The sequence below is a fragment of the Motacilla alba genome, chromosome 2 (assembly GCF_015832195.1).
Source record: "Motacilla alba alba isolate MOTALB_02 chromosome 2, Motacilla_alba_V1.0_pri, whole genome shotgun sequence".
Taxonomy (NCBI): domain Eukaryota; kingdom Metazoa; phylum Chordata; class Aves; order Passeriformes; family Motacillidae; genus Motacilla; species Motacilla alba.
Genome location: NC_052017.1, coordinates 32,865,084 through 32,937,172, shown reverse-complemented (window position 1 = coordinate 32,937,172; position 72,089 = coordinate 32,865,084). Strand labels below are relative to the sequence as shown.

Below are 72,089 nucleotides of genomic sequence, written 5' to 3'. Positions count from 1 at the left end.
TGTATATATTGAGTTGAGATTACAGTCAGAATTTCCCTGTTTCAAAAATCCATTTTCATCCTTTCTTTCTCCTTCTGTGGATGAAGACAGAAAACTGCAACTCAAGCTGGAAGTGGTCTTGAGGCAGCTTACCCTCAGAGACAGCAGGGACTGGGAATCCTTCTATTTTATCATGTCTGATTCTGGTTTGACATATTCACAGAAAAATTCTTGGGAAGAAATAGCACAGTCATGGCAATTTCCTTAATTTTAAAGGCCCACTACATAAAATTAAAGACCTTTATTTAGTCTGTCTCTCTGGATAGTCATATCTATGCAAGCCAGAGACTGAAGGGAAGCATTCAGTGACCATGTTAGAAAGCTCTGTGTGTCTTTTTGTCAGATGCCCCATGAGAGAGAAATACCTTTCATTACCAGTCTACTCCAAGGAAAAATAGGAATAAGATGAGAGAGAAATATAAACAGATAAACTTGCCACAAGTCTGGATGTATATTTTTTTGGAAAATTTCTCAGGTGTCTGTGCTCAGTCACCTGGAGTCTCCAGCAGTGGGATGAAATAGGAAGAATTTTTTTAAAATCCACAATCACATATCCAAACTAATTCTGCCTAACTCGTAAGCAAGATGTGAGGTAGGGCAAATAGTACTGTCAGATGTAATACAGTGAAACAAACCACATTTCATCCTTCTTCACCTGATTATTTCCCCATTGTATTGTTTATCCTCGTAGGCCACACGGGTTTGGACTCTGAGATGGGATATGCTCTTGGGGATACTGTCTGGAAGAGGAGAAATGTTTTTTCATCTAGGGCAAGAGACAGTGAAGTGTGATTCATGGATCTCGTGCTCAGAACACAAGGTTAGCTAAAAGGAGTGAAAGGACAGAGCAAGAGAAGCCAATGGAAGTTCACTGGAGCAAACTACTCAGATCTGAGGAAAACTTCTCAGTGAAGCATAACAAGAACCACTTAGCTATATTTATATTAAAATACTGTGGAACAACATACGATGTTTCTCAGTGCAAAATAAACAGATGGCATCTATATGAACAAAGCAATGTGAATAATCTGTGTTTTACCATGTGGGTGTATGGAGCAGTACTTACACAAACTGACACAGAAGGTCATGTTTGGCAGTGAATATACACTTGTGAAAATTCTGACATCTCCTGGGGTTGCACAAACAGCTATGTTCCCGTAAAATGGGTTATAAAAAAGAAAAAATATCAATGAGGCAAGTTCCAAATCTAATCAGGCAGCTGTAAATGTGGTGAGCCTAATTTATACATATTTTAAAAGAAAGCATTAAATAGACATAGGATCTACTACTGATTTTTTTTAAGCCCACATTCTTACAATCTGCTGAGCACATAGTATTCTACACCTGCTGCTGCTACCTCTGTAATACTAAGGTACATTGGGAGTAGCTTAAAGCCAAATGTACAGGACAGAAAGGAAAACTGTGTTTGCCACCCTAGCATATTTGCTGAAGAGCTGAACCTCCCTGGACTGGATCAGAACAGAAACAGAACTGAAACAGAAAAGACAGCACAACCAGCTGGACTGTTTGTCCCAAACTGAGCAAGCCTGAGGGTGCACCCTCAGGACAGGACCCTCTCTACAACCAGGGATCAGCACCCAGAGAGCATACAGCTGTAACTAGTATGTGCACTTAATGCTGCTTCTGAACATATTCCCCATGTGTCTGGAAGAGCCAGTCTTTTATGACCTTAAAAAACATATACCCCATGCACTTTTCCCCTGACACTGGGCCAGAGTCTTTACCAGTATGATTTATCCATTTATAAAGTAGTGCTTGGTCCTTGGTTTCTTGAAATGAAAAGCTTATTTATAAAGGGAGAAACAACAGATTTCTCCTTAAAGAATCCCAAGGGCTTGTCATAAACGACTACAAAGTCACAAATTTAAACTTTTCTTGTTTTCCTACTGCTTTATATGCAGGAATGGTGAAGTGTCAACCTTTATTTTGGGTATCCTTATTGTAAGTATTAAATATTAAATGGTGAAATCTTCATGATATTCATGGAGAGCTTTCTGCTATTATACAGGCTTTTACCTGGATATCTGTGAGATGCATTCATGCATGCACATGCCAAAAACTAGAGAGACGTACATTCATGCAGTCACTGCTCATCCTGCACAGACTACGCCTCAGCTGGGGTCACTCAGACCTGCTTTTCCCTGCAACAATGCTGATTTGCATAATCAAGGACCTGGCCCTGAAAACACTGCTGATCCAGCCATGGTTGCCTCCTGTTTCCCCAGCCATTGCTGAGAGGTAGAATAACACATTGTGGGATTTTCAGGCTGAGTCCCCGCACCAGGAAACCCATTGAGCTGGGAGTGCCAACTCCAGACATCTGTGCTGTGGGGCAGCATACCAGTTATGAGCACTGACTTACAGCAACCCCCCAGTGCCCCAGAGAAGACAGACTGCTCTGCCCTGCCCCCAGAAGGTGCTCAGGCACCACTTCCTCGGAACGCCACTTTAGCAGTGGTCTAACACAATACATCTCAAGGAGCATTTATGCTGTGTTCACTGCGCATTCAACTGTGGCCACTTCAAAGGTTTAACCAAGTATTTTATGGCCATGGTAAAGGGTTCTTATTGATTTAAATTGCAAGCCTGGCTCCCGTCAGCTTCACTTGAGGGCAAAAATGCAATAAAATATCCCACATCAGAGAGACAGACATATTGCATTCAAAATCTTAAGACATCTTTTTTAGTATAATCACCTTCAGTGGCGTGCTGTTTTCCTCTTTTTTTTTTAAGGACAAAGTTATCTTAGAGATTTCTGCATCTCTACAAATTTGTGACGGGCTGCCTCTTAAATTTGCCAGCAGGTCCACCCGGTGGTAGGCATGAACCAAGCCTCGTGGGGTTTGGGTTTTTTCCTATTTGTTGGACACATGTGCAACATTGCTGGGATGACATTGATGCATTGGCAAATGTTAGCTCAGAGTCGTAGAGTTTGGTCATTAAATTATTTGCATGCGCAGCAAGCAAACCCTCAGAGGGGTGTGTGTTGGGGGGTGGCTTTCCTGTGCCCCTAGGAGCCTCTGCTTTCATTGGTGTACCTGCCACAATTTCAGGAAACCCTGTTCGAGACTGGGAAAGTCCTTTCCCTCTGGCACAGTTTTAATAAAAGAGAGACATTGTCAATTCAGAGCATTGTTTACCATCTTCTCATCATGGGGAGGCTCTGTGCAGCCACAAAGAAGGTTTCCTCACTGGGGCAGTGCAAAAAAACCAGACAATACTTTCTTGTGTACTTCACAGGTAGTTTCTTTAAAATAATTTATCTGAAATGCATCTGAGGTGAAGATAACCTCCGGACACATTCAGAAAATAGCAAACGATTGCTAGGTATCTGACATTTGAAATAACATGTTTCTGGAGGGTTGACATTACAAGAGTCATTTCACTTCAAAATGTTATTCCTAATGTAATTTTTTCAAATTCATAAGAGGCGCTTGCTAGGATTCAGTGCAGCGCCGGAGTCACTTGAAAGACAGAGGTCAAATTCATTTCATTTCTTTTATGTTTTCCTCTCCTCGCTAGATGAAACAAATGATTGAGCCAGGAGCACTTGGCAGGTCGGTGGCTGTGCGCGGCGGCGCCGTCGCAAGATCGATTTTCCCCATCCGGGGGGCGCGGGCGGCATGGGTGACATCTGTCGTGGTTGTCATGGCAGCCCACGGCGCGGGCCGGGGTCAGGCCTGACAGGGAGGGCCTCCCTGCCTCCGCCCGATGCGCTTCAAGGTTAACAGCCAATGGACCAAAGAAATAGGCAATTATAGTGCAGTCAATTCTGGTTAGGGAAATACCCGAGAAGTAAATATATCTGATCAGCGGATGAAAATGAAGCAGCCCGGCGCTGTGGGTGGGGGCTGTCTGTGCCCTCTGGGCATGGGGCTGTGCCCTCCCAGACTCCGCAGCTGACTTCACCCACTTCCAGCTCTGCCTCATGGAGAGGCTTCCCCCTTTCACCCATGGATGGTCTCTGTCTGGGTCCCCAGCCTGCCGAAGGCCACCACCACCTCCAGGGGAGACTCTCCCCCCCTCACGAGATGATGACGGCCTGTTTCATGCCCGGGTACTTGTAGTGCCGCCCAAGGGGCCTAAACAATGGCTTCAATAAATTATATCTCCATCTAACCAGGTATTGTATGTATATTCTAATGTCGGTATCTTTTCTGTGGGTAGTCTGGTTGTAGATCCAAGAGGGGGAAGAGATGAGGGCTCCTCAGCTTCAGCTGCTTAGCAGGAGTGGACATTGCCTTTCCTCAGCCGTCGAGGCAAACCCAGGCACCACCATGCCCAGCAGCTGACCTCAGAACTCAGCACCTTCAAAGCCTCTCAGTCTGCCTCCACTCTGTCTTCCCTGAACAGCAGGGTAAATGCAGCAGGCTGTCCCAGAGCAGCTGTGGTGTGGATGGGGGAGGAGGAGGCAAGCAGCTAGGTCCCTGGGTTGGTGAAGTCCCCGAGCTTCTGAGTCAGCTGTAATGTTTGGGATGGACACCCTCTTCCGCAGCGGGAGGGGTGGGTGAGGCATCAGGAGGTTGCACTCAGATACACGCAAGGATGCCTGGGCACATGCCCACAGCATGTCCAACCCATCTCCACTCCTGAATGATTTTGGAGGTGATGCAGTTTGTCCTGGACCTTCTGTCCGTCAAGCAACGTATGCACCGGCTACCTCCAGAGATCCCCATTTCCCGCATGGATTTCCTGCTGCTGCTTCCGAGGATAGCCTAAGGAGGGTGGGATAGAGACCACCTTGGACAGCAGGAGAAGACTGGCATTAGCTTCATGGGCTGTCTCTGCAGGTCGTGTCATCGCAGGCAGGCTGGAAACACTTTTCTCTGCCTCTTGATGCTCGTGGAAAGAAGGAAAATCCCCCTGACTCAGTGCTGCAAAGGCTGCTCTCACTGAAATGCACGCACCATGTCCTGTACCTTGGGGTAAGAGTCTGCCCTAACCAGAGCCCCTTGTCAATCACTCCTGGCTCCCAGGGGGATCAACACAGCAGAATGGAGGCTTGTTTGTCCCGGCAGCTGCAGTTCTTCCAGAAAGAAGCTATCTGAATCAATGAAAACATTTAGTTTTAATGACCACAGAAAAGAAATCCCTGAAGATCATGAGTGTGTTTCAAATGATGCATCAAAAGCAATACTGCCATTTCCTTCTGAAGATATTTTCCCAGTATCTCAGTGTGGTAAAAGTCTTTTCCCCCACACTTCTGACTTTAATCCAGAGCTACAACTTGAATGAGATGAAATGTTTGACTTCCAAGAGCACGGAGGAGCTAGATCAAAATTTTCACAATTCTGAATTGTGTTTGCAACCCCAGTTGATTCACCACTTCTTTCTGCCTGGATTTGGTTCCCACACCTGTGGTGCTCCTGTGGTGTTCCACCTGCTCTGCTCTGCTCAGCTGTGTGTGGACATGTGTGGGGTCAGGGCAGGGAAATGAGACTCAGCCTTAATCCTCCAGCCTCAGTGCAGAGGTCCAGCTACTGCTGATCTGCCTTAACAGCATTCATGGTGCCAGAAGTTTCATTGCTGGAGTTTATGAAACACCACACCTCTTTGGTACCACTTTTAAGATTTGTCTTGAACAAAAAAAAAAAAAAACCAAAAATGCATTTTTGCAGCTTTTTCTTTTTAGCAAAGCCAAGATTTGCTGCCTTCCCCCCTCCCCCCTTTTTTTTTTCCCTGAGAAGCTTTTCTTCAGGTTTGCCTTTAGCAGCCTTTTCCACTGAGAAAAATCTTTCATAGAACTAAATGCTGTTTACCAGACCCATTATCAATGACAAAGGGAAGTACCAAATACTGAAGATTTTTTTTTCTTCTAGTTACTGGTGTCTTAGCTGTCATCCTGGTCTGAGATTTTGTTGATCTCCTGTTGCCCTGCTACATTCCTGTCAATCTCCTCAGCACACTGCCTGGGTACCAAATTATTTGGCATTGCCCCACAGATGCCCTCTGGACTCATTACATGGCTAATAGTGTTTTCTGTATTACTGTCTCCATCTGCTAAGGAATTACTTTCAAAGTATACTGTGTTTTCCCGAAGATCTCCCTCTGGTATGCTAAAAAAGAAATATTTATTCCTAAGAAGGTCACCACCTCTATTTAGTCACCTGTTGAATGGATGCAAGATTCTTTGATTGCAGGCTTTCTGGGGCAGGTTTTCTTTTTGTCACTCATTGATACTCAACACCTGCTAAAATGATCCTGTTCTTCAGAAGGAGTCTTCATCTATTACTGCAGGAAAAATAATAAACACAAAAAAATATGCTTCCAAGATCTGGGGTCACAGTGATAGAATTTTTCCTCACTTTGGTCACATTTGTTGTCCTACAAAAATTTATTCATGAAGTCATTTAATTTCTCAATCCTTTATGTGATCAACGCAGCAAAATTTATACTGCCCATATACTGTGTGGAAGGCACCAGTATGTTGCAGTATTTTAACCTTTTAAATATTCCGTATTTCAGCTGGCTAGCCATCCTACCCCTTCTGCACAGTTCACTGCAGCTGTAAATAGTGGAGGGAGAGGAAGAGACAGCCAATCAAATTACAAAAAGCTGAAAAGGTCAAAACCGCACAATTTACTACTACCTTTTCCAAAATACAGAAGACTTTAAGATCCCATTATTTTCTCTTGAAACACTTAATTAAAAGAAGCAAAAATTGTGTAAAAGGAGCATGTGGATGGAAAAATAAGTAAGGCAGTCCTTGTATAATATGTGTCACCAGTGTAACTGTTTCTTTACAGTCTTAATGTCAACTACTTCTAGTCTTTCTCTGTTATTAAGAGCCAGTCCTGCAGCTGCCTTCTTCAATTTTCTGTAGGGCATCCCAGCAACTGGCTAGCTGTCAGCCTTCCCCCCTTCTTCTGCTTTTGATCTGTTCTTACAAGCAATTGAGCGAAAACCTGGCAATTTTCTTCAGGGAGATAAATTTTGCAAACACACAAAATTCACTTCACAGCTTCCAGCAGACCGGAGGACACCAATATGTAGGAAAAGGAAGAAGACAAGAATTTATCTTGACATATGCAACCCCTAGACAACACTACAATCTCCTTTGAGTAATATGCAAGGAGCCTTCTTTTAGGCTGAAGATGACACTGGAAAAAGTCCCTTCCTCTATATTTGCAACATCACCATTCATATTGCAAGTCAATTTGCTCTTATTTCTGGCAGGATCAATATCTATACCATCACACCAGTGTACCCGTACTCTCCCCACGCTGCCCTTCTGTCCATTGCAAATAGTTAAAATAATTCCTGCTGTAGACAGAAAGCAGCACCACCCCTCTGCTCCTTGGTGCATGGAGAAACAGCTCAAGGATGACAGACTGCCACAGCTCTGTCCCCCCCCCAGGTGTGGGCCGGTGTCCCAGGACTCCATTGATTTGCAGGCAGAAAAGGAATTTTTTGTTCCTTGTAACTTATTCAGCCAGTTCAGCAGGTGAAAAAGAGGCCTCTGCTACTTTGCCAGCTGACTGGTCTTCTCTGTGGAAACACTGGCAAATAATTGTTAGGATGTGTTTTCCTAAGACTTTTCACTTTTTTCTTTCTGTTGAAGTCATGTTTATGTAATTTTATGAGTTTTGCTTGGGTATCCTTGAGAGTAAATTAAAGCAAAAGCAGCAGAAAATGAACAGAAGACAGACCCTTTAGGTTTTGATGCATGAGAACTAGGGTAAAAAGAAAAAAAAAAAAAAAGAAGAAAAAAAAAGTGGAAAATAAATACATCCTCTCCTGTTTTTCCATAGCTATTTAATGGAAAATTGTAAAGAATACCAGAATAGTTTTTCTTCTGTCAGGTCGTACACATATTTTCCTAAGGAAAAAGAACTAAGATCATATGGAAGCTTACGCATTTGGTCTTATTTTCTTTTTCTGCAAAAAGGATCCCCACTTTTTCGTGTCTGATCTCTGTACTATACATGGTAGAGGAGCCCTGGCTGAGTATGTGTTGTTGTAGCTCTACTACAGCCCTGCACTAGGGCGAGAAACCATCCCAGTGCCAGCGCGGTTCAGCGGAGCCTCCCTCTTCTTCCAGGGCTGAGCAGTGGCCCCAGACATGTAACCGGGAAGGGTAAAACGGTACTGGGGCTTGGATGAAGGGGCAGCTGCTGAAATGAAGCTGGCTGAGGTGCTGCCAGTTTAGCTGACAGGGTGGTGCTGGCACTGCATTGCATCCATGCAGTCAAGAGGCAGAGGTCAGTCACACAGTCACACTGGTGCCAGCCAGGAGGCAGCAGTGTGTAACCTCATGCCCAGGGTACAAGGGACTACAGCTCACACCCGGCTGGTGAGCAGCAGTTTGTCTGAGGTTACCTACTCACTGAGGGTTCACAAGTGTAACATGTGGAATCACATCATTAACAGAAAGGTGCCATTTCCAGATTTTTTCACAAACAGACTTTTCAATTCACTGTGCTCAAAACATTGAACGCACAATTCACAGGCATCCTATTTTGTTAGAAAAAACATCTTCGTCTGGATTTCACACGCTCAGCCATGGGGAAATGGCCCCCACTCCCAGTAAATCATTCTAATGGTCAGTTTCTCTCTATGTAAACACTTCAGTGTTTATATGATGAAAGGGAGCTTTTGTAATTGACTTTAACTTGTAGCCATTTCCTTCTCCTTCCCCCTTTGAGTTTTTTGCTTCCTCATGTCATTTTACTCCCAACTATTGTTTATCTTCTTTCCCCTCAGCTTTGCTTCCTACCCACCTTCTATTGTTTTTGTTTTCTCAGCCTTTTTGACCCACCATTCCTTCTCTCTCTCCGTTTCCTCTTACAACATCCGCCTTTTTCTGAATTTATCTGCTCTGCAGAATTTCACAGTTTCAGAATACAACCATGGCACAAAGCCTGCTGTGATTTTAGTCACCAGCAATCTGTCACTCAACCATAATGAAACCCTGTCACAAACAAAATTCCATCATATGAGAGGAATTTCCTGTATGGAAATTATATTTTTGGATGAGAAGGGCATTTCTCTTGTGGCAGCTCTCCCCACAACATCCCATTCTTTGCAGAGCCAAAAATTGATTTACTTCGATATAAGAGAATGCCAAACAGAGTCTTTTGGGGAGGGAAGAAGTAGTGCAAACTACTGATAATCAAGATAAATCAAGCCATGACGTAGAACATAAGCACTATGCTCCATTCAATTCAGCTAGGGAGCTCAACTTGTTCAGCACTGTAGGTTATTTTCCATTTGTAATTAGAGCAACAAAGAAACAGCCTTTCCCTGTTCTGCTCCATCAGCACAGCCCCAGCAAACATCCTCATTTTCAATAACTCTTCCCCTTTATCTCACTCTGCCTGATGCCTAATAAGCTGATTGCTATTTACTTTGGACCAACAGCTAATCTGTTAATGATTGATTTTAAATTTTTACAGCCATTTGTCTCTGGCAGGACTTGAGAGTGTGAGCAGCAGTCTTTCTTACCTGATGAATTGGCTTTTCTTTAAAAAAAAAAAAAGAAGGATTTGAGTCAAAAGTCTTCAGCTGTGTTTTGCTGACAAACAGCTGACACACAGGGAGCAAAGCTTAGACAAAAGGGTAAATCCTCATCAGAAATGTCATAAGCCTTTGAAACCACCAGTAAATAATGTAAGTGGACATTGTTAATAGTTGTAGGGGGGTAAAGACCTACTTATGAAGTAAAACATAATTGTACTATAAATTCACAGGGCTTAAAATTCTTAATTAACAAAATTGATGCTTGTAATGATGGTTAGGTGGGGAATAAGAACTAATCCTGCTACTGTGCTCGAAAATGATCTAAATTGTATACCATATGATATATGTATTACCATGATATATGCCTAAAAGTGAATTTCATTTCCCATTAAAGGACTGCCAAATAGACAGTAGTTATTTTAATTGCTACAACACAGCAGTGTGGTGCAATTTAATAGTTGATTCTAAAAATGGAAAAGTGAATAATAACAGCTTGGCCTGTATATACTGAAAAGAATAGGAAAAATTCTATACCAGGAAGCTATGCATATTTATAAATGTTGTTTCTTCAATGAGCCACTTAGGGATAGGCCCAGCAAGGAAATAAATCATGCTTAGAATGCCTATACAGTGTCTCACCCATAGATCTCAATGCTCTTTAAAAAGCTATGCAAGTTGTGTGATTATCATTATACAAAGGGGAGAAGCCAAATATCAAAAAGTGATTTCCCTAACATCTAGAATTTTCCAGATCCAGAATTTTGTTTAGGACTCGCACTGGAAAAGCAATCCCTGTTCAAGAAACCAGAAAAGGCACGTTGTGCTAAACTATCAGCAAGTTCTAACAAGAAATGCCTTTTAATCAGTCAACAATTGATTTATAAGATGATCTTAAAAGCTGTATATTCATTATACATGCTGTACATACATTATATATGCATCCAGGATCCAGGTACATAATGAGGGATGGTTTGACAGAAACAGGGAGGCAACCTAATAGGTTGTGCAGCTGCTCTGTCCCCTCACTGACAATGAAATAGCAGCAGAGAAGGTTGTTTCATCCTCACCAGTCCCACACCACAGTTCTGGTACCACAGGTATCCTCTGTCAGGCTTGAGTTGTGGAAGCCTAAGAACTCCTCCCAAACAACCCCAAAAGCAGACCGAGGCCCATGGAAGTTGTGACCCAGCATTTCCTAATGTATATTTTGCATAATTTGGCCAGGACTAATAAGCTATAACCAAACATAAACTCTATAAGTACCTTCAAACCTCTCAGCTCCAGGTTAAGTTACCCAAAACTTATTATCCTCCACAAAAATTTTGAATTTACGGCTAGCTTAAAATGCAAACTGGCACTTTCTCAAAGGAAATGAACACTGGTGTAACCAATTTTGGCAATACCAGCCCAGGCCAGCAACTATTGGTGCAGAGGTTTTGCATTCCATGGAGTGGATGCATAATTGCAAAGCACCGAAAAGGAAGCACTGAACTCTTTGAAGGATGCAAGCTCTAATCTCATTAATATTTTAGATGCCACAAGACATGGAAGCTCCACCTGCTGTCAGCAATATCGTGAAGACAATCAAGGTGACTGGGGAACAGGACTCATGGGCCTCCACAATGGTCTATTGACCTTCTGGTGAAGCAGATACCGTGTGACAGAGATTGCCTATCTCAGCAGGCAGGATGGAAACAGGAGAAAGTGTTAAATATAACCAGGTAGACAGTGATGAATTGACATGCTGAAAAATCGAACGCTTCAGTAATCAGCCTAAGGATCTGATATCAACAACATTTTTCAGTTTTGTCTGAATTCATTGAAAGGTGTAGTTTAGCAAGCTCACTTCTCATTGGTAAGACCTTTCATCTTTATGCAGGTTTTCTGATTGGATTCTGAGACATCATCACTGGGCTCTGTGTCTTGCTGTTCTTTGCATAGAAAACAGAGAAAACATTTGCATGAGAGTGAAGTGGCCTGAACAAACCACAGAATTTGAGAAATTACTGGATTTGTGACATTAAAAATTGTTACTTTGCTCCGCTTACAGTAAGAAGTTGGGGCCAGATGCAGCCCCACACATGGTTGTGCAAGGCCTCCAAGCAATTTCCAAAACATACCTGTGATCCTCATCTGACATGAGAAAACATCAGGCTGAGAAATTAGGGATCTATCTGAATGTTTGTTGCAGGCTGGAGGTGACTTTTAGTTAAGGCATGCTCCACAGTAGCCCCGAAAGAGAGGATCTTGGAAGGTTGCAGGTAGTCTTGAGGAGCTGGTCTCCAATAATGTAGTTTCGTGGGTTATTTGCCCTGTTTGACACTCAGAGCCCTCTCACCAGTTTGGAGGTGAATCCCTCCTCCACAGCTCTGAGTTCTTCCCTGGATGAAAGCTGTTTAATGAAAGCTTGAAACAAGTAAATGTTGCATGTATATTTAGCACTCTGAAGCCTTTGTAGCTATAATTCTAATTACAAAAGTCTAATGAATGTCTTTATGGCTTCATTAAATCTTTGGGATATTTATATTATCCAAAGAAATAATCTCCATCCATTAAGAGTGCATAAATCCTGAAGCAGAATTTTAGATATTGCTACAGATATGCTTATTTCATTGCAAAACACATATAGAGAATTTAAAGAAATCCATTAATAGGATTATATACCTTTCTTCTAAAATATATTTGGAACATAATATTTTATTACAGAAGCCTGACGGCTAGCAAAGCAGTGCAGGAGAGGACATTCTAAAGTAATTACTCAGATGGTCAAATGGGCAAATATTATTCAGCTAATGTTTGAAAGATCTTTCATAAGGAAAAGTTTAGTGTACTTTTCATCTGTATAAAGACGCCAGGTTCCTTTCATCTCAAAATTAAATACTAAGGGTACAAATGTCAAAATCTGGAAGTTTAAAAAAAAAGAAGAGCATTTTTCAGGGTATATTTATCTCAGGCATGTGCACAGGACTTAAAGGTTCTCAGGACAGCTATAAATTGCACATGCAAAGCACCAGTTTTGCAACAAGACCTGCATTTTTTATGGGGCTGAATCTGTTACCTAGACAAGGGGGCTGATGTCACCTGAGATGCCCTTGGGATAGGCTGGGATAGGCTGGGATAGGCTTCAGCTGCCACTACAGATGGGCAGAGGTCTCCCACATATCCTGTGTCACCCCACCCAGCCTGAATGTACCCCTGAAAGTGGCTAAGGACATCTCCAATGGGAGGAGGCAACCATGTATAGATAACTGAGATTCACCCCATCCATCTTCACACAAATCTCATGTATCTTTATACCAGAGGGTGTCAGGAGGTGTCCCCAGATCCTGGGGAGTTCTTCTTTCAAGATACCCACTGAAAAGTGGGTCTTACCATCTGAGGAAAAAAACCTCAAAAACCCATGCACTTCTGAGACATGGATTTCTTGCATTCTTTTCTTAGGGCCAAGTCTCCCTTTCTTCTTCCTCACTTTTGTGGAAAAATGAGCCTCAGATCTTTCCCTGAACTCACTCTCTCAGATCCACTTACATCCTGATTGCCCAGATCCTTCCCTGAACTGACTCTCTCAAATCCACTTACATCCTGATTGCCAAGCTGAAATCAACCAAGAACTTTTCCCTCCATTTCTCCATCTATTTCCTACTTGGACTTTACATTCCTCCACATGTATCAGGAGTGTGGCCATATATTTTTATTCTTTAACAGCTTGAGAGTTGGTGGTCTAATTTGCAGCATGATTTTGAGCACAGTAGTAACTGGCATTGGTTAGGTTTCTCAAGAAAGAGAGATAATATAATTATTATTCCAGCCTTTCAACTTCTGAATGCATCAGATCCATGTTAGGCGTTACACTTTTGCATCATTTTCCATTAATATTGCAAAGAAAAGCAGTATTCTCTCTCAAATTGGCTGAAGTGTGCAGTATGTCTAGGAGCAACCTCAGCAGGAGATAGATAGTGGCTGTCCCCAGGGTATCCTGCTGCTACTGATGAGGACAGATTCAGCCCTGTTCAGACATTATATGGTGCTACTGAAAGCATACCAAGCATCTCTGCACAGAACATTTTCAGAAAAATAGGAATTTGCTGTAAAATTGTGTGTGTGTGTGCATTCATAGATCTCTTACTGGGAATAAACTCTCTGGACTATGGCAGAAGGTTGGGGCCATGGCAGATGGGTGTGGAACACAAGCAGGTACTAGGGATGCCACGTGTCTTCCTTCTGCCTTCACTCTTCATCTTTCTTAACAGCAAAAGGTACCATTTGTTGTGCTTTACCCCAGCCCCACTGAACTATAAGGATGCCTTGTAGTTTAGTCAGCTTGGGTGAAATTTTTAGTTCTGTTTACACCAGGGACTGGCAAAAGTGCCTCAGAGCAAGATATGCAGAAAGGTCATTCTGGTTAGCTTATCAAAACAACTATACAATTACTTTTTAAGTAGTAAATACTGTAGGCAGTATATATTTTTTTTCTTATTGATACTGCAGTTTCACAATGCACATATTTACAAGCAAAGGAGTATAGAGGAAGACTGGCTAAAAATGGAACAAGATTTGTGGAAATAATGTTCTTGAGAAGAAAAAGTCTTTATAATTATCAAAATGGGTGATTCCACAGTATATATACATCCAGAGTGTGCTAGGGATGTTTGCCAGTAATAAAGAAAGTAATGGTTTGTCTCACCTGGAATTAAGCCCCATGGTTTCTGCTTAAATGCAACAAGACCCCAGTATCTGGGATCTCTGAACATCAGCATAAGCATCAGCTGTCAGCTGAGATGGGTTTCTTGAGCCTCTCTGTGGAGGTAGATTGTGAAGGAGTCAAAGATAGGTGTTATGAAGAACATTTCCAAAGATGTATTTTCATTTTTTGAAGACTTCATGATTCTTCTGTATTCCCAGTACTTCTTTAGGAAGTGTCCCCTCTACTTCTGCCTTCTGCAAACTGTGTTGAGTGCCAGCCTGCAGCCCAAACCAGATTACCTAATACCCTCATTTCCTACTGCATCTTTACTTTGCTGTCCACGCTGAGGTCCCAGTTTTCACTACCTTAGCCCTAAATAACATCTATAAATTGACTTTCTATGGCAGAGAGAGAGGTTGGTTGAACAACTGCTTATAACCTTTTCTGTTTTATATTTCTTGAAATGAACCATCAGCAAGCTGAATGTTTGAAATAATTTTTGTTTCTCAAATCACCACACTTGTCATCAAAAATTGTCAGACCATCACGGAAAGGGAACTTCTAGGAATGGGGAGACTGGAGTAGTTTACTCCTGAAAATCAGCTAGTAATGTGAAGGGAAACTTTTACCTTATAAATTATGAAATAAAGCAATTCATCCACTTAAACATGATTAAAGTAGCTGTATGTATGCTATAGATAAAGTTATATCTTATATCTTCCATTAAATGGTAAACTTAATGAAATTTGTAAATTCAGGAATATAAATAGTGAAAATTATTTGGAATTGAAGCTACCAAACATCAGTGATGATCCCTGGACTTTCCTCAGTAGCACATATTTTACCTCTGAAAATGAAATGGAAGTCAGATTTCACTTTCTGTGAAGGTAAAATTATGCAGAATATGGAAATACTCTTAAAATTCTTAATATGTACCTTTTTTCTGACTGTCAGGAGTCAAGGAATTTAAACATTTCAGAAGATGGTGTATTATAATGGAAATTTTTATAATGAATATCAGTGGACCTGAAAAGCCAATATAATGCATCTATAAGCAGCATTTCATCAAAGAATCCAGTTGTCAATGTATAATGTATTTGTTTATATTGTAATCACAGTCAAAGACCTTCTCCCTTTTTACAATTAAATGTATTCAGAGTCTTGTGATTCTTCTGAGATGGCTCTGTGGAGGTTGATGGAACTCCAGTTTTAATTGTATGTTTAAAATTTTATATTTTTGTTTCAATCCTCCAAAATTGGATTTTTTAGTGTTTTTGACTCTGTCTCTCCTGCTGTTTCATTTGCCGCCTGATTTTTTCACATCTTAACTTTTCCTCCACCATAGCAATTCTAAAGCTTGAGTGGCTGAAGGTGGAAATGCTGACCCAGGATGCTGCAAATGCCAGACAATTTTTGGATGACAAACACTTGCTAACACTCTCTTCTTACATGTCTCTATCTTCCTGACTTCTTCTCTCCTGTCTCCACAGAAACAGTACAAGGACTAGACAATATTGTTTTCAACATGTTAAGCCACTGCTGTTGGTTTTGAGGCATATTAGGAAAGGCTCTACTTTGCTCATAGTTGCACTGTAGTCACAGGTTGGCCACATTAAATTTGTTACTTACCAATATTGCCATTTGTGCAAGGGGAGGTTTACAACTGTTGGAGAGGCATTTTCTGAGATGCAAGTAAACAGAATAACTAAGCATTATTATGGTTTGGGCTCTCATTTCCCCTCCCTATCCTGCTCTATAGTAGGGAGAACTATCCTCTTTTGCATAGGAAGTCAGTCTGTATCTAGAATGACTCTCCCTCAGTTTGAGTCTTGGTACCCTCAATGACAGTGACAAAATTTTAATGTGACTGTCTGCCTCTCTGTGAAGAAAGATTTATGCATATAAAAGGTTTAAGAGTGCACTTATCCACTTTTTTTAGATGAACCTGCATATGCTTGCACATACACAAGCTGAAGCCACCCAGACTACAAAACTGCACCACTGAAGACACTCCTCAACTGACACAAAGGAGGAGAAACATTGTGAAAACGTTGTCCATGTTCCTGTAGCACCCAAAATAGTCAATATTACTTAAGTGGGATAATTTTAGCTTTTCCTTTAGGAACCACAACAACTCTGGTCTCAGTGGATCTGCACAAGACACTGTCATTATCACTGGATCATTGACACGATAGACCAAAACAGCTCCAGTCTATCGTGTCAATGTGCACTTAGGGAGCCCTTAATCCATGGATCATTGGCACACGATGCTGTAAAATCTCTGTAGGAGACGTTATGGTGTAGCGAGTCAATGCACACCAAGGGACTCCTCCATTTGTGAATCATTTACAGTGCATCATGCCAATTTATACTCAGGGAGCCTTTAATCTGCAGGTTGGTGCATTTAGAGTAGCCCCGTATACTGGAAATTCTTGTAGGCTAACTGTTGTACTGTAAACATAAAGTTCACTTTCTTAAATAAATTTTGGGTTCTCCAAAAGGAGCTCCTGAAGGCATATGAATTCCAATGATGTACCATGCCATGAAAATTTGTAGCTTGCTGGGGTTCTAGAGAATCTTTCAAAGTCTCAGCATAAGAACAAAGTCCAAAAAATGCTGCTGCTGAAACCTTTGTGGTTTTGACCCTCCTCTAAGTTTAAAAAAAATGCTTGAACCAGTCTTTTTAGCATGCTGCTTACAAAATAAATTAATCCCAGGGGCCTTCTGTGCTAAAGAATCATTGATCATTTTCATAAGACCACCAAAAGTATCCTTTTCTGCAAATAATGAATGAGCTGCTGATTCAAAAATTGGAGTATTGAGGCAGCTAAATATTTACCAGGGCGATGAATTTTTTTAATGGTTTTCTGTTTTGCAGTGTGTATTTGACAACCTGCAGATTCCTATCTACCTATTGACATCTGCCCATCAAGCCTGGAAGCTATGATTTGTGACCACAAGTGGGTCCAGTTACTGCAAACAGAGAAAAGACAGCCTTCCAGTTAAGTATCCATCCCCCAAGTCTTCATCCTGGTATAAATCACTGTCATTCCATTGACTTCAGTAGGTTTGCACCAATTAACACCAGCTGACAGCCTAGCCCCATATTTAGTAAAAGCTAGTTTCCAAGGCTAATGGGGTTGATTCAGACCTTTTGCTTACCAGGCAGCTTTGCCACAGGGAATTTTTAAAATTCTTTTCCTCCTAAAATGGATGTAAAATTTACCAAAGGCCAGTTCTAACTGCCTTGTTATTTATGATCCTGTGGTTCCCTTTATGAGGACAAGGTATTTCTGCAATGCCCTTTGCCAGCATCCCCTGGTGAACACAAGTGCTGGGTACCACTTGGTTGCTGCCTCTCTCCCAGCTGTATGCACAATTTGCACCACGTTCTGCTGCTCCCCAGCAAAAGGGCATGGTGGGCACACCAAGCACGAACATGCCGCCTCACTTCGAAAATCGACAGCAACGTGAAAGCCTTCTCTTCTGTTTGACCACAACAAAGTGCCCCAGACATTCAGCCTGGGATTAATGTGGTGTCTTGGGAGCTTTCCTTGCAAGCTTGTCAGGACTGCTGCCGCAGGCAGGGTCACGGCGTGATTGTCCAGGCACTTCAGTGAGCCCATGACATGCCATGTGCGTGGGCAGCGTGGGCAGTGTGCGAGGGTGGGCAGCGGTGTGCAGCCAGGCTGGGGCTGCCTGCTCCCTGACTTGGAAACAAAAGCACTTGACAGGGGCAAGAGTGCAAGCACAGTCAGAGACGGGGAACCAGCCAAGCAGTAATCCAAGAAGTCAGTAGATCAGCTGTGGGGATGGGGGGAGAGCGGGGAGCAGAGGGCGGTGGTGAGGAGAGGGGAGAGCTGGCAGGTCTATTTGAATATCAGGCTCTGCCACACTCGAGGCTCCGCTGACAACTTCATTACCTCCACATATAAAAATGACTGCAGGGTAATGCAAATGGCTTTTGCGTTGTACACTCGCCTGCATTCTCCGTGCTGGCTGCAGGCTGAAAAGACCTGGCGATGGAGCCTGGAGGCAGACGAGCTTTTGTCCAATTTAATAGGATATCTCTTCAAGGCATAATCCTCCCCTCCCACTCCCCATGCATTATGGAGTCCAGTGACCTGGCTCTTCAGGCATGGGGAGAGAAGGGGGGCTGTCTCCGACTTGACCTCATCTGTCAATCACAGAAGAAAGAAAGCAAGGGGAGAAGGAGGGAGGGATGCCTATCTATCTATAAGAAATTTCTAATGAATGTTAAGCAAATTTCCTACAGCCTGACACGGTGATCTAATTAATATTATAGAAATGTCGACGGAATATCATTCTGCAGATAGGATTTATCACCTTGAACTGCTGTATAACTGATGGTGAAGGAATGGGCACCCCCGTCCCCCCTGATGCTGATTAAATTAGACATAAGCATCAATATGTTACTTATTGGAGACTAGAATTTCATGCTATTACTCTTCAGTTAATCAGAGAACTGTATCTTTTTTTAAAAGAGATCAGACTCCCAGTTCTGCTTGTCTGATAAAACAGATGAACGGTTTGACTGTACGACGCTCACTGTGTGGGGGAAAAATTCAAAAAAGAAATCCTACCTAAAGCAGGCTGAAAGGTCCTGCAAAGACTTTTGGGAAAGCTCATTCTGAATGCACCTGACCCAAAATGCAAGGTGGTGTTGGTTCAGATGAAAGGGGCAGGAACATAACATTATTGCCCCTTTATTGAGCATGAAGAGACTATTTAGGAGGAGCCATTCACTTGCCCAAGATATTTGGAGATAAATTTTTTTCTGCTGTACAAGAGGCATCCAAGCCTTATTTCCTGAAGGAAGGGCGCCTGAGAGTGCCTGAGAGCCCTGGGTTGTGGCACAGTTCTGCTGCCTCTTGCCTGAACCAGTCACAACCCACTGGGCTCTAGTATTTACCTACCTACCAAAACCTGGAAATACAGTGCAAGCCTTAAGCTCTTCTTGTAAGGAGCTTTATCCTAATTATTTGTTGTTAGGGGACTCTCATGTGTGAGTAGCAAACTCTTCTTTCCACAGCAGTGCATAACACCTGAAAAGCTGATGGGATTTTTTTTTCCTAGACTTTCTTTTGTTCAGCCTTTATCATCCTTCCTCAAAGGATGTGTGCAGAAAACTTTTCCTCTTGGAGCAACTTTGTTCAATGCAGAATGATCAGGGTACATCAGCACTGGCACACCACCAATAGTGATAACCAGTGGCTGAAATAATTGACTTTTTCTTTATGTGTTTACTGCCTAGGAATCATTATACAAAAAAAAAAAAAGCGAGGGGGGGGGGATGGTAACTGTCATTATGTTTTGCAATGATGTGGCTATAAAAGAAAATAGAACTGTTCAAGAACGTGTAACTATGTAAAAAGGCATGAGTCTAAACATAGGAAAATTGTGGCAGAATATCAGGAAACATTTTCTCACAGTGAGGCTTTCAATTCTGCAATGGTCACCCCAGGGAAGTGATAGAAGTCTTGGCACTTGAGTAATTTAAAATTAGAGTGGGTAAAGCACAGGGGAATATACTGTTGGGAACAATCCTGTATCGATAGTTGAATAGACAGAGTCACCTAATTGGTCTTTTCAGGGAGAAGTGGGAGTCTGTGATGACTGATCTGTCCCTTAGGCATTAGGTTTCAGAATGACCATTTTGCATCACTAAATGCCTGTTCCTGATTTTCTGGTTGGACAGTTTAATGCATTTCTAAGCTTGGCTAGCAGAGATGAATATTGTTGCATCCTACATGAAGCATAAAAATGTTAAGCTTCAAAGAAGTTCTTATGGCAAATAAGAGGATTTGTGATTCTGATCCAAAATGTTGTGATTAAAATCTAACAGCAGGATACAAAATTTATTGAATGGGTGTCAGCATCCTTTTGCTCTAGGTTCAATTTCACAATCTGTTTAGTTTTGCACTGCCACCAGCAGCAGCAACCCCGCCACCTCACAACATCGGCAATCACTGCCTTCCCATCTTTCTCCCTTGTGCCAGCACTAGTGACTGTGGGGCTGCATGGTCAGCTAGATCTCTAAAAATGAAAAGTTACACTGTGACACCCCCCAAAGACTTGTGCTCAGCCAAATCAGCTCTCAAAGCAGCTGCCTGCTGTGCTGTGTGGATGCTGAGGCCAGCAGAAGTGAGAGATACGGATACAGCAATGCAGCTTCAGGCTGGGGGCTCTCAGTGACAGCCCAGGCTTAGGTCAGCCTCTGCTGATCAGCAAATCCAGTCCTCTTTATTTTAATATTTTGGGAAAATAAGGCACAGCCAGCATAAGCACTTTGCTATGGTTGTGTGCTCAGTCTCCCAGAGCTTCAGCTACCTTAGGGTCATCATTTGATGACCTTCCCTTAAAGATCCTCAGCAGAAATCAGATCCAGATGCAGAGCGTGGGATTCAGCTCATCTCATTTACCAGACTAAAAGTTAGGCTTCCAGTATCAGCTTCCTGCATCCCAAAAAAAGAGCCAGCATCTCCAGAGAGTGATTCACCTCCTGTAACTTAGGCTTAGCCTCCAGCACCAGTTTCAGGCTGGGATGAATCTCAATGACTGTGAATGGAACCCAGATGACTAATTCAGACTAGCTATCTAATTTTCCACAGCAAAAGTGAGCTGGGGTGAATGCCTATCCTTGGATATAGAGAATTAGCCCATGAAGTGCTTGTGATAATGATAAGCTTCAAAATGATATTGAAATATTGTTTTAAATATGCTTTTAGCAATCAAATCTTCTTTCAGAGAGAGAGCTTTGAAAAATACCTTTTGGGATTGAGAAAGATTTTTTGTGGTCCCACAGCAACACTTCTCTGTCTCAAACAGGTGTTTCATCTCTCACACACATTCTTCTCAGACCCCAGAAGGCGAAAACTCGCAGAGTAATTTTGTTTTGTTTTTTTATTAACTAGAACCATTTTCCCCTTAATTTGCAAAAAGCAGAAACAACTTGATAGCAAGCTAAGGTGAAGGAGTGGTAAGAGTGACATGGGACATAGCCCCACTTTTAAAGCCTTTTAGTCTGGCTGATAAACTGCTGGGTCCAGGCACAGCCACACAACTCCTCGCTCAGGTCACTGCCCTTGCAATACATCCAGGTTTGTGTTCGTGTGGACCAACTCACCCATGGCCCAAGAAGTACTCAGATGCACTGCTCCACTCAAAATAGATGTTTTATGGTTGTTACACCTGGCTATAATCTTGGACCTCTAAAAGTTGAGCCTTTCTAATACATGTATGCCCCAGGCAGATGTGCATTGTATGAAGATGGTGTCTGTGTGACTTCTACTAAGGCACGACATGACACACGGCTCGAGCAAACACAGACTCCATCACCCACCATTTTGTGGGCCTGTGTCCTCCCCCCCAACAAATGTTCAGTCATATTTGTGCTTGTGTGTAAGCATTCATTCATCACTTCAGTCCTAAAATGCCAGGGGATAAATACAGCGCAGTTCATCCCTTTTAAACACTTGGGAATTCCTGTGTCCTAAGGAAAGCAAGAGTGGGGTATAACACTGGCTTTAAACTACACAAAGCTGCAAAACCTCTCTACTTGATAGTTGTCTGTTTGCAGAGATGACAAAGTGCACCTTCCCAGCACAGCTTAAAGACTGCTCTTCTTACACATTTAAAACAGAGATGAGGAAAATATATAACGATTTACTAACATTCCAAAATGATGAAATACAGTAGGAATGATAACTTTCCTTTTCAGCAACTGCTCTAACCTACACTAATGAGTAGACTGTTAGGAATTTTCTTCACTTAGCATTTCTCATTATTAATAAATTTTGCACTGACAACTATAAAGTGAACACTTTGGATTTATGCACCTAACCTAATTACATATGCTGCATGTACGCATTTCATTATTTACTTGACAGATTCATTCCTTGATACCATAAATAATTAAAGAAGGATCAAATATTAACAATCAGATACATGTTAATTCTCCTCAAATCTGGGGAAACAAACACATTTTATTTTCTATTCAATAAAAAATGGAATAAAATAAAATGCTTTCATTAGAAGGATTTAAAAAAAAGGTAAAGTTCTTGAGTGTCATTTTTATTTTGCATAGAGTGAAAATTAAAATGTCCAGTTGCTCCCTAGTCCCTTTACAGGAACACATACAGCAGTTTTAACAAGTATAAAAGGTTAGTAATTCCCTTTTGACAGTTTCTAAATGAAGCATTTTGGTTTAGTGTTTGTCAGGTAGTTTGTCAGAGGGAGGTGACTTCAAATGTAAAGTCTGATCCTGTTACCATGAATGTCAACAACAAATTTGTACTGAACTTCAAGCAGGACAGCATCCATCCCATCATTTCCTACATATTAGTGGTTCATTTTTTTTCCAGACTAAAAATTCAAGCTTGCCCTCTCCCATCAAGCACAATTAGCTAAGAAAAGGCCTGATCCTGCTCGCTGAGCAGCCCTGCTGCAAATAAAAGGTGAAATTCTGCTCCTGCCCCTTTCTGCTGCTGTGTTACATCCTCTCTGGAAGCATTCTACTCCAGGTTTGGTGAGGTTTTCTGTAGAGGGCATTGCACAGCAGGAACCAGGAAAGGCAAGGAACTATGTAGCCTTTCCTTCAATGTCAGACAGCCCCGGGAACTGCTCAGGGCCTCCAGAGTTGGGGTTCTTCTCAGAAGAGTTACTGCTTAAGCTCTGAGTTATAATTAAATCTGCAAGAGAATTATTTGTGACGGAAAGCTGCTCCCAGTCACAAACCCGTACAAACCGTCTTGCCTGCTGTGCAATTTAAATTGATGTTTAAATATTTCTCTACACATTATTCAATATCTCCATTTGATCAAAAATATTCTCCAATTTGAGCAAATTTACTTTTGGATATCACATTCCACAATTTTATCATTTTAAAGGTGTTAAAAATTCATAGATTGCCACATTATTCATCATGCAAGATTAATGCCAGCCTGACAGGTTTTGCAAAGATGTGGTTTTTTTTTTTCTAAGTGCATATACCATATCTGTATGAGATGTACCATGGTTGTTGAATATTGATTATTCACATTTCCTTTCTTATTTCTGATGCTAAAGAGAGAATATTAGGGTGTGATTGTCAGGGTTAGCATCTCTCTGACCTACACATGTACTATTAATAATTTATGAGTTGATTTGAAATAGATCTCTGTGAAATGAGCTGGCAATAAGCAGGGCTGTCTAAGATGACAAAGATTCAGAATAGGCCAACTCATGTACATTAGCTTCCTGGTTTCAATCTGAAAACAAAATGAAACAAAAACCTCACAGTGCCTTACGCAGTAGTTAAGGATATATTATTTGAAATACAAATAATACACAAAGCAATATCACTGCTCCATGTTAAAATCTGTGTCTGAATGATGCAAACTTTAGTCAAACTTTTCAAAGTATTACACTTTTTCAACTATATAAATATGTCTACGATGCATAAATGAGCATTATAAAGTATGGCAATCTGTTGGTCAAGCCAATGAACAGACCCAGCTCACAGACTCCTAATTCCATTTAAGAGTCGTCTCCCTGAATCCATAGAAGATAAAAATAACAAAGGTCAAGACCTGCAAGTGCAGCTGCTGGATTGGCTTGAGGTTACCAGCATCTAATGGGAGCTCTTCAAAGACATTATGGAGTTTCCTACATTAAAAAACATATTTCTTTGCACTTCATCCCTTAATTTAGAAAGTAGCACTGCTTACGTCCACAGACCTACTGAGGATGCCCAGATTGCATTCAAGGGGTGTTCTCAGGAGCAGACCTGGAAAAGGCAGCCTGTCCCCTGATTGCTGATAGCAGGCGCACCCTGAGGAGGTGCCTCTGGCAGAGCTGCACCCTGCCAGAGCTGCTCATGGAGACCAAGGTGTCCCCTGGCAAGGGGCAGTGGGACCAGAGTGTCCCACTGGAGCAGGGCTGGGGCAGCCACGCTCAGGACCTCCCAGCATTGGCTTAGGTGCAATGGCAGCAAGCGAGACACAGCTAAGAAACCACAACAGGGCTGACCACTGCTTTTCAGAGGGAACTTGTAGAAATTTCATCGTAACACTGACTTCTGCCAGCTCCCCCAGAAGAAAGACTTCTAATAAACCTCAGGCCTCATCAGCTAATATTTTGCTCTCTATGTCTATGTCCTTCTTTCCTTGACTGCTGGGTTACATGTATTTGTTACTCACTGATGAGGGGTATTTCTGGTTTCCCTGTCACATGAGCTCTTGAGATCCTGAACACTTAACCTGCATGGAAATATGTCATATAAGGTTGTTTATTATTTTTTTTAAATGTGATGCAAAATCAAATGGTAAAAGCAAAAATCTAGCTGATCTGAATAGGAAAGAGACAGTTATTTAAACAGCAAACAGCCAACAGTTAGGCATAGGGAAACTAGTTAATACCTTGTTGCAATTTTGAAATAAAGATGTTCAACCAAGGAAATTACATTGAACTGCACAAGCTGGGGCAGCACAGAGCAGTGTGTCAGAGTCACAGGGGTGTTGCAGTGACACAGAGACAATGAAATTGGATGACACCAGCTCTTCTCAGTGGGAGGGTTTTCTCTGTCTGTCTCCTGGGAGTTTTGCTGCACATTCTTTGCAGGAAACCTTTCCACCCAAAGTGGCAGCAAGCCTTTTGGAAATCTTATTAATATTCTTCCTCAGTGCTGTGAAGTATGCTGCAGACAGGAGATGACAGTTGCCTTACCATGAGCAGGGGAAGAGCAGGGGACTAACACCTGCACTGATATACTCCAGTAAAATTGCCTTGCTGGTATCTCAGAACAAGAAATGAATCAGGAGGGAGAACTGACTCAGAATCCCAAGCCCAGCAAGCAGCCAAAGCAGTTATTTATTATTTGTGGTATGGCACACCAAACACATTCTTCCCAGACAAATCGGAGGGCAAGGTCCTTGCCCCGAAGAACATACAATTTATGGAGCTGACCCTGTGAGATGCAGTGGGCCCTCCCGGGAAGAGCGGGGCAATTTCATCTCAGGGTGATTTTGGCACATCTTGGGAGGTCTCACCACTCTTGCTAACACAAATTGTTCTCCTGACCCCAGGGGATGACTTCTGTAAGTGAGGATGGTTTGGTTTTTAATCTGTGACTCGTGAGAAGTAAAATCTTTTATCTGGCTGTAGAGTTTCTGCATGTGCACAGTATTAATACCTGCATAACTGAGAGAGAAGCTTGAACTTCTCAGGGGAGCTGCAAACTATCATGCATTCAAGTGGCAGAGTTCAGCATACATTTCTCAGCAGGCTCCAAAGCACCATTTTATGGAGGGAGATTTAGGCAGGGCAAAACCACATAAAAAAAAACGGGAGTGAGCAAGAGAGGTGACTCTCCTGCTGCTGACATCCCTGACACTATCCACAGCCCTTGTTGGGTCAGGAGAGCTTTAGCCAGGGGCCTCTTCCTATCCTCTCTGCTATGGCAGACAGAGAAACTGAGAAGTGCCAGAGGAACCTTCTGTAGGAACAGCAATTCACTTTACAAAGGCAAATATTTAAGGTTTCCTTCTTGAGTTGTTCCCACAGGGGAATTTGAGTCCTCTCTTCTAAGAAATTTCACGGGGTGCTGAGGTTGATGGTTATGAGTTAGTGCAAGCACATCACCACCACTGCCATGATCTGTCTCCCCAAATCATGTTTCACTAAATGTAACATTCAGATCTCTGCTTCTTTGTGTTGCACCCAGAAAAATACCAAGTACTCAGTTCTCAGACCAGCAAAATTCCTTTTGGACTTTATGCCCTGAAGTAGCCCAGAATACTCTTCTTACAGGATGCGATGCATCAGGGAACATTCAGCTCATCAATCCAAAGCATCAATGAGTTGGCCATCTTCAGAAGGAAACATAAGCCTCATCTTTTTACAATGGCTCCAACATCATCCAGGAACAAGGAGGGACAAACTAAACCAAGGAATTTCCTAATAGCTCTTCTCTGTGGGAAAGAGGAAAGATAACATTGTACTTCTGGCTTTTGGAAAGGACAAAAACCTCTCTTATTTACAGGCAGTGGCCTGCCCTGATAAATGTGTTGTAGGAAGCCACTGTGATTAGTAAGGAACAAAGTGGGAGGGAAGAACCAGTCAAGCTCCAGGAACAGCACAATGCTCTGTCCTTGGCACGGTCTTCATCTCCTGCTCAGAAGTCATCGTCACTTTCTACAAACAATACAGAATTAAGGATAAGCTTGCAGAGCCTTCTGGTGAAGTCTCTGTCACTACGTCACTACCCCAAGAAAAAAATCTGGTCAGAAAGCAAAATATGAACCTTAAAAGATTCTGCTTGGATTTAATCAAATGGGTTGTTGTAATCTAGAAAATTATATTTACCTATAGTGCTTGCATGTCATGTCAATTTTTGAGAATTGTTTTTACTTATGAAAGGTTAAGTCATACATTCCACCAGCAAAATAAACTCACATGGAGAGGAGGTCTGCTGAAATCAGTTGAACAGACAACACAGCTTTGGAAAAGGAAGCTTGCAGTGCTCACTTACACCAATGGTCTTTACTCATGCTAGCAGTTCCAAATGGTTTTAATAACTAGTGTCATGGATGGATGAGTAAAGACTGAAAGATCTGGCCAAAATCAATCTTTCCTATACTTTTTAGTCAACATCAGCTCTCTCTTCTTCAGTTCGGTTCCAGTGCTAACACCATTAATATCAACAAGCACTTCTGCAAGTGTCCCTCAGAGAAAATCCTGTCAGTCCTGCTTATTTAACCAAGCTAAACAAGGTACCCTAATTACCTCTCTCTTCTCACTTCCTGTTTTTTTAATTAGTGAGAAGAGGGAGTAACTCTCTTTTTCCAAAATAGACATGAATCTCTGTTATGAATGCTGCAGCCCAAAAGATAATTAGCCCAAAACTTAGAAATGCAAGAGATGCCAGAGAGAGTTTGGTTTCCAAGTGCCAGAATGTACAGTGCTGGGAAGCAAAAAAAACAAATCCCTTTCAGGTGTTTCAAGTCAAACATCAAAAACAAGGACCCCTCTGCTACCTCTCGGAAGTGCTTTGTGCTGACAACTGGGGGTGAGATTTTCAGAAGGAGTGTGGCATGTCATCCCTCCCAGCAGGTAATGCAGTGGAGCCCAGCAGCAGGAGGAACACTGCTCCTCCCTCATCTGAGAGAGATGTCCTGTACATCATTGTGGTCACCTTACTGTTCCTCAGTTTCCTCAGCTGTAAAAAGAGTAGATCCTGTTTATTGTACAGCTGAATTAATTCCTCATCACAAAAGACTTTGAGATTCTGGACAGGAAAGCTTTATCATAAACACTGACAAATTATTAACTTCCTATATCCAGCCCATGATGTGTGGACTCTGGTGCCAAGGTGGATGTTGATTTCCCAGCAAAACTCAAACCATCCAGGAGCCAAACTTGCTTTCAGACTTCTTTTTGTGTGTGACCAGATTGGCAGCATTTTTATGGACACACACTCATATCCCACCTCCTCTCCCAGTGCCTTAGATCATTAGAAGCAGCAACAGTCTTGAGCCTTTTAGGGAGCAGGAAACAGTAATAAAAAAGAGTCATATAAACAGCACTTAGAGGGCATTACTTGCCAAAAATTAAGAAGCTATCTTACATAAAGAGGTTACTCTTCCAACAAAGTTACTTCTTGGGGCTACAAGAATGTCCCAAGGTGGACACTTATATGGTTACTTTTCTGTCCTAGGACCAGGTCTCCCAAGGCACATCAGGGGAGTGAATGATAGGCTTCTTTAGTGAGTGAGCCAGAGTAACTAAATTTCTTTAGGAACCAAACTCCCTAGGTCAGTATTAGCTTCTAAGAAAAGCTATCCCTGCACTTTTAGTGCCTCAGTCTCGCAGTTCAACACACAAAGCTCTCAAATGACCATCAAAAGTAAAAAGTGTTGTGCAGACACAAACGGGAACACAGGAACGCTGAACATCATGGGTGAACTCCTGTCCCACACGGAGGATTCTAATTAAAGCCCAATTTCATGGGATGAGTGCTGGTCCAGACCAAATCCTGCGTTACTGCCTGACAGCCATGGCCTTCAAAAAAAGTACGAACTGGGTCAAACCAGCAGGTCCTGGGACTCTGAATCTACTCTTGGATAGAGGCTGCCAGCACATGCGGAAAGTAGACTGCAGGGGCAAGCCAGAAAGAGGGTGGTGCCTCTCTCCTCGGAGACCTGCCCAGCTCTCAGCCCGACACTGGCTGTTCTTATCCACACACAGGGATAAAAACACAAGCCCAAAATTTATCAAAAACCAACCAACTCCAAAAAAATAATCATATATCCAGAAATGCATAGGTCAATGAATAAGCTGCTAAAATACCTCATCCAGAGAAAAGTGAGGAGTGTTATGAATAACTCAGGGCTGCATTTTCAAGTTTTTAACACCCTCATCTGACCCAGGCTTTTAAGAGGCTTGTCCACCTATGGCTGCTGACTGTCTTTTCCTTGAATAAATCTTTTAAAAATGTATTGCTTATATAGGAAATAAAAGAGAATCAAGATTTCTGACACTTAGCTCAGAGGAGTGACTTCAGAAAAATCACAAGTACTCTCTTTCTGAAGCACAAGGAGATACTGTTGTTTTGAAACCGTTTTCGTTAAGTGTGAAATAACAGGAAATAAGAACTTATGAGAGGTCTTAGAAACTGGAAATATATGGCATTTTGAAAGCATGAACATGAAAAAGGAAAGAATAGACTTTGTAGTCCACTTTATCATCACTATTATTGATCCTGTAGGACAAAGGAAATGGCTTTAAACTGAAAGAAGGTGGGTTAAGATTAGATATCAGGAAGATATTCTTTACTGTGAGGTTGATGAAACACTGGGACAGGTTGCCCAGAGAAGTTGTTGACAACCCATCCGTGGGAGTTTTCAAGGCCAGGTTGGATGGGGCTTTGAGCAGCCTGGTCTAGTGGGAGGTTCCCATGGCAGGGGGTTTGGAACTTTAATGTCCCTTCCAACCCAACCCATTCTATGAGTCTAAGAAAACCCATGACTTAACATAAATACACCAAAAATAGGAAATAAATCCAGAAGTTCAAAGTATTGTCTTTCAGAAACAAACAAACAAACAAAAGCACTGTATTTGAAATTGACTGTTTTAAGATGTTCTTTATTTCCAAGCAAACATTTTTCTGTTTTCAGGAAAAAAAATTACTACAGCATATTCAAAAAGGCCACTTATTGGTTCTAACAAGAATGTAGTTTTTAATCTCAGCATCATTCAGAAACCAGAATTTTTAAACCCCCACACAAGCAGCACAAAGTTTTCATCATGGACTTCAAGTGAATCAGTGCTTGATACATCTTAACCACTTTTACTGTGAAATTTGCATTTCGTATTTGCACAAAGACTAAATCAGTCCTCTGGTATTGTTCTAAGTTAAAATATCTGAAGCAAATACATTTTTGTTCAGAAGGCCTAACGGTGGGGCTTTTTTCCATATAATTTTTTCCTTGCTTTCTGAATAACCATCAAAGAATAAAAATAGTGTAAGAATCTGACAAAATATTCATCTCATCTGATGACTGTTTTCTTACCTAAGGGCCAGAAAAAGAAAAAGAAAAAAAAGAAAAAAAAAGGAGCAGGTAATAGAAGTAATTTTGCAAGCACTCAAAATCATGGGTATCACAGGAAAGTTCTACCACTAACACATATTTTAAATATAACCATAGGAAGAAATCAGAGAACGTGCAAATACTTGTAATTACAGTATCCATTTAAACTTTAAAATGTTTTTTATTGCTGTCTGAAATAATTCTAAACTCAGACATATGCTGGCACATTTAACATGGAAATTAGATGTGCCTGATCAACATTTTAACAAGAGGAACATTTGGACAAAACCTGTAACTGCAGCAGTACCTGGGTGGTTTGCTGCTCCTGATCATCAAAAAAGCAAAGATGAACTGAGACAATGGTTGAGTTGTGCATACTGTCATAAACAATGAATTATTCCCTACCTTTTGGAAAATATGAGATAGTTGAGATGTGTCAAGATTTTTTAATGTATCAGGAGACAGAAAGACAAAATACATTCTTTGAAGAAGAAGAGTCCAATTGCAATCTATTGGTCTGATTTTTTTGTTTTGTTTTGTTTTGTTTTGTTTTTATATCAAGAAGATCAAAGCCGTGATCCAGATTATTGGCCCAAATTTAGGACTGAATACATTTTAGTGCCAGGTTTCATAAATTATCCCTACACTATGATGGACATCAAGGCCAACATGTATATAGTCAAAGATGTCCAGAGGATAGGAGCCAGATACGCCTTATTAGCTGTGGGGTTTTTTTTAATCTGCATTTGACTTTACAGTCTTTGCAAACAATTGTGGTTTTACTGTCCATACACGTTTTACGACTTTTCCCTTCTCCTCACAGCAGCAAATGGTGGAGCTAAGCAATTGTGAAGAGGAAATGTTCAAGTGCCAAATGGCATAAAGCAAGGAAAAAATGAGAAAAGGAAAAACACTCCTCCATTTCTGCATGGCATTTATCACAAGAGTAGGTAAACACTTAGCATGTAGAAATATGATGAGGCCTCATGAAAGCCTTTTAATGTCATTGCTAACAACTGTATTCACTACCAGGGCAGTCATTAACAGGTTGCCAGGAGAGAAAATATAAGCTCCTAGACTGTTTCCATACAGACTGCACTCAATGTTATTACTACCACATCAGTGCCAAGAAATGGTAATGGGATGAGGGCCCTCCCCAACCAGGCACCACGAAAAACCGAACTAAGAGGTTGTCACAAATCAGCAGACAAAGGGACTTTTCTTCTTCTTGTCTTTGTACTGGGGAACTCGAGGCATATGAAGTGTAGTCACCACGCCATGGCTGCATGGAGGCCTGCCCTTGTCCTTGGATCTCTTACCCACCCTAAGCATCCTCTTCTGCATGAGGGGTGGTGTCACAGTCCAGGCTGTAGGGGTGTCACAGTACCTGTCTTTACAGGTACCTCCCAGTCCTGCCTTCTCCAGGATCATGAACCAAACCCTTCTTTTCCTCAATCCCTCCAGCTCTAGGCAGCCAGACCCTGTTCCCAGAATCTCTGACACTGTGGCCCCAAGCGCTCAGTGGCTCCTGGGAGGGTTCATCGGAAGGTCGGCCCAAGAGGCAGCAAGGCCCATGGTGACAGCACAGCCCTGCCCTCCAGGCACTTTCCCTTTCCACCACCACCCCAGAGCTGCCTTTGTGGCATTTTCATTGCCACGGAGCTGGGAAAACCCCACACTGATGCCTGTGCTGTCCAGGATAAATCCCTCTTCTCCCTCCCTTGCTCTGTTCCATCCGTGAATACACGTCTCCTTTATTTTTTTTCCTCTCTGTATTTTTTTTTCTCTTTCCCATTACCCCTTTAATGCAGAGCAGGGCTGCTGATTACAAAAGAGGCAGTTTGACTTGAGCAATAGGTCTTCTTCACTAATCCTCACTGTCATGGAAATTCCAGCTGCTACAAGAATAAGAGGCTCAATCCATATTTGCCAGCTCTAATATGAAATCTGTCAGGGCCCAAATTAATGAGTTCCAAATTCCTTACATCACGATAACAGGTTAAGACTGGTCAATTAATTACATAAATCCTTCCCGATTCATTGTGCATTTTGAGGCGAGATTGTGTCTTACATAACTGGGTGACACAAGGCCTTTTGGCTCCTGCTGTTCCGCAGAAAGGCCTCCATTTAGGAGCAGCCTGCCTGCCACCGAGGCCGGCAAATATCATACCTGGGCCCTGCGCTGGGCCCTCATTGCCTTTGAATAAAAATATAAATGAATTAGTTAATAAATAGTAACATATGCTTTCAAAATACGGCGGAGCTGTGGGGGTCGCTGCGTGGGGGGCGGCGGGGGCTTTCCCGCGGGGCGGCAGGTGATGCCCCCGCTACGCCGGCCGCGCCCATCCCCGGCGCGGTGGGCGCCTCCCTGTTTCGCCCAGCTGCGGAGCTGCGCGGCTACGGGAGGAGCTCAGGGATGGGGGGAGCCGGTGGGGAGCAGAAAAACCCAGAAATGACCCAAAAAAAGCTCGACCGCCCCCGCGGAGAGCCGCGCACGCCGAGCGCGCTCCCGGCGCGGGGCCGCGCCCGCTCCGCCCCGGCCCCGCCCGGCGGCGCCTCCCGCTGGCGCACAGCGCCCCCTGGCGGCGGAGCGGCGCGGGCGCGGCCCCCCTTCCGCGGGGGCGGCAGGGACGGAGGGAGGGAAGGAAGGCAGGGAGGGAGGGAGGGAAGGAAGGCAGGGAGGGAGGGAAGGGAAGGAAGGCAGGCAGGGAGGGAGGCCGGGAGCGCTGCGGCAGCGCGGGCGGCCGCCCCCGCCCCGGCTCCCCCTCCGCCGTTGCCATGGGCTGCGGTTGCCACGAGTTACCGGATGAAGGCTGGGCGGCCCCGCTCCCTGAGCAGCGGGCGCGGGGCGGAGCGGGGCGGAGAGCGCGGCGGCGCCAGGTAAGGCTCTCGCCCCGCTCCGCGCCGCGGCCCGGGGGCAAGGCAGGGCAGGGCGCGAGGAAGGGCCGGGCCGGGGCGCAGCCGGGAGCGCGATCTGGGATGCTGCCGTCCTTTTCCCTTTCTCCCCCCGCTGGTTGTTTTGCTCTTTTTTCCCCCTCTTCCCTTTTTTCAAGTCCTCCCGCCCGCTCGCTGCTCGTAGCGGCGGCGCACCCCGCGGGCGCTGCCGGAGCGCTCCGCCGGGCGCACACGCATCCACGGCCGCGGAGCATCCCCGGGCGCCCCGCTAGCCAAAAGCCAGCCCGAAGGCCACAGTTCGATTTGTTTTACAAGGCCACTTGAATTAATTTCAAAGGAGGTTTTGTTCCAGAAGGCAAAGAAGCGACTTAACCCGTTATGGCGCATTTTTAACACTGAAGCAGAGAATAATTGTGTAATTATTTCCTAAACGTTTAGGCCTTTCGTGAAAAGAATCAGCCCGAGACTGGAAATTATTCTTTACATTTTTGCCACCTTGTAAAAGCTAGGGAAGAAAAGTAAAGCCGCCGGTTCTTAGCCCTGAGCCTAGTCCTGCAATTATAGGGAAACGACACAGGACCATACAAGGTTTATTTTTCTTCTTATCCATACCGTGTATAACAGAGCAAATCACAAACATTTTTCTTTTTAATAATTCATAGTAATTATATAAAATTTAAATATTTATCTGGATAACAAATTCAGTATATCACCTGTCAAAAAAAATACATGGACACCGAAGTTTGCACTGTTTTACAGTGTGGGTTTTAGAGTATAAATTTCCCTCCATGCTTACAGAAATACATTGCGACGTAAACAACTATTTTCACTCCTAATACACCATCTCTGTGGAGTTTCTTTGCTATTCTTTTTGTAAAAAAAAGTAAAGTGAAAACCCAAACACAACAGCGTGCGTGTGTATACACAGTGTGTATATATATTCACACATATATGTACTACACATATCTATACATATATTTATGTATATATACACATACTACAAAAATAACTGAAGAGGAAATTATACATGGGAAGTCATGAAGTGATTAGGATATTGATACTGAAATAAAGGAAAGCTCACTGTCAGGTTTAAACATGAGCTAGAAAGTAGTAACTTGTTTTATTTAATTACTTAAAAGCTTTTAAGAAATCATCATAAAAATGAGGATGTAAAGCTATAAGCAAAAGAGAAAAAAAGCTTTTGAATGCAGAATTATTGCAATTAGATATAATGTAATCTGATTACTACTTCTAATTTATAAATTAGGTATTATCCTGTTTTTTAAAAAAAAAGCTAGCCGGAAATGTCGGCATTGTTCAAAACTAAAAAATGAGAATCAAAGTACCAGTGATGACTGATCAAACTATGTGTCATAGTGCTGAAAAATTACCAAATCATTAAAGTAAAAAAAGACATTAAAATTATTTTTGTTTAACATTTACATTTGTAAAAGCTAAATTTAATGTTCCAATGAAACAAAATACTTAAAGCCTTTCTATGTGATTATATACAGCTGATACATAAAGGAGACATACTAGAGAGCATGGAGTACTTTCCCTCCCCCATCACAAAGAAAAATTCTAGTAATACTAGCAACACAAACAACATTCAAAAGATAAATATTTGAACAAATTTCTGTCAGAGCTGAGAAGAAAGTTACAGTGGTCTTAGATTTTTTTAACAGAATGACAAAATAAGAGCAAAACAATAGAGCTATTAAAAAACAAACATTTATTTCAGAAACATCTTCATTTGGAAAACACTCGCTGGTGTACTGATAAGCTCCTAGAATTAAAAAATAAAATTAGCCACAAAGGCTCTCCAAACCTTGTGTTTCTGTAATTTTTGTCAGGTACTGAGGATGTGTTAGTAAGCCAGAAATGTAAAGTGCTTCAAGAGTTTAGCTCTTAAGAAAAACTTACATTGCCTTGAATAAAAATGGTAATATTCTTCTCAGCATTATTCCAGTTTTTCTTTTTAAATCCTTCCCACCTTTTAAATAAATCTGCTAAACAACTTTTTTGTAATGTGCCATCTTAAAAAATAATAGGGAAAAAAGATCAAGTCATGAAAATCTCTGACTGGCAGTAACAGCTATTTTTAACCTGCTTTTAGTGATAACTTGTTGCTTTAGTTAAACATAATCACTTTTAATTAAAAATACCGTTGCTGCTAACGCACACAGAAGCTGAGATGGTGAATAGATACATTTGTGCAATTCAGTAAGACCGAGCAAAAAGAAACATGGATACTTATCTTACAAAGTGCTACCATCAACAAAATTCAGTGGCTTAAAGTAGTTACCTAAGAGACGTTATTCTCAGGCTACTATAACCTGTTTCTAAAATTACACAGATTCCCAGCTGGATTCTTTAAAAAAACATGCCCACACATGTTTATGCTACCCCTTACTAGCTGTCTATTTAATAACCTATTGTTTCTGTAATTCCCAGGTTTAAAATGCTCCTTCTTTGAAAGTAACCGCAGTTTTCTTTACAAAGAAAAGAAAAAAAAATAAAAGGGCATGTATTTACATCCATTTCTAGGGCTGTAACTACTGCACTGAAGTTAATGGGAGCTTTGCTAGGGTGATCAGACCCCCTAGCTCTTTTTAATAGCAGTTAAATGTCAAATATAAATACAACACCACAGTGAAACATACTCCTTTGACAGGATCTGGGACAAGACACTACGCAGCTGCTGTGAACAATAAAGAGCAAAACTGACGTTTAATCAAAATAAGTGTTGGTGGTTAAGAAGTTGTGTTGGAGCCTGCCTTTTGTTTGTGAAAGAAGTCAATATTCCAACGTGGTAACTACAGCCACAATGAAATCAGCAGCTCCTGTAACTCACGGAGAGTGGAGAGGGCCACATCCATGCAGGGTGTTACAGCTATGTGATTATCATCATCTCACAGAGGGAGATACTCCCCACTTCAGCTGCTGAACTAAAACACCTCTACCAGCACCCTCAAATATAGATGCCTAAAGTTAAACATGTTGGGTGAAATCCTGGCCCTAGCAAGGTCAATGCAAAATTCAGCCATTGGTTTTGATGAACCTCATCCAGGATTTTCACTGGAAATGAGTATTCATAATTCCCTGGGAGCTGAGAATCTCCAGCAAGCCTAGAAATGATGTAATTTTTATTTATATTTCTAAACTTCTAGGCAACCATGCTCAAGAATTTTTGCCTTCAGTACTTACGCATGATAAAACCAGTCTTTCCATAAACATTACTGAAGGACCAGAGGAAGATGTATTTATATCTCAAATTGTCAGCAGCATATAGTTTGTACCAATGTTGTTTTGCTGATGTTGCTGAGCTACTTTAAAAAGTGAGTACCTTGGTGGGGTGTGTAATTTCATCACCAATGTCAAATGACTTCTAAAGATGAAACTTCTCTGATGCAAATGACTAAAAGATGCTTTGAATATGTTTGATATGATATACCAACTTTTAAGATGGGGAATTAAGTTATCTTTATTTTTCGAATCTGAGACACGCACTCACTGAAGGAATTATTTTAACTGCCACCTATGTCAGAAGAGCATGACTTACCCAATACTGAGATTTTCATAGTCACAAAAACATAAATTGGTAGCGTGTAGACCTGCACCAAGATACATTAAAAAAATCACCAAAAAGATAGGATCAAGGTCTGTTTTGAGTATTTTGTAAGGACATATGGTTGCATTAACAATGGGTCTTTTAGGTACATGTTACCAGACAGCCCTGCTTGTGTGGTACACATAACCAGTAAACAAAGCAGAACCTGCTCTGTACTGTCCTTAAGGTAGCAATACAGGAATGATTTTTCATGATTCTTCAGAAGCTGGGCTTGCTTTACATCCACATGAAATGCTGTCATCACTAGGTCCGAGCCCGGAGGATGAACTGCAGAAAAGGGGAGAGGGGGGGAGGAAAAAAAAAAAAATAAAAGGAGGAAATTGGTTTTCACAACACACTCAAAGCCTGAGTAACAGAGGAGAACTTTAATTATCTCCAGTCACAAAGAGAGACAGGAAATTTGGACTTTTAATTAGCCATTTGGAGTGCAGTTGGATATTTTTTTAGCAAGATAATTTAAACGCGAATAATTCAAGTCTGACTAAATGAAATTCACATAATCAGAATGCAGATAATTGAATTTCTACTGCATTCATTAATTCAGTGTGGAGGTGTGTGTGAAGACTTCTATGATGAGCTGTCACAGCTCAATAAAATCTCAGTCAATTAATTTTTTCATTATCTTAGTATTACATCAACAAAAAAGTGAAGCATGTGCATGTGTATGTATGGATATATAACCCCAGAAAGTAAAGATATACAGAAATCACCTCTCTGAATCAGAGTCTGCATCGTTTTTTCCTTTTTTTTCCTCTTCATCTTCTATAGGAAAACGTCTGTTCAGAGAGGCGAAACTGAGAATTGCCTCAGCAACAGAGTATTTGGTCTGCCCAGACACACAGGCCTCCATGTCTTCTGGGCTTAGCTGAGTCTGTAGGAAGAGGTGAAGCCTACTATCCGAGAGCAATAATGCATCTTGTAGGATCCTGGAAAAGGAAAAAATGGCAAATGTTTATATATAACTTGCACACACACACATATATATATATTCTAAAGTGTTTTCCCAGAACAAATTCTAAGTGATGTCCTGCTTTTAAAGTTTTCAGATGAATCCTAAATCAGTAACAGAAGGCAATGAACATATTAAAATGATTAGGTGTGTGTTACTTTCTTATTACATTATTTGGAATTTTAGGTGAGTAAAAACATGAAGCTAATAGTTAGGCACATCTGCTATTAGAATAACTTCAAGGGCATTTCTTCCATTTAACCATCTGCTATTACCACATGGATCAATTAATGATTTTTAGGCGGTTGGAGGCATATACTCTTATAAAAATTTGGTCTCTTTTTTTTTAATAGCCAAGCTTTTATAAAAATTACAAGGCACCGATTTCCTTGGTGGAGTAAAGAAGTGTGTAAGAGACAGCGTGTAAGCAGAACAGACTTCATACACGTGCAACATTAGGACTTTGGAATACCTGTCAACAACTGAGCCAACACTAGCCAAAATTATTTACACTGTTATGCTGGTTTTAATTTGCTTGCAGATAGTTTTCAGGGACTCTTAGATTTTATTTAATTCCAGCTATTATTTTCAAAAATACGTTTTAAAATTTGGTTCATATATATTTTAAATTAAGCCTCCAAATAAATTTAGCACAGAGTATTTACTTAAAACACATGGAAGTAAACAAAATACAATACATTCCAGTAACACAGAAAGTTGTAGAGAGACTTTTCCAAGGTCTGAGAATTGAGGATCATTGTCTCTATTTTTAAAGAAAAGATACACAACTTTTCTTCAACATTTCTTTAAAGAAGGAATTCTTTACTATACAAATCCTGGAATGATTAACAAGAAACATCTTCAATTTGTGTGTATTGTTTTACTCGTGTAATGAAGACATCAGAGGCTATGACCACGCCAAAGAATGCTCCACAGAAAATTATTAAAATATCTTTAAACATCTCAAAGCCACTCAGACTCAATACCTACCTATTTATACCCATTTAAGCTACAGTTTTTACCAAAAAAAGTCATTGCTGTGCAACAGGAAACAAGAGATGACATTAATGTAAGAACTAGTAAGAGCAGAAAGAAATATTGCATTTTAAAGGTACTCTGACTAAAATGAAAAGTGTAACTGATTAGTTCCTTCTCTTGAATAAGATTAATGGTGTGTTTGGACTGTAACGTTTTAAACACAAATACGTTCTGAAAACTGTTCTCTAAAGCGGCCAAGATTACAATAACATTTAATAAACACACAAAAGGATTTCTGGCTTCATTCAAGCCCATAAAAATCTGTCAAATTAAAATAAGTAGTAAGATATCTACATGAAACCACGAGATACTTGTGTGCAAGCACATTTCACTTGCCTAGCTGAACATGCAGTCTCAACCAAACAACTCCAACTCTGACACCTTCCAATGAGGAAATGTCTCCAACAACCCTAATGATCTACCAGGTGTGAGTGAAATTGAGCCTCAGAAAGACCAGATTTTGCTGAAGTTCAAAATAAGCACTTTTCACACACAGAGAAAGCCTTTTTAATCCCTCTGAATTCTCACAATTTTAATAGCAAATAGACGTCTGTAAAATCAATGTGGGTAATGTATTAATAGACAGAAAAACTTCTTTGTAGTCTAAAATCCAGCAAAGGCTGCGTAAAAATGATTCAAAACAGAATTTACAGGTCCACACACCTTGACAGCAACAGCTTCATGATTACAGTTTGAAAAGCCATCATTCAGCAGCCACTAAAAGAGGATTTCAACCTTGACTCTTGATAAACGCACATTCCAAACAAAGACAAACATTGCAACAAAAAGTAGAGGTATCATTCCAAACAATAAATCCACTTTTATAGTTTATGCAATCAGAAGAGTAAATACTCCACTTCTCTTAAAAAAAAAAAAAAAAAGAATAAAAACAAAAGAAAAAAATGTTTCCTATAGAGTAACTACAGTTACTGTTTTTCCCAGGCAAAGTGTGGAGATGCACATTTTTGCAATTCTAACATTTGCGTGTCTAATGCCAAGTAACACAGCAAAAACCCAAGTCATTAAATTTGGTGAATGGCATTTAGTTTCACAGATTTTCCTCTTGCTGTACCTTCAAAAGTTTCCTGCCAACCAGTGAAAACACGAGTAACTAACTGTTCATGAGATTACACTACACTTACAGCTCTGTTGCTGTTTGAAATGTATTTTATTTTCTTTATAAAATAACGGGTAATCTTTAAAATTGATTTTAGATGGTTTGAGGCATTACACCAGAGAAGTAATGAGCACTAATGTCAATGATATTGGACACAAATTCATTTTAGCTTTATTTCATGTCCAGTACAATTCTGCTAAGCCTTGAACTGCTAAAGCACTGTTATTAACTCGGCAGTAACCTAACACATGGAACAGCAAACAAAAGTGATAAGAGTACAGACTGATCAGGACCTCAAGGCTACTGTCCTTTTTCTGCAGCTATAATTCAATTTCCAATTTTACTTTACATTGGACTCATTATTTCACAGTAATTTTCTTTTCTGCTTCATAGTGCCATCTGGAGGTGAAGGGAGTGAAGAGAAACCAAGGTGCAGAAATGGAAAGATGTTCATAAAGCTAATCACACCCACACTCATATATGTATATGTGTGAGTTCACTGTGTGTTCACATTGAGACCAAACACTCAAAGCATTCTGCAAGTCATTTAAAACCATCCTGAAAGCAGATACACAAATACCTTTTACCTGGTTGTACCCTTTAAGAATTTCTCTTTTCTCTTAATTAAAAAATAACTGCTGCTTTTCCCACCCCCTCTAAACCAAAAGGTTAGACTGCTTTTTAACTGCAAGCTTCAAGCAATCAAAATGTAAAATAAATTCTGCACTACCCCATAAGTGTTATGCTTTCCTGTTCAAAATACAGGGAATACCCACACATTTGTCACCAAATGGTACTAGTAGTATTTAGTGCTGGTATAGCAGTTGCTCGCTGGGGGCTCACTGTGCGAAGGGCTTGACATTTAAAAAGTAGACTTGGCTTCAAGGACTTAAAAAATTAAAATTACAAACCACCACCTAACAAATTAAAAAGGCAGGAGGAAGGGAGGAGCGTCACAACATTAATACCCGGGTGTCTTCACGGAGGCTGGACGCGTGCGCAGTCTCGACACAGCAGGCAGCGCTCCCAGCGCTGCTTCTACGCTTTCACTGCAGCCAGTGCAGGCAGGGCTGTGCTCACAGTGATGGAAATCAGCGCTACTGGAAAGTCACGGCTCACGGTAATCATTCCTATAAACTGACTGAGCATACTGAAGAGAACAACAGACCTTCTATGCACGCCTGCAAGAAGAACGAAAGGCTAAACCCTGCAAGTCTTGATCCCATCAGCAGTCATTACTTGTCAGAGATTTCACTCCTCTTGGCCAGATTGCTCACATGCATAATGACTACTTATGTGATTAAGGGGGCTGCAAAATAAGGCTCTACATTAGAATTAGAGATAATAAAGTAATTTTTTATTCACAGCCACGTGAATCTTTGTTTGTAAGCTTTCAGTAAATGCTTGTGATCTCTAGACCTTTAAAGAAGCAAGACTGAAAAACATCACAAGCAGAAGAAATAATGTCATTTTTGAGGAAATGCTGGATACTACATGAGGAATATTTCTCTTTTCCTGTGTTATGGCAAAAATATTTACAAAAGAAAAAAGCATGTGTTTTCTGTTATTTGGACAAGGTCCAAAATCTGGTTTTCTTCACCATGATTTTATTATGTATATTATACACTGTTCTGCTGGAGAAAAACAACATATGGCTGAACAGTACAACTTAATCCTAACTAAAGATTTCCTGTATCTACTGTAACCTAATACAATGACAGATGCATACTTGAATATGTGTGGAAGGTTAACACTCTGATTTTGTTTTCAACAAATTTACTCTGCCCATTTACAACAGCTCACGAGAGCAAGGGAAAAAGCCAAGGAGCTGAGAGACGGATGACAGCCTGTACTGTGGTGCCCTCTATTGAGCATCCAGCCCCTCAGCCCCAGCCCACTCCAAACAAAGCCCCAGTTTCCTCTTTACAAAAGCTGACTGTGTTTCCTCCTTCACTTTTTATAAGGGAGGAAATGTTACTGATATCAAGCAACTGTGAAGCAAGTGTTGGGTATGTGATAATGCGTGCGGTTAGGAGAAGATTAAGCCACATGTGCCTGCTACACGTTATTCCCTCACCAGATAGGAAATACCAGCAAGGCTCCACTGGAGAGAGGCAACTTGCCCAAGGTGGTTCCACCTGCCCCACAACAGCCAACGCTTCTGCCTGAGCCCCTGGCAGGGGCAAGCTGGCATCTATCTCTTTAGGAGCCAGTCTCCCAGTTTCCACATCCCTGAGACAGCACCCAGTGGAGACACCTCCAGAAGAGACCTCTGACCCTGCACCAGCTGCAGCTTGTGGGACTGCAGTGGAAAAGGCAAGCAAGTGCCTCACACCAGACACCTTCAGAAAATGGCTCTGCCTTAGGCAGATGAATTTTGGGGGGCTTCCTCACTCTGGCACCCAGCAAGCCCAATGCATGGCCTTCTGCAGCAGCAACACTGTGGATGCCCTCTATTCCCTGTGGATCCATGCATTTTGTTTCTCAAAACTCTCAGTGTCTCCCACCCCCTCATAAACTGCATGTCTGAAAAGTAATTGAAGCACACAAGTTTTTGCGATCCAACTATATTCAATTAAAAAAAAGTCATCAACTGAACTCAACTTCATTCAAAAGGGCTTTTTTAATTAGTTTTCTCAGGAGCAAACCCACTTGATCTTCTCTGAGGGTAATCTAAATCCCAAAGTTAGACCTGCACAGCTACAAATGGATGAAAGCAAAGAGGATCTCGCAGAAGCTAAAATTATAAGATAGTGTTTTAATTTTGACCTCTAGTTTAAGAATAAACTTTTCTGTGAATTCACAGGCATCCTCAAAGGATGAGGATACTTAGCAGGAAAAACACATAATTTTCCTTATTCTTACAAAGTAATTCATAATTGAAAAGGGGCTAGCTGACTTCCGTTAATGCAAATGGCCTCTTGAAATATTAAATTATGCCCAGACAAGAAGTGAGCTTTACAGCTCTTCATCACTCAGAGATAATAACCTGTAAGACAAGTAGGTCTTACCATGCATTTGTGCAGTAAAACCAAATCAAAATGGGACACCTGTTCCCGGATTTCACTAAAGTCTAGCGCTTAACTTCCCAGCTGTTGGCCTAATTCTTACACTACTGTGCTCAGCACGGAGAGGCTTCACAAAGGCTCTAAGTACACACTGTGCCCTGTGCTAACTCGCCCTGGAGTGGAAAGTGGGGAAGGATAACAAGCTCGGTAGCTATCCACATATAGGCAATATGGAAGAGTTCCCAGGGCCAGAAGCTGAGCACTGGGGAGTCTCCAGCTGCTCAAAATCCTGGCTCCTCAGGCACGTGGCTCCTGCGCAGGCAGGCACTACAGCAATCTGGTCATACAGGCACAGGGCACAAACCAAGACTTTGAAAGATCTAAACCCCCTCTTCAGAGATGTCTTGGATCCTGGTAACCCCTGGGATTCCTGCATCACAGGTAGGCATTTAAAAATGTTACCTGTGAACCTCTCCCCAGACAGGTCCACATAGGCTTGAATCAAGTCTCTTGCCACTGCCACAAAGAAACACCAGTAGGATTGTGAGCTTGTCATTGCTGGGGTGAATGGAGCTCTCAGATTAGCAGTTTTGGGTTAGGGTCCCCCCTTTCTAATGTATCAGAATGTGCAGCATCCAGACCCAGAGCTTCAGTAAATTCCAGTGTGTATATTACATGCAATGTCTATGTAACATATGTATATTGTACATATATGCATATGGTACACATAGATCATACATCTATACAGAATATATGTGTAGATGTTACATAAATACATATATTATACCTATACATTACACATAGGTGTATATATATTTTATACTAACTCTCGTTAGGGAGTTCCATCAAATTCAATTTCAGAAAAAGAATCATTGCCTTTGGTTCAGCGTCATAAATGGGAGGGGGAAAAGCATCATGGCAGCTGAGCCAATGGGAAGATGCCTTCTGTGAGCAGCAGCAGCAGCAGCACAGCAGAGCCAGCCAGCAGAGGGCAATGGTACAGCACACACGGTGCCAGGCCAGTGCATCTCAACACAACCTCTGAAAATTCCTTCCAAATGCTCCCCAGGGCTGAGAGAAAGCTGACACTTTTCTTGCACTCAAGTTCAAATATTTAAATCGTTACCGTACAATTGAGTTGCCTCTTTTCCCACTCCTGGACTAACAGCAGCGTGATGAAATGCTCCACATGCTGTCATTTTCTGCTGTCATTACTCATTTAAGCTACAGTCATCCACAAAATTGGAGCATGAGGATGTCTTTTAAGATAATCTACCTTTCTGTTCTGCCTTTTGAAATGCAGACAGCAGTTGTAAACATTTCTGATGCTGATATACCTTGTTACCAGACTGGTCTCTTTGCCATTTTAAAATGAGAGTGTTTTTTGAAATGCACTGCTCCACGGTGCAGCACAGCTAAGACAGAACTGCTCAGACACCGGAACCTGAGCTACCACACTTTTCATATTACCACTGACATGTTTCTAGGAGCACAGCCCTTCCATTTCACTGCTTTTCTTTCCTGAGGTGTAAAAATATCCTCTAATCCTTTTCTGCCTTCTCTTCCCTGTCTCACATGCCTTCAGCCAGTATTTATTGGCTGACCTTTTGGCCACAGATCCTATAGAACTGCATGCAGAATATTATTCCTGCAGCAGTTAGCTGTCCCTGCCTTCAGCTGCTAAGCCTAACAAATATACCTCGGGACCAATGATTTGTTTTCTGTTAGGGAGGCTTATAATACAGTGACTGGAAAGAAGATGAATAGTCTCTACTTGCAGTGTTTCACCATGTCCTTACTCCGAGCAGCAGCTAAAGACAGCCAGCAGAGGCACACACAGCTCCTGCTCCAGCAGCTGTGAGCAGCCTGCTCTCACACCAGCAGTGCCAGGGCACGACAAGAACGGCAGAGAAAAAGCAGAAATTTACACCAACAGGGGCTCAGCCACTGCAGAAGGTGAAGTGGTCATAGCAGTGGGACTGAGGGATGCAGTACTGAAACTCATACACTACTCCCTTTTAATGCAGGTCAGGGCCTAGCTAAACCTGATGAATGATTTTACAGAATGCAGCTGCTCTGCAAATGGTCACAGCTGCTAGAGCTTGCTTATGCTAGTGGGACTGGTAAACAAAGCAATTTGCATTATAGGAAAGCTCTGTGTTAGGAGATCTCACTAGAGAATTCTCCCAAGCTCACAGGGGTTTAGCCCACAAAGACACTGATTTTACATGAACATAAAGGGGGGGCTTTCTTTGTACAAGAATATCCAGCTCCTTTTTGAAAGCTAGAAATAGACATCACAGTGAAAGATGTCCCAAACTTAGTATGCAATTGCAAAGTGATTTAAATTTAAGCCTATTATCTATAATCAGTGCAATGCAGCACAATGGAAAAGCGCCAGCTGAAGTCTCCTTATAACCAACCAATAGAGCTGAAGTCACGTGTATGAATTATGACAGTGCAAATAAAAAAATGTAACTAAACGTGTAGCATGTACAGATGACCACATGGTGGCTCTCAAGTACCAGAGATGAGCTATTTTAAACCAGAAATTGATGACCTCATAAAAATTCCAACACCTCTGGATAGGCTGTACTCACTTTTCCAGGAATTCTTGCAGACCTTGACGGCGATGGTCCACGTGATTAGGATTGTTCATATTGAAAAAGGGAGTTTTGGATGGCAGTTCAGGTAGCTGTCTTTATAAACAGGAAAAAAACCACACAGTTAAAACCAAATGTGAAACAGCAGAGAAAAATGCAGAAAGCAAATGCCAACCCCAAGCACGTGAAAATCATGTATTGTGTTCCAGAAGCTCTTGAAATCAATTTGGGAACACAAGGTTGAGAAACTGAAGGGCTTCTCACACACCTCAAAGGGGAAAAATAAATTAATCTGATTTTTCTGGTCCAGTTGTTAAGCCTGCATCTATGTCTGGTTGGGTCTCTTATGGTGCTTGAAAGACCTAAGCACATCGAAAAAGAACACAGAGGAGGTGCAAACACCTACACTAGATTGTTATTTCTGCTACTTGTGCATAGCAAAAGAAAATACAGATCAAGTCTCTTACAAATTAGAGGGGGATTCACCAAAAAAAGGCTGTAAGTACAAACCACATTCTTCTGGGTTTAAAGTACATAAAATGCATTCTACAGAATAAACTTGTGCTAGTAAGAAACACAGGAAACTTTTCAGATCTGATTTCTGTAGTTCTCTGAATTAGGATGAAACAATCCTTCCCTCCATGACTGACAGATTATTAAATACCCACATATAAATTTGCTCACATAAGCACTGCATTGCTCTGAAGCCTCTGCCGGAGCCAAACAAATTCTCGATAGCGTCGTCTAACACAGGATGTTTTCCTTGTAAAGCATATACTGTTTGTCTGTTGGGAAATAAAAAACATTTACTTTGCAAATCAGCTTAAGCTGAAGTGCAGGCATGGTATTAACAACACATCCAAAATGTTACACTAATGCCCAAGACACCAATGGAAAGCTTGACATTAATTCAGTTTATGTTAAGGGCTGTGCTTTACCTCAGGCAGGACTGGTGACAGTTTCTACTGCTTCTCAGGGAAATATTTTTCATTGCTCTCTTTTTAAAAGCAAGAGATTTGGATTACAGTACAACTTACAGTAACAGGAAAAACAGACCTCAGAAAAAGGTTTTAGTAAATAATGCCAATCTTTGCAGGAGGAAAAGATTCTAGCAATTCTAGTTACAATCCTGCAAACAGGTACACAGTTTTCCCAGTGTGCAGTCCCAACTTGAATCAAACCAAAGAAACCAATGCGACTGCTCTCTGCAAGTAGCAGCATTTGGAAATTTTCCCACAGAACACTATTATTTCACTAGGAAAATGCCAATTCATCACAAGAGAAACAATTTGCGGAAATTAAATACTTTTGCCAAATTTTCCCATGGAGCATACATTTAGATGAAATCCCATATACCAGACAGGACTCCATTAGTAAACTGCCTGCAGTCCAGCCCACCCTCCCTGCCTGCCAGGAGCCATAACTCCAGCGAGCTGCAAGATGCAGTCTGTAGAGAGCACAAAGATGTCAGCCTCCTGGAACAGAGGAGCAAACCAAAGAATACTGCACAGTTTAAGAAGATAAATGCTCTAAGAGCTGGGTAGAAGGGAAACTCAGCTGGCCTAAAAGCCAGGCAGACACAAGACTTGGGAGTCCACTGAGAGGTCTGGATGGTAGGACTGACCTAGGGACTCGGTCCCCAAAAGCCCTGACATTGTGGTGGCAGGAAGCTGAGTTGATGCTTAATAGCTTCAGACATGCCGAGTGATGGATCATATATCACTGTATGCTGGCTTTGGCTGGGGGAGAGTTAATTTCCTTCACAGTAGCTCGTGCAGTGTTTTGGATCTGTGCTGAAAACGGTGCTGGTAACACAGGGATGTTTTAGTTACTGCTGAGCACTGCTTGCACAGAGGCAGGCCTTTTCTGCTCCTCACCCCACCCCACCAGCGAGCAGGCTGGTGGTGCACGGGAAACTGGGAGGGGACACAGCTGGGAGAGCTGATCCCAACTGACCAAAGGGATATTCCATACCACACGGCATCATGCTCAGCAACAAACTAGGGTGGAGGCTGGCTGGGGACAGCCACTGAGAGACTGGCTGGGCACTGGTTATTTGGTGCTGAGCATATGTTTTTGTTCGTATCACTTGTCTTTCTACAGTTTAATCTATTTTTCTTTTTAAAAAAAATTATTATTAGTATTGTTATTATTACTACCTATTATTATTATTAATATTATTATTAATGTTATTACTACATCTCAATTATTAAACTGGGTTCTTATCTAAACCCACAAGTTTTCTCTATTTCACCCCCCCAATTCTCCTCCCTCCATCCTGCTGGTGGGGCAGAGGTGATGTGAGCGAGCAGCTGTGTGTGGTGCTTAGCTGCTGGCTGGAGTTGAATGAAGACACATTGGGTCTAAACAACATCTCCCCAACTCAGCAAAAAAGAAAGCCTTAATACACTTTTATTCAGAGGCACTCATGGCTATGAAACAGTAATACAGCACCCACCCTGCCAAATCTACAGAATTTTTATTTACCAGAAATGAAAAATATAATTGCTTTGGAAGCGGTACTTGAAGCACATTGCAAATTTAAAAGTTTCACAACTCTGGTTGCCATACAGGAGGGAAGTACTTATCATACAGACATTTAATAAGTCATCATTTGACTGCTTGCTCTCATACACTAACTGCTTAACTCTTCTACACAATAAGGAAATGCTTTTGGTCTTGTGCCAAGCATTAACCATGTAACTTGGTGCTCTCAAATACCTTCGTTTTACACTGCAATTAAAATTCTTGGATCTAGATTTGGCAAATTAGGATAACGCCTTCCATATGTCATCCACCAAAGAACAATCCAGAAAACAAAATTATGTATAGGACAGATTTAAGGCACAAAAGCACCATAATGCCAAGTGCATTCCCATTAACATATGGTGGACTACAATCACAAACCCAAATGCAACTACTTTACACATCCAAGCACCACTAAATTAGCATAATATGAAAATCAAGGTACACTGGAAACAACCACATTGCAGCAACCAATAACTTGGCAAAAAGAATGGGGGAGAATTTAACGTACAAATAACCAGGTAATTACCTGAAAAAGAAGTTATTTTCCCATGAATACCTGAACATCAACATTCTTTTACCGTGGTAAGATATCACTGACTGTAACAGTCTTCTAGTTGATAAGTAAAGCTAAGGATTGCACTGTGCAATGCACATGTGAACACATTAGGTTCCACCCCAGCTCTGCTAAACCTACGACACGGCCACTGGCAAACCCACTTTACCTGTTCCACTGCATCCCAGCTGTTAAAAGGAGAATAATAGCCTCCAGCATCCCAGAAGCAGAAATTCCATTTATATCCCAAAGACAACCCTGGCTTGGACAGAACAGCAATAAGAGCCCGAAGAATCTGTTCTCATATTTTTATACTTACGTGAATAAATATCTCATAGTCTATGTAAGAATGCCATGAGTCTTCTTTCTGTATCCTGGGGTCTCGCACCAAGACAGTTACAAATTCCTGTAAGTGCATAATAAAAATCAAGCAATTAATTTCAGAAGACAAAGGCAGCCTTAAAGACTGTCTTGATTGTTCTGCTGTTCCACAAACTACTGAGTCAGATTAAAAGCTGAACTGCTGTTTTATTGAATTTTGCAACCCTATAAATGGAGAAGCATAAAGCAATGAATCATCTGAGCTACACCACATGTCTGGGAAAGTCCCTGCCAAACTGCTAGCTGAAAAGGAATATTTCAGATTAAGTAACACTGTGAAAAGTCATACATGTTTCATGCATAGGAGACGAGACCTTGGCAGTGACAAACTGAAAATCTAATATTCAAAGTTACCCATATAAAGGAGGAGGCAGGTATTTCAGGCTTTTCCCACATTTGTAATCAACAGTGACAAAGAGCACAGCTGAAGATGCGGCACTGGGGCATTTCTGTTCCATCAACCTGCCCAAGGAATCAACACAGCTACACCATCCCATTTTGAAGGGACAATAATATAGAGTATTTGTTGCAGAAGCTGTCATATCTAGCTTAGTTCCTTGTCATTTCTACATTTATATAATAATTTAGAGGGATCCCAAAAGAGAGAAAGAGAGAGGGCCTGTGGATGTTATTACTGTAATGCAACACTAATGGGAATTGGAAGAGACTGAAGAATTAAATGTTTCTCAACACTCTCAGCTAATGATCAAAATTTTGTTGTAGAAAAACGAAACCAAACCAACCCCCAAAATCTTGATAAATCTGTATATTCATGCTAGGATGGAAAATATCCTTTAAAATACAAAAGTCAAAAGTGTGCTTCAACACCTGGTACTTGTGGAGCACCTTCAGAGGCTGCCCTACTCCAGCCTCTGCCCTACTCCAGAGGCTGCCCTACTCCTACTACTTGAATAAGCTATTCACCCCAAAAGCTAAGCCAACCACTTAGCAAAGACTTAAAGAAAAGTGTATCACTTTAGGCTGTAGATATATTCCCCCTGAGAGGAAGGCACTGCGCAAGATCTCCAGGTACAGGAATCAACTGTGGGAGGAATGACAGTGTCTCTGGTAAAAAAAACATGCTTTTTTTAGTGCATATTTGCATAAATCAAGAAATCTTGAACTAGAAAGCTCTCCAAGTGTGTCTTCCTATGTCCAAACCAAAGACATCAGAAATAAAAGCTTTAGTCCTCAGCCAAGTATTCTCCCCTAACACACACTTGCATGTACCACCACGGCAAACCTTCAGTGGGCTGACAGAACAGTAACAACCTCGAAGGGCGAAGATACACTTTTTCCTGGACAGCCATTGCACTCCGCACATAGCAGGGAGACATTCAAGGTCTGGATTAAATAACTTCCCTCCCTGATTTCCAGGTGTTACTGAGATGGGGAGCCTGTGGCCTGATGGCTGGACACAGCGTTTGGTTTTATGTTAACATAGCCCAGCTCCTGGTCCCAGGGGTGTTTTCTGTATAACTGGTGGTTACTCTTCTGGTGAGTATCATGAACACCTTGCCAAATAAAGCACATCTGAAAGGCTCCTGCCACCTCTGCTGCTTCTTTCATCGCTGAAGAGCACCAGAGGGCCAATTCTCCCCTGCAGCTTTTTAACCTCATGCCAGGATGACACAAGAGGAAAAAGTGATCAGAGCTTTAATCATTTCTACCAGCTGAGGGTCATGCCTTTGCTTTTACAAAAACACTAGTGGGACATATGAGGAAGTTATTTCTGCTCTGGAGAAGATACTCAGCAATGTGCTAAACACAGGAGAGGACACCATTTTTTGGGTTGCTTTTCCTCCCCCTGCCTCACTGTCATATAATATTTACCATACATAGGTAGGAAGGTAGATAGAGAGAGCAGACTTTCAGACCCACTGTACCATCTTTTTACGTCGCAAGGTTTTGTCTTCCCCAAATTCCTATTTCCCTGTGTCCCAATCTTCTCCAAAGCTGCAACCACTTCTCAACATACTTTCTTTCCTTTGCTGAGCACTGAATGCATCAGTCCTGCAAGTGGAAGAAGAGAAATTATGCCAAGAAGCTTCGAACAGGACACTGCACTCATCTTCCCTTCAACTGCTGCAGCACAGGAGTCACATCCTCAGGCAGCCTGCTTATAACCTGACCTCAGTCTCCTTCCTCTCATCTAGTGCTGTATCAGCTTCTTGTTGACTTTCCTTTTGTCCAGGTTCCCCAAATCACCCCATTTCCAAACAACCTTCCATTACCCTCTCCTTTGTACAGAATCAAAGCAGTCTTTGAAGTAAAATACTTCTTTCAAACCTTTATAGTACCAAAGTACTGGGACTAAAAGTAGCTATTGGATATGCTATTGGTTAGCTATGGCTTACCTTGCAAATCATTCCAGACCACAAGATTTGCATTGGAAAACTTCTGTACACTTTTAATTGCAATTAACTAGTCACTGAGTTTCAACAAGGAAGAAGTTAAAACCCTTCAGACTCTTAGCTACCAAAGAAATGAGACCTGCTCTATATGTCGTGGCAGGAAGTGTCTAAGCAGTAAAGAACTGAGCCAAGAGGAAAAATGATGGGCAAAACAGCAGAGCACCTCAGCAAAATGCAGCCCTCAGACACAGTCACTGTCAGCTTTGATTTGAAACACTAGGATTTCAACAGAAGACTGGGTGTTCCTTTTTTCCCTCTCCTTATTTACCAAAAAAATGACAATACTGAGTTTAGAATGAAGCAAGATAAACAGTAAGTGACTAGAAATGAAAAATAAAAATGTACAGCCTTTCTCAAGATTTAGGGTTACTTCCCCTATTCATCTCTTGAATCCAGGAAGTGTTATTCCCATTACAGATTTTGCTGCTCTGAAACAGTGGCATTACACATGTAGACTGTTCCTTCTCTTGACCTTTAAGTCTTCTCCAAAATACAAGATCCCACTGGGAAAACAGCATTGCTCTAATCAAAGCAGACCTAACCACCCAGTATAAGTGATGATCCACTTCCAGAAAAGGCGCCTATGCTTTTGCATCCCTAGAGTAAAGCTCAATATTCACATACAGGCTATGTCATGGTCCAAGCCGAGTTAGGTGGCAGAATACTCACTCCTCTGCGAGATTGCTGTTATATGCTCAGTCCATCCTGCATTCACTGGTCACAAACAATCAGAAGATTACAGCGATACTGGGTAATAACTGCCTTTCTCCTCTCTATGTACTCCATTCCCTCCCCATTTTGCTATAAAACTGAGGATACTCTCAATAGACATGTCTGTTCTCAAGTAATGGACTGTCCACCTGGCGGAGGTGACGCTGACCTCTCCCTCCCACAGACCACTTGAAGACTAACTTAATCATCTGTCACACTGTACTACAGTCCAGCTGTACAACGTGGGAGACCCAGTACAAAGACAGCCAAGGCTTCAGGGACTTTTTACTTTTGCCAGCTGCAATCCTGTACAATGTGTTTTCCTCCCCTGCCCAGTGCTGCTTGGTTTTTCCAAAATGGCAGATCTAGCTATTATGTCACATGACACATATTTTCAATTTTGTTTCTTCTTTTTTTTCGTGGTTGTGTTGTTGGGTTTTTTTCAATTGAGGGGCACAATACATGCATTTATATCAATGCATTCAAGAGGATGTGTCCTGTAACGCTTCAGAGCAACGATACTCTCAAAACCAAAATTTGCTGTTAAAAGTGTCCAGGCTTGGGCAAGGAGGCCTCTTGCACTGGAAACAGTATATACTCAAGAGAAAGGTACTGGAAGATGTGGCATCTCCATTTATTCCTTCTCTCTGGAAACTACTAAATTCAGAGGCAAACAATTTTCTGTCCAAACTGCTAAAGCTATAGCTTTGATATGGATCCCAGTAGACATGCTGACCTAAACATCCTCGTGAATATTCAGAATCCTCAAACCTGCCCCAAAAGCAGTCAGAACTACTTAACAAGCAGGAATTGCAGAGCAGTTTCTCTGGCTGGATGTGCCTTTTAACTCCTGGCTAAACCAGCCAGCTTAAGCATAGCACTGGTGGTATTTTGCTACCCTGTCCTCAAGGCCAGAAGCAGTCCAAGTAGACAGGGTCACACATAAATGACAAAAGGGTCAAAGTGACACCCAAACCTGGATTACACCTACTCCCTCATGGTTACAGACCTATGCAAAGAACATGAGTGTTGACAGGAGACTACAAGGACAGCACTGAGGTCACATAGACACAAGCATGGAAAAACAAAATGTTCCATTTGGATCTGCCTCGAAAGGAAAAACAACCCATAAAGGCAGCTGAAGCAAACACAATAAATCTTTCATTTTTTCTTCCCCTTCTCTCTTTTCTTTTCTTGGATATATTTCTGCATAATGCAATGGATTCCTCAGAGAAAAGGATAAGGCTCAGGCCTTCCTATACAGAATTTGACCACAAAAAATGTGCCTTTCTCAGAAATCTCTTAACATTTCCTACTAGGAAAATAGGAAATCTGACATGGAAATATCTATTTTTAATATGACAGGAAAATCTATCACAATAAGGAGGAATAAAAATCTCACATTGGTTGATTCGTTGTATTAATCATTTCAGCTGCATTTTAATTCAAATGTCTGTGCTCAAGACTGTATCAGGTGATGAGCTTGTGCTCCTATTACACATGTGATTAGTCAATAACCCCTGAAGAGTAATTTTCCACAGAGCTTCCAAGAAAAATAACATATCCCATCAGGTTGCCTGTTAGTAAAAAAGGACATAGGACTTTTCATGCTGTGGGTGTTGGCATCTTCACGCATGCTGTGTAGTAAGGCTGATAAGAGACTAAGAGCTGAGACAAAATAATTTGTTGAAACTTTTCATGTTCATTGGACTGAACAGAACAGAAGAGAACATGCAAGTAGGATTCTTGTGGTCCATGCAGCTGGTAATCAGAGTTCAGACCCAGATCCAAGCATCAGCCCTATAAAATACCTAAAATGGATAAAAAGAAGACTCCATCCAAATCCTTCTCTCCCATCTCAGTGTCTGAGCCCTTTATGCACAGTCACTTACTCTAAATGAATATCTGATTCTTCTATCAGACTTTAACAGAAGGAACCGGCACTGCATCATTCCAGAATATTCTGTATCCTGGCAACTAAAAGCATGAAGAATACAACCAGTCTTCCCTGATCCATGTGAATCTTAATGAAATTCAATCCACAGCTTGAATCCTTTTTTATTAAAGCCTAGATACCACTTACCTGTTTTTCATGTTTTGGCGTCATCTTCACCAGTTTGTAGTAAAAAAACAAATCAACCTGAAAAAAAAAACAAAAACAGAATACTCATCAGATTGGTATTTTATAGTTATTTAAAAGTCATTATCACTTTTGCCCTTTATTAGTAGACAGTGGAAAAAGCCAGGCTTAGTGCCATATATGGCAGAAAACACATTGCATTACCTGTATCTCAGAATGTATTCATTTAAAAAATAATCCCTTTTTAGAAGCACTGGGCTAGTCCCCTTCTCTATAGATTTGTCATACTTGACAGTCCAGTTAATCTCTGGAAGTCAGTGCTTCTTCTCTCTGCTCCAAGAGCCATCTCAGAGTTCACCTTTGCAGCCACCTCCGCACAGCCAGCACTCCCAGTGCACAAACACAGACAAGGCAGTGATGCCTGTGCCTCACTCCCAGGTGCCCAAGAACAAGTCTGTAGGACTGCAGCTGGGGTCCAGAGACCCTAAAACATCTGAGTCAAAAGAATCAAATGCCCATCTCAACCATCTTCCTGAAAGTCAGAGAACTGGGGACTGCTTGGATCCTTCAGGAGGGCTAAAACTCAGGCTAAATTTCACAGCATCTGTGTTTACAAACCTCCATGTAGAGGAGGGTATAATCAGACCAAATAGAAACATCCTGTCATTAACTTACATTTTAAATCTACTCTTTCACTGAAAATCCCCCCAAAAATTGAACTGTGTCTGCAGTCCAATAAACTGGACAGTTTGCTCAGGACAGGTGCCCACATGGGAAGAGCAGGACAGCTTTATTTACTTGCCAGCTTATATACACACCACCTCCTGTTTAGTGATACGGAGCCTGAAGCTGCTCTTGTTATTATACAACTACATATTTGTGTCAAGCCCAGCCAAGGAGTGCTGAATACCCCACCCCTCCACACTGCCTCTTATGAACACTTCCAAATTACAGGCTCCACCTATTGTAATAAAACTGGGCAGAAAGATAAGCACACATACATTTCTTTGACCGGGAAATTATTCTGAAACAAACACTTTGTTGTCAAATTTCTAGAGGGTCAGTCATATCAAAATAGGATACTCTGTTTCCAAATAAAAATGACCACACATAAGACTTCATTCTAAAGGGTACCATTGTACAGTTCCCATCTCCATTAAGGTAAGGCCATCATTTCACTTCTACAGCTAGAATGGTACTGATAAAGTAGGAATATCAAGAACACACTCAACTATTCTCTTTTTTTTTTTTTTTTTTTAATTCCATTTATATATGCTTAACTAGCAGGTATGTTCCAAGCTGAAGTTTTATAGAAGAGAACTCAAACACTTTTTGCTGCACAGGCTCAGCAGTGTCAAGCATCTCTGAGTGGGGGGGGGGGGGTAAAAATTTGGCTCACTGGTGCTAACTGCTGTTAATGCAAAAGTGTATTAGAAACTTTCCTTTTAGGGAGATAATTGACCTGTTACCAGGTCAGGTAAAAGGGCACCAGCACACATACAGACCTTTCATAGAATTGTATAATCATTTAGGTAGCTTCCAAGATCATCAAGTCCAACCTTTGACTGACCAGCACCTGTCCACTATACCAAGGCCCATGTATAGTTGTTTCCTGAACACCTCCATGGTGCCTCCACCACCACCCTGGGCAATCCATTCCAATGCTTAACAACCCTTTTTGTGAAGAAATTCTTCCTGATGTGCAACCTGAACCTTCCTTGGCACAGCTTGAGGCCATGTCCTCTTGTCCTGTCACGGCTGCCTGGAGAACAGGATGATCCCCAGCAGCTCCAGCCTCCTTTCAGGCAGCTGCAGAGAGCAGTAAGGCCTCCTCCCCTGAGCCTCCTTTTCTCCAGGCTGAACACCCACAGCTCCCTCAGCTGCCTCTCCTAGGACTCAGTCTCCAGACCATTCCCCAGCTCCACTGCCCTTCTCTGGACTGGCTCTAGCATCTAAATGTCCTTCACAAGTCAGGGACACAGAACTGGGCACAGGACTCAAGGTGCAGCCTCACAAGGGCTGAGAACAGACAAAAAAACCAACTATGCTGGGCTCAGGCTGTTTGAGGAAGATTCTTTGTGCTATCTCTCCCCACTGAGTATTGTTGTAAACCTATATAGTTTGATGTTATTTCCTCCCCTTTCTGATCTGGTTGAATGTGCTGTGTTTTTTTTCAAAATGGCAATTCAAAATTTTTTTCCAGTTATGTATCTTTATTCCATCAAATTCTGCAGTGTGTTTCTCTCCTGCCTCTAAGCTGATTTAAGTGAGAAATTATGCAAGCCCAAAATATCTCATTCCTAACACTGTTAGCAAATTAAAGGCTAAAATAGCATGTTTCATTTTGTCATCTGTTTTTCTAATGACCGAGTTATGTGTTGGTGCAGGTTAGCAAGAACAGCTTAAAATCCAAACAGCCACCACAATTTTGAATATTTAATGGCAAGAAATTAATATTTCAGCACCAAAAAGCTTCCTAAAATATTTAAAATATGTCAGTTTTTCATCAAGGAATTTGGAAAAAAAAAATCAATAATGGAAACGCACGCCCCCCTAAAGCTGCCTTTTTTCACGGATTTCAGTGAGATTGCCCAGTCATGCTGCAGCCACTTGCAAATATACTGAATGCAATATTCTGTCTGGTAGCAAGATACATATTTGGGGACTTCTGTAACACATAGAGAAGCCAGTGAAGCAGAACACACAGTGAAGCTTGTGAAACTTCTGCTTAAGATATCTTTGTATCTTGAGAAAAAACTACCCACAATACCAGTGATGGAGAAAAACAGCCATCAGAAGACAAACAGAAGGCTTTTGGTCTTTTTACTCTAAGCAAAATTTCATCTGACAGGGAAATGAACAAGTGCTGGGAAATAGAATCAAAAAAGCCAGTGATCAGTCTGTAGTTTTGATAAAACACTTTCTGTTGAGACTGGGAAAAACCCCCCACATTGCTTTGAGTAAGTTTTTGTTCTGCTTCTGATCCATTATCAGTCTGAAGACTTTTTTTTTTTTATTAGTTTCATATTCTATATCCACTGCTTCTTGCAGTACATATTTTTTATGGTTCTTAATTGCATAACCAACAAAACTGCCAAGGAACAGCTCCACAACTGCTAACAAAAACCACTCAAAAGCAAAAAGATTACGTCGGATGAATTGCCATACTTCCTGTGCCTGAAAAAGAACCAGGAAGAAGAGGGAGGAAAAAACACAAGTACTGCAGTACTTTTCTTAGGGAAAACAGATAAACTGCAGTGCTGTTCTTAAGGGTAATAGATAAATAATATCAAGTATTATATTTTATTTCATATTTTGGAGATTAGTTTCTATTTTAAAATCCAAATTAAAACAGTTAATCTAACATTACTAAAGATATACCCTTTTATCATGTAGATGGACTGGTCCTAAAGGAGGAAGTGATTTCTCCCCAGCGTTCTCATACTGAAAGATGAAAACTCAAGCAGTAGTGCAGACAAAATCCACATCAACTTGCTCTAAGAACAGCATGAACAAATGCAAGCCCTCCTGGCTGCCTCGCCAGTAGCTGTATTTAGCTGCACTGAAATTTTACGATTTTACTCATTACTGGGCAGTGACTATGCAATATCCTTATCTGCTCTGGGAGTGCTCATGCATTCCATGTGGTCAGTGTTTCCTCTCAAGGATAATGCTGGTAGTCAGCTCATCAATCCCTCCATCCCTCCATCCCTCCCTCCATCCCTCCCTCCATCCATCCATCCATCCATCCATCCATCCATCCATCCATCCATCCATCCATCCATCCATCCATCCATCCATCCATCCATCCATCCCTCCATCCACCTTTGGTTATTTCTAATCATGTAACTAAATGACCACCTTCAGGCTTTATTGGGGAAGTGTGATTTAGTTTTAGACCTTGGTGATGACTGAAATTACTATCCAGTCATAAGCAAACTCCTCAGCTGTGCTTTCAAGGTTGTTCCCACTATCAGTATCAAATGAAACTTTAATTCAAGGCTTTGATATGACCAAGAAAGAGAGAAAAATTGAATCTCTAAATGCTTACAAGTCTTTCCTGCATTTTGTGTTTTGCTCACCTTAAGACTCAAACAAAGTTGAGTCTTTTAATAATAATTTTCATTTACAGCCTGTAGAAATTTCAGCTGCATCCATACATGGAGTTCACTGTCAAAGAACATGCTCATGTGCACCTGGCCACACTATGTTCCTAAAAGGCAAGTGATCTGTGTGGATTTGTAAGGAAAATGCACATGCAGGGGTGATGGTGGAACCGGGAGGAACTGGGAGAATAATTAAGAGATGCTCTGGAGAGCTCAAAAAACCCCTAAACCTACAAAAACACACAATTTTGTGTTGCCAAATTGACCACATCCTAACGCAGCTTGGCATTTACAGTCATCAGATACACGGCTATCACAGAACTACTGCTCTTGTTGATGGGAAAAATCTTATTCAAATGCTGCTCCTCAAGCAGGGACTTTCAGTTGATCCAGAAAAACTCAGCATAAGATAATGCCTTCTACTATACCTGTTCCACTTAACACCTGGGGTAAACCCAACTGTACTGATCAGACCTATGAGTTCACTTCTGTTCCTCACGGTCCATGAACCAGATGGTGAGGACTGAAACTCCAGACTGCGCAGGTCACAGAGCACATTTCCTCCTTTCATCTATCATGACGGTTATTTGCCTCGCCCTCAGCAAATTACTATAAGGATCTGTTGGTCAAAAGTGAAAAGAGTATGAAAGACATGAGCATTTTCATCTAAACTCTACACAACAGTCAGGGGTCTGCAGCCTGCTTAGTGAAGTCAACAAAACAAAGTACCCCTTGAGCGAATCCTTCTCACTTCCCAGGATCAAGGTACCAATTTCATCAGTGCTGTATCACAGTAGGAGCACAATCACTTCACCACTGAGAAAAAAATAAACTGTCTAAACTGCTTTTAAAAGAATGAGAGCTTTCCAAACCACTAACAGAATTCACATACCTTCCTTTCCACCACAATGCAATGTAGAAGGGCACTGCCAAATATCAAATATCAGCCTTTGTGGTTGCACTTGAAATTCCCAGGCGCTGTTGCCAAGATGCTTAGTTAACTACTCCTTCCTATGGAATTTCACTCAATTTGGTTTCTAAACACTTTTTTATGGCCACGAGGTATAAGACAGCTTCTCCTTAACCATTGCATTAGCATTTCTCCCCAGTCAGCCATTCCCTTGTCCTGCAATCTTCCTGGCTATTAAGACATGTTTTACCAGAAGGATGAATCTGGATCATTAAAAAAGAAGAAAAGAAAGGACAATATATAAGAAATTTTCATTTGTTTCAGAGGAACTTGAGAATCAAGTTCCTCTGTTAATTCAAGAGTTAATGAAAAATATTAATTTCCCTCTGCCCTCCAAAATAAATACATCACAAGGATTACAGTGTCAGGTGTGGGTCACAGATTTCTAATTACAGTGGTATTATACCACGCTTTTGATTGCTTCAAGTTAATACCATATTGCTGGACAGCAGCATGACTTACGTGCCAAGCCCTTCTGAAACCTCTATAAGCCTAAAGATAAACAAGGAAGAAGTACAAAGAAATCTGTTCAGAGTAGGAGAGAGCTGTTCAGATGTTTCCCCATTCTCTCTTTGCTGGTGTTGTTGATGGGTTGGTTTGGTTTCGGGGGGGGTGTTTGTTTTGTTTTTTTGTTTTTCAGGCTCAAATTGCAGACATACACACAACCAAAGGACTTCACGGATATTCTGCAGTTTCAGTGGGTTGCTGATTTCAGAGAAACTATTACTTTCCTTAATAGAAGGTTTTCTCTTAATAGAAGCTAGTGGTAAGCCTAACACTGGCATCTTGGGATTTTAGGGAACAACTACAGAACAGTAATTGGGGGTCAAGTCACTGAAAGAACAGTAAATGTCAGAGCTGGTCATGGTAATCATTTATTCCTCAGGGCTAATGCTTGCCACTGTTTCTGCAGACAACCAGGGGACCACTCAGAACTCTCCTGAAGCTCCAGCTCCTGTGTTTTCCAGGCAGCCTGTCAAGGGGGTCTGCCATGTGAGCCTGCCTTTGCTACTCTTTCCAATTTTTATGGTGCATAAGAAGTAGATTAAATATGCAAAATTATTTTTGTGCCATACATAATCACAGGTTTTGTTGCTAGGACGTTTTCAGAAGGCTGACGAAGAGGTAAGGCAGTCTTTGAAGGAAGCATTGGTGACCTTCAAGGTAAAGTTTCAGAAAGTGTGCTTGCTCCAGGGAGCTTTTGAGATTCTTTGAGCTAGGAGAAATCAATTTCAGAAGAAACAGCAACCTTGGCAAGCTGGCAAATTCAACCATCTTTTCAGCTGTACTCAACAGGGAAAACACTGGACAGGCACTAGGCTTCTTACTGATACTTACACAGAACAGGCATACCACTGGCACTGAAACTACCTCTGAGAAGGGAAAGAAGCAAGTTATTTCCAGGCTAAACCACTTGCGGAATAGCACTGTGTACTTTGCAAGTGACAGTTCTGTTCAGTTGCAGAAGTGATGAGTGAGGACGTACACACTGTGCACTCATAAACCACACACAGATCTTACGAGGCACACCAACACAGACAGATAAGCCACCCCTAGGTATTTTTTACATGATGCAAGCTACAAACAACACATCAGACAGCTGTTACTTTCAGAAACCAACAAAGTGGGCATTGTAAAGAGACTAATGTCTCAGCATTTCAGAACACAGATTAAATTCCTAAGAAAAATATTAAATGCTGCTTCTGAAGGAAGATTCAAAGAATGTGTATGACTTTCTTTGAAAAATAATGTTTTTCTCAGGAATTAAGCATTTCATTGCATTAAATCAAATTAAGTTGCATTAAAAATAGTATCTTTCTCAAGGTATCTCTGTAATAATTAATTTTTATTTATCACAGGAAAAGAAGGGCTGATGGAAACTGTATCTTTGCTGCTGAGTAAGCAGAGCAAAAGTCAGCAAATACTATGCAGCCTTATCGCTACATTTCCTTCTCTGTCTCTGAGATGCAGAAGCTGCCATCACCTGACCCCTTCCTTCCTGACTTACCCGCTGGAACACTTTGAATCTCATGCACCAGAAATTTCACATTTTTTGCTTACTTCAAAATCTTTCATTTTATGATACAATTTTTGTCTGCTGCTTGAACTGCTGATACTTAGCACTACATGTTCTAGTTTAGCTTTTTTCCTGCTGCGGATTTCCTTATGCTTCAAAGCATCTATTTTTGTGATCTGCTACCTGCTCCAATCCAGGAAGTGTTAGTGTTTGGTCTTGTGCCCAAAGAGGAAAGTAAAGCAAAAGGTATAGTTTTGGCTGCAACCACAGAATTAGAAATCCCAGTCTCATGCCATGGGTCTGGGGAAATGGCTGGGAAAGACCCAGCACAGATATAGTAAAAAATGAAATTAACAGCTAAGCAGTAACATCCTGACACAGATTGATCCTAAGTAGTCTATAACTGCAGCTCAAAACAGTGGGTAAGATAGGAAATACAGCAGTCAATACAGTGTGCCCACAAAGCGTTCTGATCAACTTTCTTCAAACTGTTGTGTCTCTTGTATCTTTTAAGTTGACCAAGCCCATGGCAGATCATTACAACAGCACAGCTGGATCAGATATCCAGTCTTTCACACTATGGCAATTCACTCTTTGGGCTCTCTTCCCCTGAAGAATGCATCAGATGGCCCAGCACTGACATAAAATCTTACTGTTGTCACATTTGTGCAGCTGCATCCACATATTGCACTAGTTTGCGGGCTGGGTTTATCGACCATCAAATTAACAATTAAAGAATGTATTAACAGTGAGTTTGAACAAGTTCACTTCTTCAACAGGCTCTGTTACCTTTCTAGATGCTAGACTGTGCCAGGGGCATGAAAACAGTATTTTGAAAGCAAAGAGCTTCTAAACAGTGTTATTTATGAATAAAGCAGGCAATTCTGAAAAACACAGTGTTTGGCAGGAGAAACTTTTCATAGGACTGACCAGTAAGAAAAACAAGCTGAAAATCAATAATTTATCCACATTGGTGGATTTTCTGCTTCTCATTTGTTTTGTGCCTACTGAACATTAAGATGTGATTTTTGTTGCTTTCACGCCACTGCTGCACCGTGACTTTAGAAGATTGGTATCAGCTTTTGGCCAGCTCTCAGCGCAAGAGGCTCATCTGTGATGTGGCAAACTTCTTTATGAAGTTGTGAGAGAACAGCAGGAGGCACAGCAAATACACAAAAATGGGAGGGAGAGAAAAAAAGCAGCAAAAGGCTGCCATGCAATCACAGCCAAGTCAAAGAAGTTGCTGGTCAGTGTGGAACAAATACTGTTCAAGATAAAGTAGTAAGAGAAGCAATCGTGGCAAACAGCGCTTGCAGGACAAGTAAGGCTCACAGCTTGCTTTCACAGTGCCCAAACCCATGTGATATTTTTCCAACAATGAATTCAAGTAGACCACCAAGTAGTCTGAACAATAACTTCTGCCTTCAGCAGGAGAAAGATTTCACACTCACAGAGCAGGTGCTGCTGAAATGAGCAGAATGCACAGATCTGTATGGCAAGCCTATGGGAAAACAGTGGCTCAAGAGGAAACTGGTTTGTGTTAACACTTTTTCCAAGTTCATTTATTAGTCACTGTCGTTAAACACAGAATATATACACTAAAGTTTTGGAAGTCCCAGACTGTTTTCTGCTTGTAAGCACTTCAGAGGCAAATACTATGAGAAAATGCATAGAAAGTCACCAGTTGAAATAATTTATAGTCATAAACAATGTCCCAGAAGTCCTTTTCTTTTGCAACACTTGCAACAGGCCCAGTCTCATTCTTTTTGGTGCCTGTTAAGTTTAATTCACCTCAGGCCAAAAAAAGCACAATCCAGTCTTAAAAGAGAACAAGTATCAATTCATATAACCACAACTTAACTAAACTAGCTGAAATCTACACATTATGAATGGATGTATTAGAAGTACTACTTCGTGGTCCTAGAGTTAAACCCATACCAAACGTCCATCATATGGCTGGTAAGATCTGGTAACCATCAAGAGACCCTCTCCAGCTCTGGAGAGGTTTGCAGAAACACAGTGATGTTGCTTTTTGGCCCGAGGCTGCGCGCAGATCTCAGAACAAAACCGCAATCACAGCACCTTAATGAAATCAAGAGCCCAGACCAAGCAGGAGCAGAAGGTACCAGCTACCACACACCCCCTGCAGCTGGAAGCCCACAGAGGAAAGCCCCACTGCAGGTATCCAGCCCACCCCTCACTGCCTGTAACTTTTCTGCAGAACTGACACAGTTAGGTCACTCGGTGCCACCGGAGATGTAAACAACCATTATTGAGGATGTATTTCCCTTTTATAGGTGAGTTTCAAATTCTGCACCACATTATGCACAGCACGTGTGTTACATACTCAGAGAGCACTCTGTAAAGATAGTGCTGTCCTTGACAGGGTCTGTATTATTGTTCTAGCAGGAGAACAGGAAGGAAAATTGTTAGAGGTTTTAGTGATGTAGACTAAAAACAATAAAACTTTTGTAATTATAAAAGCTAGTTATTAGCTGACCGCTGAAATCCAGAATTTCATCTACATTAAAGAGAGAATAAAGCTATTCAAGGTTGGAAAGTTATCTAGCTTAGCCAAGCCTACGGAGAAAAGGCAGTACTCCTCAGAATTAAGCTTTGCTAGAAATCCAGAGAAAGCGCAATCATATACATGAACCCACATGATTTTTCCATACTGCTAACAAACTTCTATTTCAGGTGGTCTAGGACAAGTCAGTCACTACCCAAGGCTGGAATGACAGGAGCTCTAGTGATCCTCAGGTGGTCAAAATAATTCTGGAGTGTGAACTAGTGTTTAGACAGTGTTGTTCAGATGCTCTAAGTCCCAAAGTCTTATTTTTTGAAGCAAACCAATAGGTTTGCTCAAAGAAAAGATATTTAATGTGTACAGGTTGCCTTGGTCGAAAGGATCTGTGACTCTGGAAACCCTGGAGAAAAAGAAAGAATTCTTTTTTGATTGAAAATCATTGCTTATGCACATATGCCATAGCACAGGATATTATTCCCAGTCTGACTGAAGCCTAAAGATTGCCTTATGTTTTCTTAAAGACAGTCCACAGGACTTCAAATTATCTTTATGGTTATCTTGCATTAGTTACAAAGTTTGGTGCAAATATTGATGGATAGTTTTTCTGAGAAAATCAAGATGCTTTCTTTGCAAGCTGACCTGGACTATTAACAACAACCTACCATGGTTTGCATTAAGCCCCTGTAATTCAGCCGTGGGAAGCTCACAAAAAAAGACCTCAGCTGGGAGAGGATCTTGCATTTCTACTCTAAGGTTTAGCACTGCATTACATACCTACTGTTGACATCTTTTTCCCAACCAGCACACCAAACAGATCTTCTAAATCTGCATATTCTGTGATTCGTCTTCATCCACCCAGAGAGGGGGAGACAAGGGGTTTTATCTCATCTGGAATGAGTGACTTATCTTCCTGCTTCCCCAACTCCAAGCAGTCAAACCTGCAACCAGTGGCCAGACAGATCTAACAAATGCCACGTAGTCCTAAATCCTTGGGGAGCACAACAACTCGTGTCTCAGCCATTAAACACCAGTCTTATTACTTCACATGTCTGAAGACGTGTGAGGGTGTCTTTGGGCTGTGCATGAGAGACATGGCTGTTAGACTCAGCTGTTCTCAAAGCACGATTGCAATGACTCTACGTGCCAACGTGACTATTTATACACAAGTGCCGGGCCCGTCATAGGCTCTGGCATTATCAAGACGTTCTTCAGTGCCTGAGACTTGCAGATATGTCCCTTCTCCCCATAATCACTCCCCAACACCTCCACTTCCACCTCACCTTTTCATATGTCATTAGTAGAAATTAATTTCTTCTGGGAAAAGACACACTGCTCTTGAGAAAAGAAAGCCTTCCCCTCTGGGAAGACAACTCATTAAAACAGAAGCTAAAGTTATGACTAATTTAAACCACACATCACCATTACACAATTAAAGCAATGAGACTAATAGAAGGCAAAACTTATAACCTGGTGACTGCTGCTGTACACAAGAAGCAAGGCAGGCGAGCAGCTAGGGCCTCCCTGAGGCAAAGGAGGAGCAGGAACTTGAAGGATGTGTGGGCAGCACACAAACAGAGGTCAGAGTAATTTACTCTTTGTCAATTCTACAGTAAAAATAGATGCTTTATTACAGGAGTAGAACATTTGGCTTTGAAACATAGTTTTAGCTATAAGTGAGTGCATCTTCCTAGACATCTCTGGTAGAGAAGAGAGGGAAAGGAAGAAGTAATTTTCTCAAGCCTCGGATCCTTTCAATATCAGGAAACAGGAATTTCTTCACACCACAAAAAAGCAGGCATGGAGGGTAATTTGCTTCCTCTTTTTATGGACAAGAGAGAAGATTCATAATGAAATCATTGCTGGCTTACCTGTTCTCAAACAAATGAAACATGCTGGTGTGCATCTGGCCCCCCAGCTCTGTGGCAATCTATTAACACCAGGCACACAAAAATGCTGGAGCAAAGAGAAACTCCCTTCAATCCTTCAAGTACTTCCTTTCTGGCCGGGCCCACAGAGTGATGCGTTTTTGTAATAATTTTTTCAAGGTTCATATCTGTTGATGAATTCACCTGCCATACTGGGACACAGTTTGACATAGGTCATGCTGAGGTGCCGGTGGGACAACGTGCAGTGCTGGTGTACTGCAGACACCTTGAGCAACACCTGCGCAGCATCGATCCAGAGACATACCCTGCTTAACTGCAGACTTTCAGCAAAGCAGCAGAAAACAAGCAAGAACACAGTATGTATGTTATTTATGTCTATCCCCTAAGCCCTAAAGAAGTAAGCACATCAGGGAGCAAGACAAGGGCCAGCACAAAGGCTGGCAGACCGTGTGGGCTCCTTTCTCTGTGGAGAACAGGCGCAACAAAATCAGAAAAGAAACTGAAACCAGGAGCCCTGAGGATATTTAAGGATTCTGTGAAGACATTTCACTAATTAGGCCTCAAGAAGAAAAATACTGGTTTGAATTTCTCCAAGTTGAAAGATGATCCGTGAAGGAACACTGTGGGAATTGCAGAACCATTTGTGATTTCATCATTGGATTATGTTCCATTAGAACTCCCACTGTTCTGCCTGGTCTACAGCACTCTGGACGAGTAGGATACAGACAGCTAAACTCAGATGTTCCTGTCTTTGTGAATGCTCATAAGGTGTCCTACTTACTCTTCAGCTACTGCTCAAGAAGAGGGTGGATCAATTATAGATCATGTGCCAGCCTCAAAGAAGTGTTTTGGATCTCTCTGGACAGTCACCTTGAAAGGCACCAGTCACACACATCACGCACACATTTGACCCGTGCTCAAACCTCTGGATGCTGCACAGGCAGCACTTTGGTGCTATGTGCAGTGTAGACAGATCCCTCAGGAGACCCTGCTCCTTCTGCAACATCTCCCACCATGAGGGTTTGTCTGTGCCAGGGCTGCTGCAAGTGGTTTCAGCTCCAAGCTGCCTTTGCAGGCTCCCTGCTTCTTCCTTCCCTCCCACAGATGCTTGATTTTAACAGCACAGAGAGCTGATGACCAAGCTCTCAGTGATTCAGTTGGGAGCTTCTGCCAACAAGGAAATCGTGATGGCAGTCCACTTTCTGTGGGTGGAGAGGTCACACCTGCAGCCAGCAATGAAGTGGCATGACAAGCTTTTTATTTTTGCCTTCCTGTCTTTCAACACCCATATACAAAACATGAATGTTTTGTAAACATACTTATCAAGGATTCTTCTGGGCTTCTTTTCTTTTTTTCCTCCTCCAAGCTGGGGAAAAAGAATGCTTACAAAAGGTTTCTATTCTTAATTTCTGTGTAGAGATTTAGCAAGCAATGATATGAAGATACAGAGCCAAACACTACGCAGCACACTTGTGCATGCAGCTCCCTGTAGACATGAAGCATGATTTGCTTCTTTTACAAGACTTATCTTGCCAAGAAGTTGGGAAATTCCTGTAGGACACACAGCTGTGCTTTTCTCTTTGTATTTTTATCGGAAGAACAAAAAAGTTGCTGAGGGTTTGCTTTTTAGGTAACAAAAATACACAAAATGTTTAATGGGAAGAAAGAAAAACCACAATACCCTAAATTATTGAGATCTCTTTTACTCCTCTGTTTACAAAAGCCAAAATCTTATGCACACTACGTACTACATCCGTGGAAATAAGATCCATGTGACACATTGCAGAGACATGATACACCAAAGTTGTCACCTGTCTCGTACTACCTACCGACTTCCAGGAAGCAAGAAACAGCCCCAGCAGCCCTGAGTAAATGTTCACAACTTTTTTGCTTTGTGATTTATCATAGTGTGGGTTTTGCTCTTTTGGGTTTGGGTTGTTTTCATTTTCTTTTAAAATCAACCTGCCAGAGGAGTGCTTCTTTCTTTCACATGCAGAAGTTACAGAGCTGCGTGACAAAAGCAGAGAAGGTTGCAGTTGCCCGAAATTACGGCAATTAGGAAACATACTGAGCAAAAATTGACTGAAATGAGGCCACAAGACTGATTCCGCCCTTTATGGTCAGAGAGGCCCCAACTTCTGCATTGGTACCCTTGACAGTATCTCTCATTCCCCTGGAGAAGGATGGGTTGAGGGGAAGCAAGTGCCTGATCCGCAGGCTCAGCCCAGCAGGTCAAAGGCAATGCTGCTCTGTAGCAAGGGCAATAAGCTGCCGGGGAAAGGAAGGAGGGAAGCATCAAAGAAAGGTGCTCTAGGGTTTCTTAGCTAGGTATGCACAAACTGATGACTGCAATGGCCAGTTTCTGGGTGGAAAAAGCTATTCTGTAAGAGATCCATGTGCCACAAGAGCACAATGGATCTAAAATTTCTGTCAACAGAGCCTTCACCTGCATTATGATGTTCCTCATCTGTTCAGCGGTAGCACTGAACTGCCTTGCATCAGCCACATCACCAGTCCTGGCTCAATGGTGACAGTCCACCAAGATGTCACCCCACGTTTGCCAACTGATGGTTTGATTCAATGCTCCACTCCACTTGCTCTTACGCCTGAGAATTGCTCAGTTTCACCCAAACCCTCAGTAGTTTTTGCTCAGTATGGATTAGTGCTTGGGAAGGGAAATCTCAGGACACTCGGAGCCTCAGCACAGCAAAGCAGCACTCACGTGCAACCTGTACACTGCACCTGTGCTAAAAGCACCTCATCACTGTGGGCATTCAGAGATCACAGAATTATCTCAAGCAGCTACACCAGGGCTGCCTAACCTCCAGAACAGCTGTTCTTCAGATGTTAATGTGGAAAACCACAGCTGTTTTGCAATGGTAGAAGAGTACAAATCCTTAGTAGTAATATTTAAAAAATATTTCCTTCCTTAAAAAAAATAATTAAGTATAATTATTTTCCTAACAAAATTTGAAATAATAACAATAATAATAATAATAATCTATAATAAAGGTACAACCATTTCTATGAATACAGCCATGGTGTACCAATGCAAGATCTTTAAATTCATTAAAAGGCAAATACTCCTTAGATTCAACGCAAAATATACATTATAAACAAGAGGTTTCTGGACTTCAAGTCAAGCATCATAAATAATACCCTAGGCTGAGTCAGGCATAATTATTGTTTGCATCTTCTACACAAAGAAAACATTAGTATTTCCACTTTTCTTTAGAAAGTCCAGTATTGTGTCATTCAGGAAAGCCCTGCCTGGCATTACTTTCAGTTTCAGTTGTCCTCAGCACAAATAAGAAAATCTCTCTCTCCCTTCACTCGAGCTATTTCTGTCAATGTGAGAAGCAGAGTGGGCGATGAAAACTCCAGCATTATTTTCCCTTGGGTCATGGTGATGTGGGCACATGCCAGGTGGGTGCCTCAAACACACCTGAGTGGGCCAGACCCTGATCCTCGAGAGCTTGGCTCCACTTTTCTGCCTGCCTTTACTCCCTGGACGCTGCTAGCAGAATTAGGCAGTGTTTACTCAGAACTGCCGCATCCTTGAAGGGCTGTGAGAGCACCCAGCCAGTTGTCCCGATCTGATGGCGACTGTGTCTCTCGGGGCGCGACCCCAGCAAGTGTGAGATGAGCAGCAAACGCAGGCGCCTCAAGGAAATCACAGGCAGCTGCCCCCGTGCCTTTGTGCCCAGCTCCAGAACACGACCCGAGAAAAACCCAGCAACCCTCAGTCACTCGAACTTCCTTTGCTTTATAAAATTAGTTTTAATTGCATACTGTGTTTTCATAGGTTGTCCTCATATGTACCTAAAAAATTCCCGTGCTGCTTAACTTAGATAACATAGAACTTTAAAATAACATAAAGCAGTCTCCTGACTAACAGAATAGTACATGGAATGCACTGCATTTAATAGAAAAGCATCCTATGACATATATTATATATTTGTATATGTATATTGTATGTTATATAATGTATATACACAACAATAACAATATGCATATACATACACACAGAGCCTTTGCACATCCCTGTGATCTTTAGATCACAGCTGCCAAAGGCGATGGATTTGCTACAGCAAAACAAAGAGGAGCGGACCAAAACAAGATTAGTAGTTGCTTAAACCAAATCTTCCCGCTGGCCGGCGTTAATCATTGCCAAAGGCAGTCATCTACCGCGCCGTAAACCGCGGCGGAGCCCTCTAGCAGAGACCAAGGAGGAAAACACACTCCAAAGGGCCGGGAGGAGCCGAGCGCCGCCGCCGGGGCAGCCGGGCCACAGGGCTGGCTGCCGGGCCAGGGCTCGCCGAGCCGCCCCTGAAGCGCGGCCGGTGCCACCGAGCCCGCAGCGCCCTCCGTCACCCGCAGCCCGGGGCACGGCCCGCGCCCGAGCCCCGCACCGCAAACCCGGCCAGCCCCGCCACGGCCGCTCCGGTGGCCCCCAGCTGTCCGGAGGTCTGACACCCCCCGCTCCCGATCCCTCACGGCTCACCCACCGCCGCCGCCGCCGCTCCCGCCGCCGCCCAGAGCCGGGAGAAGCCGGCGCGTCACCGACAGCAGGCGGGGCCGCGCTCCCCGCCCCGCCCGGGCCCCGAGACCCAGCGGTGCCGAGAGGCTTTCCTCGACCAGGGGATCTGTCAGCCCCAGCCGCCTGGGAGGGGGGAGAGGCTGAGCCCTGGGGCCGAGCCTCTGGCGCAAAGGTGTCCTGTGACCTGCATCCTGATGGGATCTGCGTCCCGTGATCGAGTCACCTTGATTGAATCGGGCTCTTTGGTGTTTACGACTTGGAACACCTCAGTTGTAGGCACGCCATGTGCTTTATGAGTTTGCATCCTAAGTACGCATCTTGCTCCGACTGAAAAAGTCCAGGTTTCCCAGGAGTTTTTTAGAAGCTTTTCGTTAAGAAGCGGGAAGAAAATAAAGAAATTGAAATTATTCCTGGAATTTTACAAGAAATGGCTGGACACAGGGGTTAATGCTGTGGTCTAGTTGACAAGGTGGTGATGGGTCAAAGGTTGAATTTGATTATCTTGGTGATGTTTTCCAACCTAAATGATTCTGTTGCTCTGTGATTGACAAATCAAATTACCTAGTTTTTAAAAGGCGAATAAAATATCACCTGAAGGTTTATTTTCAGCTTTACTTGGTTTCTCAGGAAATCAATGTTATAGTAATCTAGTAATTTTGTTTCTTCGCTGGCTAGGTGTTAAAATTCCAAGAGGAATTTGAAATACGTGATTAATGTTGTATGCTGTGCAGTAACGTTCCAGAAAAGAATGGAAAATGAAAGACCTTACTAAGATGACTGTGACAAGCAGCAGAATGAAGATGTGAATGATGTCCCTACAGAATTTTTCTTCCTTCCTATTTTTATAGGAAAGTTTGCATCAGGAGGACCAGATGCCAATCATCATAATATTCACATTTCCTGGTTCTGAAGTGGAAGATCTGTCCAAGCCCTTCTTGATGGATTTCCTCACAGGGTGGGCTTCTCTTTCGATAACCTAGTTTGGTCAATGTATGCAGTTTTTGTTAGCATGGACAACATTTTCCTAATCTAAGTCACCTTCATGATGTTTCTTACTTTATGTTTTTCTCTCTCCATTTATTCATGGATGATGAGGGCTGCATACTGCAACTGTTCTTCCTCCTTGCTTTTGCCAGCAAAACAGGCTCTCAGTTTGCCCTGATCTATATAAAACTGTCTGGTGAAAGATTCAGAAGGACCAAACTTCAAGATTATAAATAAATAAATAAAAAGTATAACATCCTAGGAAAAAACCCAGGAAATATGAAGGAGAAAAAGATGACCGGACTGGAAAAAGGAGATTGATTTCCTGAGGAAAGGGATAGAAATCAGGGCAAGGGGGAATTTTAGAAAACTGCTGTTGCCAATTTAGTTCTGTTGACAGATGAAAATTTGCGTCAAGGACATTCCTGTGCATTTTCTGTGAAGTCCTCATGGTAATTTGGTCCAGTTTTCTTCTACCAGTGGCATTGTGTCCTGACATGATGCCCAAGAGTTTCTCAGGGTGCAGCTGTAGTGCTGGAATGGGTGATGGGGCCTGCTGCTGGCATTGGCTGAGACCTGCTGGTCTCAGGAGACTTTTTTCCCTATGCCAAGAACTTGTCTCTCAATGCTATGATAAACTAATTGAGCTTCAGGGAGTTATCAAATCTATGTAAAGTATTTTTTCCTTGTTTCAACAACAAATAGAAGAGGGGACTTTATTCCACAACAGCTCTTTCTTAAAATTTCTACAGAAAAAAAACCATTTTATTCTGCTATCTTTCCATCAGTTTGATTTATTTCAGATTAAATCTGCCACAGATATGACCATCCATTTATTCATAAGGGTAAACTTAAGTGTGCATTCATCTACATTGATATTTTCTTTTAGGTGAGGTATATATTTTTTGAAGCTAATGTCTGGTTGCCCTCCCTTTCTGCTCTTTAGTTCATTTTGCAGAACAGCCCCAAAAGACACAGTAAGAAATGTTCTACCTGAAACGTAACAAAAAGCTGTATTCCAACCACTGATGGAGCCAGCCTGGAACAAATCTTCCAGAGCACAGAGAGGGAGAAGGTCATCCTTCACATAAGCTGGTTTGCACTGCAGAGCTTTTCCTGTTGGAATCCTGCTGCTTGCTAACATAGACCTAGCCTAAGTCACAGAGTGATTACAATGCTGGTTTTGTTAGCCCGTATTTATAATCTCTCAATAATTCATTCAAGTTGAATACATTTCTGCATCCAGAGAATTTTACAGGACTGGATCCTGACTGCTTGATCGTATAATGAAAAATTCCAGATGAAAAGAAAGATTCTTAAATTTGCAAAATATACAGCTTCGAACTAAATAATTATAAAG

The 72,089-nt window shown here is 41.8% G+C and overlaps 1 protein-coding gene across 6 annotated transcripts; it reads right to left on the bottom strand.

Moving 5' to 3' along the window:
- Positions 1-33,259: 33,259 nt before the first annotated feature.
- Positions 33,260-69,852, bottom strand: SNX10 (sorting nexin 10). Of its 6 annotated transcripts, none has more exons than XM_038128119.1 (8): positions 69,714-69,770; positions 53,703-53,759; positions 50,381-50,507; positions 48,433-48,519; positions 45,716-45,816; positions 45,029-45,127; positions 37,027-37,242; positions 33,260-36,583 (listed from the first exon to the last, which is right to left on the bottom strand). In XM_038128119.1, exons 3-8 carry the CDS (start codon positions 50,381-50,383, stop codon positions 36,505-36,507), a joined length of 585 nt encoding a protein of 194 aa, XP_037984047.1. In that variant the 5' UTR covers positions 50,384-50,507; positions 53,703-53,759; positions 69,714-69,770; the 3' UTR covers positions 33,260-36,504. The 6 variants fall into 6 exon arrangements, with proteins under 6 accessions (XP_037984047.1, XP_037984049.1, XP_037984043.1 ...); XM_038128121.1 differs by having other exon boundaries at positions 69,703-69,762; XM_038128115.1 differs by lacking the exon at positions 50,381-50,507 and having other exon boundaries at positions 69,714-69,852.
- Positions 69,853-72,089: the final 2,237 nt, after the last annotated feature.

Coding starts and splice junctions, on each gene's coding strand:
- SNX10 (XM_038128115.1), bottom strand. CDS start 53,726: ATGACGCCAAAACATGAAAAACAG. Junction 48,520..53,702: donor CGCCAAAACATGAAAAACAG/GTAAGTGGTATC, acceptor ATGCACTTACAG/GAATTTGTAACTGTCTTGGT. Junction 37,243..45,028: donor CTGCAAGAATTCCTGGAAAA/GTGAGTACAGCC, acceptor TTCCTTTTCCAG/GATCCTACAAGATGCATTAT.